Source organism: Coenobita brevimanus, chromosome 109 (assembly GCF_032717465.1).
Source record: "Coenobita brevimanus isolate Jiangsu-jjx chromosome 109, ASM3271746v2, whole genome shotgun sequence".
NCBI classification, from domain to species: domain Eukaryota; kingdom Metazoa; phylum Arthropoda; class Malacostraca; order Decapoda; family Coenobitidae; genus Coenobita; species Coenobita brevimanus.
Window position 1 is genome coordinate 1,057,471 of NC_137062.1, and position 72,089 is coordinate 1,129,559.

The following is a 72,089-nucleotide window of genomic DNA, read 5'->3' on the forward strand; positions in this document are numbered from 1 at the left end:
ATGATGATGGTCATGGTGATAGTGATGATGGTCATGATGGTGATGATGATGGAGGTGATGGTGATGATGATGATAATGATGATAGAGATGATGATGATGATGATAATGATGATGATGATGATGATGATGATGATGATGATGATGATGGTGGTGGTCGTAATGATGATGATAATGCTGATGATGATAATGATTCTTTGTCTCATTCCCAGTTTCCTTTTCCCTCCTTCCCCTTTCTTTATAGCTATCTGCCCAGTCCCTACCTTCCTCCCTCTCTCTTTCCTTTCCTTCGTCTCTCTCCCTCTCTGTCACTCCCTCCTTACCTCACTCATCTTTTCTTTCTCCCTCCCTGTGTCACAACTTTGTCTTACTTTTGTCATCTGTCACATGTCTTACCTTTTTTTCTCCATTACTCTCTCCATATTTCTTTACTTGTACTAAATCCATTTCCTTCACTGCTTTCTTCCCCCAGTAATAACTGCATGCTCTTTTTCTCCTCTCTCCGTCTCTCCCTGTCACCCGAAAACTCTTCTTTCATTCCGCTCTTCCCACTGTCTTTCCCTCCCTCCCGACCTCTCCCTCCCCTTGTCTTCCCTTCTTAACACCCCCCTCCTATTTCTTGCCCTAAAAATTAGCCTATTTTCTTCCCACCATTAATCTCTACTTTCCGCAAATTTCTCTGCTTCTCTCCCTCCCTTTTTACTTGAATGTCATTCGTTCTACTCAGCCTCAGTGCTTTCGTCTTATCCTGCTTAGTTACTTCCCTGCGTCCTTGCCAGAATAACACACTTTCTTCCTCCTCCCTGTTACCCTGCCTTCTTTTCTCATTTTTCTCATTATCGTTCTCAGTATTCCGTTCCACAGCTGTCATTCCCACTTTCCCTTTTTGTTATCCCTGTTTCTATGTTTGCTCCATTCCCATTTTCTCTCAGCTGTCTCCCTTTTTGTCTCTACTTCCCTGTCTCCCGGCCTTTCTATTCATATCTTGCTTTTCTCTTTCCCTTTCACACTGCTTGTATCTCATTTCACCTCCCACTGGCTCTTCTTCTCACTCTCTCTTTTTTTAAACCATCGTTGTTCTCCTTGCCTCTCCCCTTTTTATTTTCTCCATAACTGTCCTTTCATTTCTCATTTTTCCACTTGCTCTCCCTCTCCGCCTGTCCCTCCCTGTCTTTTAACACACAGACTCTGTGTGTGTGTGTGTGTGTGTGTGTGTGTGTGTGTGTGTGTGTGTGTGTGTGTGTGTCCGTCCCTGTGTCACTCCTATAACACTGTTCCATTTTTTCACCTGCGGGTTTTCTTCCTCTCTGCTTAAGTTTCTTCTCTCACTCACTTTTTTTTTTTTTATCAGTATTTCTCCTGATTGTTCTTACCATTCCAAGTCTCTCTCTCTCTCTCTCTCTCTCTCTCTCCAGTTTTTCTTACCCCATTTTTCTCTCTCCCACCACAGTCACGTTCTCCTCTACCACATTCCATCTTTCCCTGTTCCCACCTACAGTTACCCTCGTCAGTACCTTCCTGTAATTCTTTTTTTCTCCTCCTTCTCTTCTGTTCCTTCCTTTCCTTTCCCTCTCACTCTTCTTTCCACCTCTCTTTCTCTTCTCCATCGTACATCATTTTACTTTCTCTCTCTCTCTCTCTCTCTCTCTCTCTCTCTCTCTCTCTCGGAATAAAGAGATTGTCCTCACAGTCTATATCTCCTTAATACGGCCACTTCCTGAGTTGCTGTGGAATTTTGGTCGCTTGAAAAAGACATAGGTCGACTTAAAGAGTTCAGGAGACTAAGGTATCAGGTTGGCCTGAGGGCTGTGGGACTTTTTTAGTAGAAACTCGTACACTACGAGGTCAGCTCATTAAAGTGTTTAAAATCTGAATGGGTTTGACAATCATTACATAGAAAGTTGCTTACTCTTAACACGGACTAGGCACACAACGAACAAATTTACCAGCAGAATTACATAAAATCTTTATCACGTGCAAGATCTGCTCCACATGGAACTGACTCAACATGGACGTTGTTAACACTACAGTAGAGAAGTTTAAGGGATTCATCGGCAGGATCTTACACTAGAATAAATGTGAACTGGAGATGCATTCCCAGGCAAACAAGATGTATCTCCACGGTATGGCCTGCAGAGTCCTTAGCCTAACTTTTCCTTGTAACTCCTCTCTCTCTCTATCTCTCTCTCTCTCTCTCTCTCTCTCTCTCTCTGTAAAAGAGGTGTTTACTACCGCAACATTTAATAACAGCAGATTTATTTTCGCTGTGTGTGTGTGTGTGTGTGTGTGTGTGTGTGTGTGTGTGTGTAAAAGTGGTTTCTATTACCGCAACATTTAATCACAGCAATTTATTCTCTTTCTCTCTCTCTCTCTCTCTCTCTCAGTGTAGTAAACCTTTTCCTAACTTGCTTTATGACATATACTGTACTGTTCCTATATTAGTTGTTCGCAGTACACGTAATTAGAGAGGTGCTTGAACTACAGAAACCCCTAGCTGGCTGTGAGCGAGAGTATGGAGGGTACCGGGTGGGGTTATGGGGTTGGAGAGAAAAGTGGGGGGGGGGGAGTGGGGGACTATGAGGAAGGGAGGAGGAGGGGATTGCTCTCCATCGAGCAGTGTTACAAACACCTTAGTCCACGGAAAAGGAAACGAACTTATTCCAACGTCTGTACTTATCACCCTCTCCGTGCCCCACCCCTCTGTCACACACACACACACACACACACATGTGTACCGCCAACTGATCCATCATATACTATTACTCCTTCTCTGCAGCAATAAACAACTCACGTGATGGTGTTCGTAGCCAACACACTTGCTCTCATAAACACAGCCACTGTTATACTAACATCTCATCAGTCATCTCTCACTGCCCAGAGCTAAATATGCTAAGGCCCCTAAACAAGCTAACAAACAGCTACAATTTTGTTCATGCATAAAGTTCTGGAAATTAGCGAAAAAAATGGATAATGTTTTTGGAATAAGGCCAATAATTTACTGAAATCACTAAAACATTACTTGATGTCCTGTAGTTAAGCAGTCAAAAAGTACCGCTATTGTTGGTTAACCTTAGCGCAAAGATCACTACATTGGCAACACGGCATCACTTCCTCAGGTTGCCACGTCTGTCCTTTTGGGAACCTGCCTGTCGTTTTCTTTTCATAAGAAAAAGGACAGCCCAAAACTGTCCTTTCTTGTCTTTTTTATTTACCTTTTGCTGTTTACAAATCGACTGTATTTAAAAAGCTTAGTATACAGTTATGTAGCCAGTGTTGACATGCTAAATATTTAGCTACTCGTACTTGACACATCAGAGCGTAGTCAGGAATAACATGCACATTATTCCACAATAGAAAGTGAGGGAGTTGAGAGGAACTGAGAGAGACAGAAGTAAGTATACCAACCACACCCCTTCCAACCCCATTTCTACCCCACAACACCCCACCCAACCCCATACCCACCCCACCACACCCCATCCAACACCATACCAACCCCACCCAACACCCCATACCTACCCCACCACACCACACCCAACCACGTTACAGTAACCCACACCCACACCCTACCCAACCCCATACCTACCCCACCACACCCCACCTAACCACATTAACATAACCCACACCCACACCACCATACCCAACACCCACACCACCATATCCAACACCCACTCCACCATACCCAACACCCACACCACCATACCCAACACCCACACCACAATACACAACACCCATACCACCATACCCAACACCCACACCACCATACCCAACACCCACACCACCATACCCAACACCCACACCACCATACCCAACACCCACACCACCATACCCAACACCCACACTACCATACCCAACACCCACACCACCATACCCAACACCCACACACCACCATATCCAACACCCACACCACCATACCCAACACCCACACCACCACATCCAACACCCACACTACCATACCCAACACCCACACCACCATACCCAACACCCACACCACCATACCCAACACCCACACCATCATATCCAACACCCACACCACCATACCCAACACCCACACCACTATACCCAACACCCACATCACCATACCCAACATCCACACCACCATACCCAACACCCACTGTAGGCATAAAGTCATAATATAACACAATACTACATGTAACTACGGTATGCAGCTATATAGACATAGGTAACACTATGTTAAACAGGTAGTTATGTACGAGTTCTCCAGGAAGAGGTTACATAGGTAACAATATGTCAAACAGGTAGCTATGTCTGAGTTCTCCAGGAAGAAACAACCACACATCCCCCTACCTAGACGAATCAAGGATGTCAAGCATCTCTGATCACGTGTCGGAAACGTGACAGACACACACACGCACAAACCTACACACACGTACGCCCACACACTTTAGCAGGAAGCTAGAGGGGGGGATACAAGTCTGATATCACATGTAGGAGAGTTAGTAGAAGACAGAGTCAGACAGAGTAGGGCAGGAGAGAACAAGAGTTAGACAAGGAGAGAGCGATAGGGAGTAGAAGAGTAAGAGTAAAGTAGGAGGACAGCAGCTAGCATAAACTGCTACTAACCATAGGCTACACGGGTCACGCCAAGCTCTTCACTTTTATTCAAGTAACTGTCTCACAATAAACTCCGTCGACCCAGATCTGCCTATTTCATCATCCCACTTAAAGTATGAAGAGAATAACGGAACAGAGAAGGCCTACACTAACTCCTACACACCTCACCATTACTCTCTGCTGGTGTCTCTTCCATCGACGAAATAACAAAATAACCTTCTCTATAAAAGTACACCGCTTGGCTACGTCTACTTACACGATCAATGATAACCTATTGACATATGTCACCATCACCACTACCACCATCACCATCACTACTACCACTATCACCACCACCATTACGACTATCACCACCACAACCACCACCATGACCACCACCACCACGATCACCACCACCACCACTACTACCACAACCACTATCACCACCACCACCACTATCACCACCACCATTACGACTCACCACCACAACCACCACCATGACCACCACAACCACGATCACCACCTCCACCACTACTACCACAATCATCACCACAACCACCATCAACACCAACATCAACACCACCATCACTGCCACCACCACTACTACCACTATCACCACCACCATTACGACTATCACCACCACAACCACCATCATGACCACCACAACCACTATCACCACCACCACCACTACTACCACTATCACCACCACAACCACCGCTATCACCATCACCACCACCACCACTACCACTATCACCACCACAACCACCACTATTACCACCACCGCCACCATCACTATCACCGCCAATATCACCACAACCACCACTATCACCACAGCCACCATCACCATTATCACCACCACTACCACCACCACCACTACCACCAGTATCACCAACACCACCACTATCACCACTACCACTATAACCACAACCACCACCACGATGTATTAAGAAAAACAAATTTAATGTAATCCCAGGGTGGAATCGTTATGTCAAGGACAAACACAGTGTTGCCAGAATAAAATATCTTGACTGGGTAAGGCATGGCAGATTAAGAGGTACAACTCTACATGAAGAGATGCTAAGTTCCAGAAAAGAGTTTAAGCGAGTCCTCAATGAATGTAAAAAGAATGAACACAGTGAAATCTGCCGGTCTATTGTGGACAGATTCTATAACAAAAATAAAATTCACTTTTGGAGTGAAGTTAAGAAAAAGAAATGTATTAACAAACTCTCAAATGTTATCGATGGTCACAATGGTGACTTGGAAATAAATCAAGTTTTTTATGAGAAATTCTTACGTAATCAGCCTCATAGTGTTGCGGATGCGGAGGTGGATATTTGTAACGAGATAAGAAGAGCCTGGCCTCACGAGAGAAAGATGTGTTTGACAATCTCCAGCATAACTCTAAGAAAGCTAATACACCGCCTCAACGCTGGACAAGGTCATGACCAGGTTAATTCACTATTTTTAAGGAACGCCTCAGAGTATTTTTTATGTTATCTTGCCCGTTTTTATAATACGTGCTTTGCTCATTGTTACCTCCTGGGAATTTACTGAAGGGTACCATCACCCCTGTATTAAAAGATACTAAAAAGAATGTAACAGATTCATCTAACTATCGACCAGTAATGCAGTCATCATGCCTTTTAAAGATTTTTGAATTATTTATTTTAGATATCGTATCCGAGAAGCTCGTTTTAAATTATAGACAGTTTGGTTTTAAATCTGGCTCATCAACCACTGATGCTTGTTTTATTTTAAAAGAAATTATGAAGCGATACTCTAGGTACAAGAGATCAGGCCTAGCCACATTCATTGATTTAAGTAAAGCTTTTGATAGGGTAGACCACTTTATTTTAGGTAAGAAGTTGCTACGGTGTTCTCTGCCAGTTGACGTGGTACTAATGATTCTGCATTACCTAAGAAACCAGCAAGCTAATATTAAATGGCGAGATTCTTTTAGTAATTACTGTTTTATAGAGAAAGGTGTGAGACAAGGAGGAGTTTTGTCACCATTCTTATTTAATTTTTATATAGACAGCATTATTAATGAGATAACAGACACTGATGTTGGATGCTGCTATGGAGAACTCAGATGCAATATATTAGCTTATGCAGATGACTTAGTACTACTGGCAGAGACACCTGCAGAAATGGACACTTTATATAGTAAACTTTGTGCCTGTATAGATGAACACTTGCTTGCGGTTAACAGGACAAAATCTAAGTGTGTTATTTTTAGTAACAAAGTGGATGAGACAACAGAGAGCATTGAGCTGAACGGTGATACACTGCAGGTAGTAAAGGTTTTTAATGATCTTGGACATAATGTCTGTTTTAATTTTAAAGACAATGACGATATTATTTTTAGACTTAATAATTTTTATGCCTCATTTAATAGTATTTTTAGGGATTTTAAAGCCGTTGACAGGGACACATTTTTATTTCTTTTTAAATCTTATTGTTTACCAGACTACGGACTTCCATTATGGAACCATGATTCTTCTTTTAACTCAAAAAATTTTAAAGCTTTTGAGATTGCTTTTAGCAAAGCATTAAAGCGTATATGTGAAGTACCGATGACTGCCAGCAGTCACATCACGGCAGCTCGGTGTAATCAACTGCTGCTCAGGCATCACACTGCACTAGTCCAAGCCAGGTACTGTAAGAGAGTGTTCAGGTTGCTAAACCCTATCTTTAGCATTAATAGCCCACTTATCAAGGAGGGATTTTTTATGCAATACCTTTTCAAATACTTCAGAGATGTATATAATGTTAATATTTTTCATGAAGAGCTGGACATTCTGAGATCTCGGATTGACTGGATACAAAGGCACGAGGACAGACGCAATCCTTGTATGTTTTATGGCTATTAGCTTAATTCTAGCATGACTTTTATCCCACATTTTATATGTGTGTGTGTGTGTGTGTGTGTGTGTACATGTATGTGTATATGAATGTGTGTGTATATGTATGCATATGTGTGTGTGTGTGTGTGTGTGTGTGTGTGTGTGTGTGTGTGTGTATACTGTATATGTATAGTTGTTTTATATAATTTTTTTTTTAGTTTCACTTTTAGTATTGCTTATAATTGAGATTTTTTAGTTTTTGGTAACTTTTATGTACAGTCATATGTGGCCTTTTATTATTATTTTATTAGATTTTTTTTTTTTTCATATTTCTTAGTACATGCTTATATAATTTTTTATTTAGTTCTGTAGATTTTCTGTTTTTATAATTTGCAGATATTTATAATGATTTTTTTTATCTTTATATTTTTTGTCTTAGCATTATGGTTTACTTATTTGTATTCTTTCCTGTGTTTTAAAGCTTAATTTGTAATCTTTTTATATCATTAATTATAGTTTGTATTGCCCTAAGAGAGCAGCAGTGATTTGTTATTTTTATGTACAGTATGTGCATGTGAGTGTACTGTACATGTATATGTATTTATACGTATATATGTGAGTATATTGTGTACAGTCTATAACTTTTTCAGTGATTACCAAATTCCATCTTTCGGAAGGATATGTTATTGTTAAGTATGTTCTGTACTGTACACAGGCCTCTGGAATTTCTGGGTTATGTAATATTATGTAATCTGTATATGTATACTGTATTACGAAATAAAGAAATGATGATGAATGATGACTTCTACCTCCACGACCACCACATCCATTATACTACGACCACCACCACCACTATCACCATCACCACCACTATCACCATCACCACCACCACCACTGTCACCACCACCACCAGCAGTATCACCACCACTATCACCACCAGTTTCACCACCACCACCACAACCACCACCACTATCACCACCACCACCACTATCACAATCACCACCACCACTATCTCCACCACCACCACCACTATCACACCATCACCACCACTATCATCACCATCACCACCACCACCACCACCACTATCACCATCACCACCACCACCACACAGTGCAGGAAACAAGTACAGACAAAAGGACTCGCTGCGGCTGCGCCTCAAGGTCACACCTCCCTCACTCCCTTGTCCTCCCTCCATCCTCCCTTTCCTGCCTGACTGCTCCCCCCCCCCGTCTGCCTGCTGCCTCCCTGTCTGCCAACAGCCTCCCTGCTGCCTTCCTGTCTGCCTGCTGCCTCCTTGTCTTCCTGCTTCCTCCCTGTCTGCCTGCTGCCTAACTGCCTACTTATCTGCATGCCTGTCTGCCTGCCTGCTGCCTAACTGCCTGCTGTCTCCCGGTGTTCCTGCTGCCTAACTGCCTATCTTCCTGCATCCTAACTGCTTGCTCCCTTGCTATCTGCCTGCTGTCTCCCTGCTGCCTTCTTGTCTGCATAACTGCATGCCTGTCTGCCTGCTGCCTCCGAGTCTGCCTGCTGCCTAACTGCCTGCCTGCTGCCTCTAACAGTCTTGTAATAGATTATATAGCAGTCGTAGCCGAGATGTAGTAAATATTGAGTAAATTGAGGAAATAACCTCAGTTCACTTGTAGTCGCTGACGGGAGAAGATAAAAGATGAGTCTGGGGTTGATTGTAGTGTTATTGTGTTCAAAAGGAAAAAGCTCAAGATGAACACTGCGTGTATTACACAAGAGCGTTTGTGCTAGCTAACGTCTCCCAGCTTCTCTCGTTACACCCCCACTTCTCGCTCTCTCTCCGCTCCAGTCTCCTAATTCCTTCTGACTTCTCCTCCTCTTTCTTGGCGTATATAAGACCTTCCATCACGTGGGCTACACTGTCGTCGAAATGTTCTAGAAGCCTGTGTGTGTGTGTGTGTGTGTGTGTGTGTGTGTGTGTATCGTGGCTTTCCTGCCAAGCGTCACCAGGTGCTGAATACAGCATTCCTCAGCGGCAATTTACAAACGCTGTTCCTGCAGGCCGTAGCTATGACTTTGCTTTAACCTTGTAGATTACATCTATGCTACTAGCTATTATTTATGATATTTAAGAGTCCTGACACCTCTCTATCTGCCTCCTTCCTAACTGCCTGCTGCCTCCCTGTCTGCCTCCTTCCTAACTGCCTACTGCCTCCCTGTCTGCCTGCTGTCTATAACTGCCTGCTGCATCCCAGTCTGCCTGCTGCCTATAACTGCCTGCTGAATCCCTGTCTGCCTGCTGCCTAACTGCCTGCTGCATCCCTGTCTGCCTGCTGCATCCCTGTCTGCCTGCTGCCTCCCTGTCTGCCTGCTGCATCCCTGTCTGCCTGCTGCTATAACTGCCTGCTGCATCCCCGTCTGCCTTCTGCCTAACTGCTGCTGCATCCCTGTCTGCCTGCTGCCTAACTGCCTGCTGCCTCCCTGTCTGCCTGCTGCTTAACTGCCCGCTGCCTCCCTGTCTGCCTGCTGCCTAACTGTCTGCCTGCTACCTAACTGTCTGCTTGCTGCCCCCCCATCTGCCTGCTGCATCCCTGTCTGCCTGCTGCCTCCCTGTCTGTCTTCTGCCCCCCTTTCTGCTTGCTGCCCCCCTGTCCGTCTGCTACCTGTCTGCCTGCTGCCTCCCTGTCTGCCTGCTGCCTCCCTGTCTGCCTGCTGCCTCCCTGTCTGCCTGCTGCCTCCTTGTCTGCCTGCTGCCTCCCTTTCTGCCTGCTGCCCCTCTGTCTGTCTGCTGCCTCCCTGTCTGCCTGCTACCTGACTGTCTGCCTTCTGCCTTCCTGTCTGCCTTTTGCCTTCTGCCTCCCTGTCTGTTTCCTGCCTTCCTGCTGCCTCCCTGTTTGCCTGCTGCCTCACTGTCTGCCAGCTGCCCCCCTGTCTGCCTCCTGCCTTCCTGTCAACCTGCTGCCTAACTACCTGATGCCTACCTGTCTGCCTGGTGCCTCTTTGCTGTCTTACTGCATGCCTGTCTTCCTCCTGCCTATTGCCTAACTGTATGCCCGTCTGCCTCTCTGCCAACCCCTTCCCTGAATGCTGCTCTCTCTCTCTCTCTCTCTCTCTCTCTCTCTCTCATTGATTGCAAGCCACACCCTAGCACAAGCAGTGTTGCCAAAGAATGTTATAGATATCTGCTAAATTTGCCTCAAAACTGGTAAAAATCCGCTAAACTGGGTGAATTAAGCAAAATCCTGCTAGTTGGGACAAAAAATAACGGGGGAATCACATAGAAAAGAAAATGGAATTGTATCGCTAGTGATTAAACTCGCTAGATATAGCACAAAAAAAAAATTCACTATTGCGTTTGTCACTGCTGCCACAAGTCATTCTTTAAACAAACACCAAACGCACTTTCTCCGTGTAATTATAAATCTCGTTACGTTGTTTCATCCCTAAATCTGATATCAAGAAATAAAAACTATTGCTTAGTATTGCCTCAGTACATTACGTTACACTTTGTTGCCAGTGCAGCGCTTTTCTTCTACATCGAGACACTCCACTTAACGACAGTTTTCAATATTTAGCGTCAAGAAGTCTGCTTCTGTTACACACGTCTGTACACAATTCTGAGAATATCGCCAAGTTTGATCATTTTATATGGCGATTTTATATACTTTTTTTTTTAATTATTTATGGCCTTTCTAGCGTGTTGAGGCTTTGCATTTAGCAAGTCACTATCAGCGTCCAACACATGACTCATTTCCTGCACGTCTGCCTCTGCCGCTGATGCAAGGCTACCCACCTGTCTGGCACACGTCCACGGCAGCAGATGTGGCCAGTCATTACCAGAGATCGGATAAAAATTTTGTTATTTAGGCCATTTTAGGTACATCTCTACCATAAACCATAATTTAGTTTTATTTTTTGCAAAAAACAAAAAAAAAAAAAACTTATGGGAAAAAATATTTATGTACTTCTATTTTCCCGATCTCTGTTTATCACCCTTTACGTGCCCCACCCCTTTGGCTCACACACACACACACACACACACACACGTGTACGACCACTAACTGATCCACCATATACTATTTCTCCTTCTCTGCAGCAAAAAAACAACTCACGTGATGGTGTTCGTGGCCAAGATGATCGCACCTCTCACCAACACAGCCAGTATAACACTGACAGCTGACTCACTAACACCTCACGATCCTCATCACTCACTGGCCAGAGCTAAATATGCTAAGGCCTCTAAACAAGCTAACAAACAGCTACAGTTTTGTTCATGCATAAAGTTCCGGAAATTAGCGATAAAAATGGATAACATTTTTGGAATAAGGCCAACTGTTTAGTTGATCATACAGTCTGTACATGACCCTCATTTTTTTTTTAAGATAATAGTATTTTTCCCTTACACTGACTTGGAAGCACAGGTGTTAGCGTCTATTGCTAGGTAGCGGAGTGCTTGATGAATGTTGCTGGTGTGTGGAAGATAGAACGAAGGACAGCAAGTGTTTGTAAGTGTAAATAGACATGTTTAATGTAGTGCTTGCTAGTACTGGGCTACAAATTCAGGATATTCACGGAGAATGGCAAGCCACAGGTTTTCCTTAATTAACCCTGTGATTTGGTCAGTCAGCGTCAGAAGGTGTGGGTTTGTGTAGTTAGCAGTTGGTGGACATTGCATTATGTAGTGATGCAGTGTGTGTGCCGCAGCTGCCCCACACACTGCACATGCTACTGGATCTTCCCTGGTAAATGACCAATATTTATAACCCAGTCTCAGTCTCATCAGAACAGCGGCCTAAAGCCCATCTCTCTGGCCATAGGTTACAGCAGTATTCTGAGACACATTTACATAGTGAAGACAGCTAGTGCTGCCAATTGTCATGCTGTCATGGGGCTGTCTAGTAATACCAGGACTGTCTGTGTGGGCCCTTGTGGAAAGAAGACAGTCAGGGAGTCTTTTTGAAATGACAGTGTCCACGTACTGTGTGGGCGACTCCTACTCCATAATGAACAGGCCACACCCACACCTGGTGCCATGTACACCCCCGTCACAATATATGTGTACAGTCTGGTGACGTGATACTCCCTAATGAACAGGCCACACCCACACCTGGTGCCATGTACACCCCCCCGTCACAATATATGTGTACAGTCTGGTGACCACCTATTTTCTCCAGCTGTGTCATGAAGTGGGATTTAGGTCACAGGGCAGCCAATGATCTTTGGGCTTGTGGAGTTACTCTCTGTCCACACTCACTCTACCAGGACTCCAGGTGGCCCCGCCTCGTGTTTGTATTAAATTAATGCAAGGAGATATGACACTGAAGTGGTTCAACAGTTTGTACATACAACCGAGATACGTGGTTGCAGGTGAACCACTATTGTTAGGGAAGGTCGTCAGGGAGTGTCTTAGGCTTTCACACCCGTATTTATCATCCTGACTACTGTACGTGACGCAGTTTCCTGTATCCTAGATACCTTACTTGGCAGTTCCAGTTCAGTCCGCATGATCTCAATTTTGGCTGTCTTGGGACAACCCAGGACTATCCTCATGGCTCATTTTGTACCGCTTTTAATTTCTTAAGGTTGTTTCGACTGTGTTGTACCAAGACAGGAGCTGCATCATCCATCAATGACCTAATAGTACTAATGTACATCCTTCTGAGTAATGGAATGCCAACTCCTCTTCCTCTATTAGGCAAGACTCATAGTGGTGCAAGTCTAGGAAGACTCTGATTGCAAACGTAATCAATGCAGTCTGGTCCTTTATAATAGCTAAGCTGGACCCCCGAGGTATTTGTAGGTACTCACTTGTTCTGGTTTAGTAGAATTTATACAAGGGAGTTTGCAACGCTTCTGTAATCCCTGAAATTTGGTTTATGAATCACTAATAACGAGTCCCATGTACACACACACACACACACACACAGCCTCCAGCTGGTGCAGGGCTTCACATAAAATGGAAGGGGATTGGCATTGGAGTAAGATGTAACAGCATAGATAATTACCTCTGTACCTGGAAGGAAAGTGTGGCGTGCAATTTTTTCCATTAATATATTGAAAAGCATCGGACTGAGAACATCACCTTGTGGAGTGCCCAGTTCAATTTCTCTTTCGTCAAACTGTCCCTGCAACCAAACCCTTGCTGACCGGTGACAGAGACAGGATCTTATCCACCCAAGTAATTTCCCTTCAACCCCTTTGGCCACTGGTTCCTCCAGAATAACCTCCCTGTTTGCTTTGTCAAACGCACCTTTCAAGTTGATCTAGTATTACTGAGACACTTGACAAAACAATCACTCGTTGCCTTCCCTTTCAAAAAACCATGTAAGTTAGGAGACAACTGATCGCCAGTCTTGTACAACAACCTATTTAGAACAACTCTTTCTGTCATTTTACAGATACAGCTAACTAGGGAAATGGGGCAAAAACCATCACAGACTTTTGGAACTGGGATTATTACTGCACTCCTCCAGGATGTGGGCCATTCACTGTCTGCGTATGACATGCTGAACAAATCCAGCACGGGTGTATCATATGAGGCAAGGAGAGCATTGATAATGTCATAAGTTATACCATCCTGGCCTGGAGCGGTCCATTTACCTTTTTTTACAGCACAAGTAATTGGTCGTACGTTATGGGAAGACAGGTGTCATTCCTCACATTAATATTGGCATCAGTCAGGGCATTGCTGAAAGGCCTGTGGTGGTCTCTGTTACTGGCAGGGGCTTGACTGTGCAGAGGCACTGGCCCACTGGTTGATCAAGGTTTGGGCTTTGTCACCAGGGTTTGGTACACAGGTTATGCAGTTACTTTTCCCTCTTATCCTGTTGACAGGGTACCACACTCCCTGCAGGCACTTGGTTCTCCCAGTGGTCGTGAGGAAGCTATCCCAGTGTCGTTTTCTGACCTTCTGACGTAGTTCAGTCAGGTTCTATGAAATTGCCACCATACCATCACGCACCTCATTGTCACTAGGATTGTTTTGCCAGCGCCTTTGCAAGTTAGCCGGTGTCTTCTGCCACGCCAGTGTTGCTGGATCAGTGGCATGTGTAGGTTTACTGGCCACTGTTCGGGGTAGCTTATCTCAGCTGTGGTGCTGTGCAAAGTTTTCAGTAACAGCAACAAGATCTTCATAGAAAGTGTTAACATTCATAAAGGACCCCCTCGTGTCCGATACCATTTCTGGACATAGCAGAAGAGCTTAGGTAATTTTACACTTGGAATGACTAACCTTTTCCTTGGGTTGTAAATAGTGGTACATAATGTAAGAGAAGTTTCTAGAGTGAAATGATCACTGAGTAAATACCTGAGTACATGAGTTTCAGCAGGACTTGTTTCAAAGTTGAACAAAACTACATAGTCGAGTTTGCCTCCCTGAATATGAGTAGGAACATTCTCAATTGTAAGTAAAGCGGTATCAACAGCATCAAGGAAATTTTTCCAAGGCACACCATTGACACTGGAGGTTTTAACACTACCCAGATCTGCATGCCTGGCATTAAGGTCCCTGAGCAGAGAATGTGGGAAGGGAATCCATATGAAAGCAACTAGCATGAACATATATATTCACAATATAAATGAGTATGCTGTCAAATGTAAGCAGACTACTTTGTATTCAGTTACACTGTGTACACCTTTTTCAGAGTGTAACAGGGAGATTAGATTTAACATACACTGCCAAGCCCCTGGAGCTGCCTTCATCTTGATCCAGGGTGAAAATGCTATAGCCTCTTAGATGGGGTACATAACGTCCTACCTCCTGTAAGGCAATCAGAGCAGGTTTGTTCACTATAAATAAGAATGGAAGTCAGTAAAGAGAGTCCATAAGCCGTTTACATTCCATGACAGGAAGGTGTAGGGGAGCTATCCATTGGCTTGTGGTCTCACTGCTATCTGTTGTTCTGCTGCCGTTAACTGATCAATCGAATGCCTAAATTCTGCCATGTTTCGGGTCAAGGCATCGTAGTCCCTTGTAAGATTCTCTACCTGGGTATGGAGAGGTGGCCCAGTTTTTTACTTAGGGCAAGTCCCCGTTGGGTTTGCGTGTCCAGCAGCGGGCTCCTCACCACCGCCATGACCTCGATGAGTGGAAGCCTCGGCTGGAGAATTGTCGTCCTCTGTGTCAGACTCAACAGAGAAGTCCTCCAGTTGTTGTCTTTGCTTTGGAGAACGTGTTTCCACCTCCTGGAGTCTCCAAGATAGGTCTTGCACTGTCAACTGAAGATCCCTAACTACGTCCCGTAGACTTAGGTTCGTGCTGATCGGAATCGCCATCTGGGGGCTGGCTTGCAAAGGACTCCGCAGGACGTACTGGTGGCTGGCTGTGCAAGGGTGCAGCAGCGGATGTTTGCCCCAGATGTGGGAAATCTGAGGTCAAAGGCAGCAATGGTGGCTGGGCTACATGAGGTTGAGCAGCAGTGTGCCGTGGTGCCGGGGTCGTTTGCGGTTTCTGGGGACAAAGGAACGAGTGGGCATTGTGTTCCCCTCCACAGTTGCAGCACTTGGGTTTGAAGTGTTCGCCCCTCTTGATTTTTTCCAGACAGGTGTTACCTTCATGCTTCCTGGCACAGAAGTGGCACCTGTATGCTGCACTACACTTCCATGCCAGGTGTCCCCACCTGCTACAGCAGTAGCAGAGGTCAGGCTCCGAGACATAGCGTGCAACTCTCTTTGTAGTACAGTGCCTTGATGAATACTTTCTCGGTAATCACCCCCTCTAACAAAGCAATAAGCTGCAACCTGGGATATTGGCCAAACATTCTTCTCTTCATCCACAGGACATTATCTGGTCTCAGGGTCCTCCATGGCCCAGTTAACAGGAACACCATGAGTGATAATCCTGGAATGGGGGTGGTTGATCACAGCTTCCAAGACAACACTCTGAAATCCATCGCTGGTCAGGCCATCTACTGCAGGGCCACTGTTCACAGTCACGTATGGATGTGTCTTACCTTCTTTGAACAGCACCTCAAAATCAGGAAACTGTTTCGCCACTCAAATGGCCCACTTGGCTTTGTCTGAGAGGGAGAGCTCACAATATGAGGGAAAATTCAGCTTCACTCTGGCATCAGGTCGTTCCTCCGGGGCACCAAAGTCCATGACACGTTTAGGTGCTGGCACATCGCCGTCCTCCTCTGTGCTGTCGTTTGTTGACACTCGGTGCTGTGTCACTTGTGTCACACGGTGCCTCTCATGCCGTGGCACCGGCACCACCATCCACGTTCGTGTCTCGTGTTGGAGGTACTTCTTTCCCCTCCCCGTCACTCTCCGAAGACAGGAGATTATCATGGGCGTCAGTCTGGGCCATGTTGCTGTAGGTATGGTCAGGAGGGCGAGGCCCGCAGTGCTTGCGGTGACTGCCGTGACGGCTGCGGGAGGCCACATCGGCACACACCCGCACTCAACGGCCACTAGGCAGTTACTGATCCTACAGTATAACTAAGCAAGATTTTACAAACGAATCCCAAAAGATCTAATGAAATTGTTATAACTAGAATTTGGGGGAAATCAGTGAAATTTCAGCAAGAGGTGCATCTGAGCCTCCCCAACCACCTAGCCAAGAAGCCATATTAGCAGGTACCGCTAAACTAACTCCAACCTTACAGCACTAGGTGAAAACTACTGTATGTTACGCAAAAAGGTTACAAGCGATATTATATCGAGTGGAAAATGAAGAAATAAACCAAACATATGTCCTGCTGGTGAAGAGAATGATTTAATTGCCTTGTTGGAGTTCCTTTGTATTCATTGGTGCTGCTATCGGCCATTTTAGCTGCAGGAACACCTTCACGTGGTGCACTGGGCTCCTCCCTATCCCCTGAAAGGAAGATGGTGGACTAAAAGAGGAGTACTTCAGTCTGCAATACATAAATGAGACTAAGGTTACTACTACTACTACTACTACATCACCACCACCACCAGTAGTACTAGTACTACTACCATCACCACCACCACTACTACTACTACTACTACTACTACTAGTAGTACTGTACTACCACCACTACCACTATTATTACTTCCACTACTACTACCACCACTATTACCACCACCACCACTACTACTATTATTACTCCTACTACTACTATTACCAGTTACCACCACCACCACCACTACTACTATTACTCATACTACTACTACTGCTACTATTACCACCACTACTACTATTACTTCTACTATTACCACTACCACCACCACTACTACTGCTGCTGCTACTACTACTACAATTACCTACTATCTACTGCCACTACTATTACTGCTACTACTACTACTACTACTACCACCACCACCACCACCACCAGCACATTTTCTACTTACTACGCTGCCAGGCTGAGTAGCAAAGGCAAATGAGTTAAGGCACTATTACTACTGCTTTTATTTTCCTCTACAATTCAAACTACTGACTAGATAACACACAACGACATGAGAGAGAAAAACAAGTAACGGTTATTGGAATTGAAATGTAAACTATCCAATGCTGAGAATTGCCTTGCTAATATTTACAATAGTTCATCAATTCTGTAGCATTGCTCTGTAGCCTTGCTTAAGCAACCTCCCTAACACCTTTTCCTATGCGATTTGTTTTGATTACACCTTGCTGTCCATCCAAGTAACGGTTTTTTTTTTTATTTAAACTAGGACTGATTTGGTAATATTTAATTCCATATCACTGGTCTATATGGTTGGCTAAGCAACCTCCCTAACACCTTTTCCTAAGTGATTTGTTTTGATTACACCTTACTGTCCATTCAAGTAACGTTTTTTTTTTTTATTTAAACTAGGATTCATTTGGTAAAATTTAATTCCATATCACTGGTCTATATGGTTGGCTAAGCAAGCTCCCTAACACCTTTTCCTAAGCAATTTATCTTCATTACACCTTACTGTCCTCTTCTGTTTTACATAAATCCTTCCACTATCACCATACTCTGCATGAAACTCCCTAAAACCTTTTCATAAGTGATTTGTTTATTACACCTTACTGTCCTATTCTGTGTTACATAAATCCTTCCAATATCACTATAATCTGCATAAAGCTCCCCAACACCTTTTCCTAAGTGATTTATTTTGTTTAATAAAAGAGAAAGATTAAAAAAGAAAGAAAGAAAAAAAAAAGCAATGATATTCTCCCCCCCCCCCACACAAAACCTTCAGTGTACAAATGTCCTGTACATAATCACTTTAGTCCAGTTCAATTAATATACAACCATTTATATGTACAAAACAGACCTACAGTATTTGCATGACCATCTTCTACCTATGGTTAATAAATAAAACTTCAGCAAGTGATATGACGGATGTTGGAAGCAGTGAGCTGAGGAGCTTGGACAACAGGGAGGGTGGATTGCTGCAGCCTGGTGGGGAGAGAGACACTGTGTTACTAGAGTAATAAACATAACTGCTTAGGAAGAGATATTAGAAAGTTTACTGATGACAATATGGGCCCTAGTGTTATAGTACAGCAGGAAAAACATCACATGATCATAACTGATCATCAGCATAATAATAAATATTGCCATGATATTCATCATCTTTATGATGTTTTTCCTGCTGCTGTACTCCCAGGCTCCTCTGAAGGTGAACCAGTGAACTACAAGCTCTTATCTTGCAGTCAGTCCTCCTTCTTTCAGGGGATAACAAGACTGGGTACATGGTTATATCAGTGCCACTGCATGAAGGCATCCCTCTATACTGGGTACATGGTTATATCAGTGCCACTGCATGAAGGCATCCCTCTATACTGGGTACATGGTTATATCAGTGCCACTGCATGAAGGCATCCCTCTATACTGGCTACATGGTTATATCAGTGCCACTGCATGAAGGCATCCCTCTATACTGGCTACATGGTTATATCAGTGCCACTGCATGAAGGCATCCCTCTATACTGGCTACATGGTTATATCAGTGCCACTGCATGAAGGCATCCCTCTATACTGGGTACATGGTTATATCAGTGCCACTGCATGAAGGCATCCCTCTATACTGGCTACATGGTTATATCAGTGCCACTGCATGAAGGCATCCCTCTATACTGGGTACATGGTTATATCAGTGCCACTGCATGAAGGCATCCCTCTATACTGGGTACATGGTTATATCAGTGCCACTGCATGAAGGCATCCCTCTATACTGGGTACATGGTTATATCAGTGCCACTGCATGAAGGCATCCCTCTATACTGGCTACATGGTTATATCAGTGCCACTGCATGAAGGCATCCTTCAGTAACATCTTGATATAACAAAATAACAAAATACTACTTATACACTTTCACTTTCTGTATCCCACCTAACCTGATGTTTTAATGGAGTTAGGGTAATCCATCCATCCATCCATCATCCAACCCTATGTTGCCCCATGAAAAGTGTAGGAGCCCAGGGCTAGGCAAGATGGTCCTGACATTTAACATGAGTGACCAGCCTCACTCATCCCTGAGTGGCATTACATGAGCAACAAACCCCAACCACCCCTTGGATATTAACATACACTGGCTCAATCCGATTGGAGCGCCTGACTTACCCACTATACCACCAGGTGCCATAATTTGGTTATATGGTTACCACCCAGCAGAGTAAATGGTTTCCTGGTGTACAGGAAACCATTTGGCTTGTCACTCAGTGTAGAGTCACCCATAGGAAGAAAAAAGGGGAAAGAATGAAGGAAAGAAATACAGAAGAGGAAGGAAGGAAGGAGAAGAGGAAAGGGCAGACAGTCAAAGCAGCACTACACTGAGTGAGTGGATGGTGAGCATCCCCACCTACCAGTAAGTTAGAGTAATAAAGATTGGGGGGGGGGGAATAGTAATCATCTCAGCCCTATCTAAAAAAAAAAAAAAAAAAAAAAAAGGGGGTGATCATTAAGACTCAGGGGGGGGGGAATGACTAAGGCCCATCAGTTAGAAACTGCCCAGTATCTTTCCTAAGTAATTATTCTGCTTATTACTCCTTGCTATCCTCTTGTGTCATTTACATCATTACAATACCTCCATATTCAGTATAAATGACGTACAAATTGACAGTAGGCAGCCCTATCCAAAAATAATTAGCAAAGGAAAAGATGCTAGGCAGCTTTGTAAACTGATAATACAGAACTAGGAGTTATGCTGCTACAACACCAACTAATGGTATTTTGTGGGCTATTACACAGGCAGCTGGAGGTACTCAGTGCCAACGAGGCAACGGTTACCAGCCTCACTTGCCCACCCCTCAGATGTAACCCTTACAGTGTCCATCCAGCTGGACCACCTTAACCCACTAAACCACCAGCCACCATAGCAAATGACATGGTGTATAGCACACCATTTCACTTGTCACTCAGGGGTACTACTTGAGAGAGAGAGAGAGAGAAAGAGAGAGAGAGAGAGAGACTACATCAAGGAGTCAGGAGGGGATAAGGACTACAAGTAGAGATGGAGGATGGGAGACTACATCAAACAGAGAGAGAGGGGTGATACAGCACTACATCAAATAGAGAGGGAGGGGTGATACAGCACTACATCAAACAGAGAGAGGGGTGATACAGCACTACATCAAACAGAGAGAGAGGGGTGATACAGCACTACATCAAACAGAGAGAGAGAGGAAGGATGGGAACTACAGTACAAGTAGAGAGAAGGGGGGGGGAATGGGGACTACATCAAGGAGGGGAGGAGGGACTACATCAAGCAAAGTAGAGATGAGACACTGAGTAGGGGAAGAGGGGGGGTCACTATCAAGTGGGAGGCTGGGGATAGGGGATGGAAATGGGGGGAAGGGAGAGAGGATGGCTGCACCCCCACCTGTCACTATTATTATTATAATTATTTTGAGTGGGGTTGGATGGAGGGGACTATGCTGAGTGGGGGAAGAGACAAAAAGGGGAGAGAATGACTGTTCCCCTTCCTTCCAATATTATTAAAACAATAATTATTATTAATATGATGATCTTCCTTCAGTCTATGGGTGACTCTACACTGAGTGACAAGCCAAATGGTTTCCTGTACACCAGGAAAGCATTTACTACGCTGGGTGGTAACCATATAACCAGATTTTGATGCCTGGTGGTTTAGTGGGTAATTATTGCGCTCCAATTGGATTGAGCAGGTGAAGGTTTATATCCAAGGGATGGCTGGGGTTTATTGCTCATGTAATGCCACTCAGGGATGAGTGAGGCTGGTCACTCTCATCTTAAATGTCGGGACCAACTGCCTAGCCCCGGACTCCTACGCTCCTCATGGGGCAATGTAGGAGTGGATGATGGATGGATTATTATTATGAGCAGGGGTGGATGGGGGGACTACATTGAGTGGGGGAAGAGATAAACAAAAGGGAGAGACGATGATTGCTTCCTCACCTTCCACCATTATAATTATAAGTATTATTTTTATTATGATAAATACAACCACTGTTACTATGAATTTTACAACTTTCACAAACAAGACAAATGATAAAGAAGGAATAAGATCATTTTTAATCAAGTGGACATTAAATGTACCTAAAATAAAAACAACTGTCATCTTCAATAAATTAATTACCTTGGGTATCAATAAGTGTAGGAAGATCAAGAAGGGTGACTATGAAAGCACACTTAGGTGACAACTGGCAGTCCATCTCACCCTTAAGGTAGCTGATGGCTTGTCCTTGAACCTCTGCTGTGAATGGGATCAAGTGAATAACTCTTGATTGGTTAGATAACTTTTGGAACAAAATTGGTTAAAAAAGAATAATCAATTGTTAGAAATCACTCTTCCATCCATTATACAACCCTTCAGTGCCCCATCAGTGGCACACGTGCCTGGGTCTACACTACTTAGTCCAGGCTGGATTATGAGACAAGTGACCAGTTGCTCTTTCTTCAATAAGAGGGTGTTGGCAGTGAAGGGGTGAAGGGAGGAGGAAGGGGCTGTAACTCAGAGAGAAGATGACAAGAATGAAGAGGAGGTGGAGGAAGAGGCTGGCACTATGAGAAAAAGGGGGGAGTAGCTGGCATTGAGAGAGGAGAATGGAGGAGGAAGGGACTGACAATGTTACGGAAGGAAAGGAGGAGCAGTACAAAGCTGGCACACACATAGAATGGGGGAGAAAATGCTGGAACTGAGGTGGAGAGGAGAGAAGGAGAAAGGGGCTGACACTGAGATGGAAAGGAGGAGGAATAAGGAGCTGGCACAAAGAAAGAGAGAAAGGGGTAGGCACTGAGAAACAAGAGGGAGTAGGAGGCTACAAATGAGAAAGGGGGGGAGGGAGGAGTATGGGAAGGGTACTGGGAAAGGAGAAGGCTGCAAATAAGAAAGAGAGCAGGGGGGGAGGGAGAAGGCTCTGTGACAGATAGAGGGTGGTTGGGGGGGGGGGAAGGAGCTGGCAGCCTGGCACTGAGAGAAAAGGGGAGATGGAAAATACTAACACTGAGGAAGGAAGAATGAGAGGAGGAGGAGGAAGAGGCTGGCACCGAGGGAGGAAGAGTAATGCAAACTGTGTTTACTGAAAAGTTACCAGTAATGAAGTTTCAATCCTATGATTGGTTGGCAAAAAATGTTCATTATGTGGGTAGCCTACCAGTAAAATATACCTGACCCTTTCAATATGCTGTCTTTAAAATATTCATTTTCATTATTCACAGACAATTTACATTAATTGTATTTTACCCTGAAGAGAATACTAACAGCATCTTGGCTATAAGAGGTTAGTCTCAGTCTGATAAAATTTTCAGAAGAAATGTTACAAATAAATAAATAAAAAATACACCATCATCATCATACTGAAATGTTTAGGTCCAAAACAAAAAACATTATGCACAGACAATTTAAATTTACTATATTTTTTTAAGAGTACTGTACTAGCATCTTGGCTGCAGGCTGTTTGTCAAGATTTGATGAAACTGTTAGAAGAGTGAATTTCAAAAATATAAAATACATCATCATACCGAAAAGTTTAATGGGTCCAAAACACAAAAGGCTAAACATCAGTAGTTTCTTTATATGCCCACTGTTGCCAGATTATTTACTTCAACATGAAATGAACCTCTAGTGATGAGGTGTCTGAAAGCTATATTTAAGTCCTTCAGTTATGTCTCTTGATGTCTTGGCTGGAGGTAAAAAATAATAAAATGAAATATATATAAACCAATCAGATAGGTATATGTGAAGTTACAGAATGTGGTGAAAGTTTCTTGGCCTATTTAATGGAGCCAGCATTCTGTGGGCTTCAATGATGAGTGAATGGAAGCATGGCCCACTGAAGTGGACAAACTTAGGCTGTCTGAACAATGCTACTCCTCACCCTGCCCTAGAGTGGGAAAGGAGGTCTGGATGATGATGATGATGATATACCAATTATGAAAAGATAATAATAAAAACTATGCCAAAAACACCACGCCAGATTTGTCAGTAAGTCCACCTGACAGACTATGCATCATCCAGATATCAGTGAAGTTTTGTTACCTCATGATAAAATACACAGCTGGACACATACAGACACGCAAAGGTAACTACATACAGTTACAGCAACCACAAGCAGATATGACTAACCTTGCATCATCCAGGTATTGGTGAGTGACTGGAGGCGTTTACCAAGAGACAGTGCTTTTGTGGGCGACACTGGAGGTCTTGTGTGTTGCTGCTGCCCCTCCACAGTGGATGATGGGCAGACCAGGGGATGAGGGGTCACAGGGTGGAGGAAGTGGGCGGCTTGGATGATCAGTTTCAGCTGCCACACTAACAATCCTGCTCACTGGCTCAGATCTGATACATGACGAATGCCCTGTGGGATAACAAGTCACTTTAGCCCCTTCTCTGCAATTATACGCATCTTCAGTACAGTATAATCCTGCTATATACAAACAACTTTATTCTGCTCGGGGTAAATATAACAAACTGGAGAGGTCAGACACACCACTAGAACTGCCTATTCATACATAGCATCAAATATTTCTCCCTCAATTCATACCTAAGAAAAGGGATGAGGTAGGAACCCCCTTCCTCCCCACCAGAGAGAGAGTATAACAATCAAACAGCATACCCAGTGACATATGCCACAGTCATTAACACATCACCTAACAATCTGAAGTAATGGTTCCACCTTATAAGTACTACTGGGTTGATCATGTTCCCTTTAGCACTTAACTCCTTCTGTAACACCTGCACAAATAAAGTATCAATAGTACCACTCAACTTTTTCCCTACCATCCACACATGCACTACTCAAAATGACAATGTGGTTACTCTTACAAAACCCTAATACAAAAGGACTCCTGATGTTACCTGTAGATATGTTTATGGAAATCTGTTCGTATAAAAGAGTACATAACCTATGGGCAAAAATGAGGACTGGGTGTTTAACCACCACCAACTTACACCTATAATGCTAAATATTGTTCAGTTTTAAACAAGAATAAAGGTTAGCTATATCTAATATGCACAAACAATATTAACAAATGACCTATAATAATGCATATCTATTGTAACAGATGCATAAAGATCCCAAGAAAAGCTACTGGAATTGAAACCACATCCTCAAACCCCTGACTCTGGCTACTGACTGCATACAACAATCGTACACACAAGTGAAGTAACCCTTAAAGGCAATACACAGAATAATTAATCTTACTGTTGCCAGAAGCTTTAATCCTGTATGGGGTGACCAGAAACAAACTGCTTCCACATTGCCCTGTCCTTTGGCTGCCCTCCCTCCAACTCATATTCTCCTATCTCATTTCTCTTTACAGTTCATCCTCTCATCTTATCCCCAGTCTCCTCCTCCACCTCATGCACAGTCTCTTGTTCTTCATCCTCCCCACATGGTTAGTAATTTATGTCCTTATTTAAGATGAGCCTGTGGAGTCACATGGAGAGACAGGCTGACAAATGAGGATATAAAGGATCATTGTGGTGTGGATGTGGATGTGATAGGAAGCATTATGAGGAACACACTGAGGTGGTTTGGCCATGTGGAGAGGATGGAGACTGAAAGACTGATGAGGAGAGTGTATGTGAGTGAGGTGGAGGGGGGGAGAGGGAGGGGGATTCCGAGGATGAGATGGAAGGATGGAGTGGAGAGGTATATGAGAGAGGGGTGTGTAACTTGGAAGCAGGGCAGTGAAATGGCGGGGAACAGGGCGGTGTGGAGGCAATTAGTTTGTGGCCACCCCGTGTGGGATTGGGGCATCTGGCAATAGACAGATAGATAGACAGATTAACCCACCATAGATAGATAGATAGATAGATAAACTCACCATAGATAGACAGATAGATAGATTAACCCACCAGTTCACACAAAGTTATTCCTAACATGGTACAAAATTCCAGGATACTTGATATCTTAATCTTGTTGCAGCTGTTGTAATGTCTGAGGTGATACACTGGCAAGTATTTATAATGGTCCCTACCCAAATAACAGCATCAACATCCTCCATAAGTTTACTATTAACAAAAATGGTTTAGTTTTTGTTACTTTGATATTCAGTCTAAATGACTTCATTATGAAGTGTTTGTTAACACTGATAACAGTAAATCACCCATGGGGATGAGGGTGGGTTCATGGAATGTGGGAAGTTTGAGGGGAAGAGCGGGGGACGTCGTTGAGGCATTCACTAGGAGGTGGGTGGATGTGGCGTGTTTGCAGGAAGTCCAGTACAGGGGTGGATCGGCCAGAAAGATTGTTGGGAAGGACTGTTGCTATAAGTTGTTTTGGCAGGGGGGAACAGACGGATATGGAGGTGTTGGTGTGATGGTTGCGGAGAAATGGGTGGAATATGTTATGAATGTTTTGAGAGTAAGCAATAGGATATTGGTAATGAAAATTCTGTTGGGTAGAAAGATAGCTGCGATTATATCGGCATATGCTCCACAGGCAGGATTGGATGAACCAGAGAAAGATAAATTTTGGGATGATATAATACGTGTAGTGGGTGGTATGCGGGATGATGAGATAGTGATTTTGGGAGGGGACTTATGGTCATGTAGGTGAAGCAGCACAAGGTTATGAAGGAGTGCATGGGGGATGTGCGTATGGTATAAGGAATGCAGAAGGGGAAAGGATACTCGAGTTTGGGGAGGCAACAGACATGATTGTGTGCAACACATATTTTAGGAAAAGAGACAGTAGGTTAATTATGTATGAGTCTGGGGGAAATAGCAGTCAGAGAGATTATTTTCTCGTTAGGAGGGCCAATAGGAGGTTAGTGAGGGATGTTAAAGTTATAGGAAGTGAGGAATGTGTGCAGCAGCACAAACTATTGATTTGTGATATGGTGCTTAAAGAACAAGTGATGAAAAAGAGGACTTATGTACACCCGGCAACAGTTCCGCCTGGGCCCCCCAGTAGCGAGATATAGTAGATGTGGCAACAGTGTGTGTGTTTGTTCATTTGTACATGCTCGAAAAATGTTCGGATCGTCAACTCTCTCACTCCATTGTGAACGTGATTCGGCCTTTGTCAGCAGTTTTAATTAAAAGACAAATCCTCTTTAATCTGTGCTGATAATGCTATATACTGTTACTTAATGACCTGAGAGAGAGAGAGAGCGAGAGAGAGGGGGGGAGAATAAGTTAAGGAGGATATCCAATCATCGTGGAATATATTGTAATGGGTAGCAATGCAACAATAGAGAGAGAGAGAGAGAGAGAGAGAGAGGAATAAGTTATGGAGGATATCCAATCATCGTGGAATATATTGTAATGGGTAGCAATGCAACAATATTTCATTTTTTTTATTGTTGTTAGGAATACAAAGTGTCAGTAACCTGAAAGGATCCACAATAATGACTGGGAAAACTATTATCATGTCCAATACAAACAACCTAGCTGTTCGTCCCCCCCAACTCCGACCCACCTACCGTCGTAACCTCCCGTCTCTCCCCCATAACCACACACCGCCATCTATGGAGTGAACTCAAAGGCCGAATCACGTTCACAATGGAGAGAGAGTTGACGATCCGAACATTTTTCGAGCATGTACAGACGAACAAACACACACACTGGTGCCACATCTATATTTCGCTACTGGGGGGCCCAGGCGGAACTGTTGCCGGGTGTACCTAGGAGGAAAATATGGAAGCTGAAAAACCAAGTAGTAAGGGATGCCTTCTATAGCGAGTTGAGGAGAGTGGTGGCTGAACAGGGAGCTGTAGACAGAGGCGTTAATGAACAGTACAGAGCCCTCAAGAACAATTTCTTGAGAGTTACTGATGTAACATGCGGCTGGACAAGAGGACCACCAGGACATAAAGTAACTTGGTGGTGGGATGAGGGTGTAGAAGCTGCAATTAAGGAGAAAAGAAGGCTTTTCCGGGAATGGAAGAAGGGTGGTAGCAGAGGAATATTTGGCTGTCAAGCGTAGGGCTAGAAGAGAGGTATACAGGGCAAAGTCTAAGTCACAGGGACTATTACTTGATAACCTAAATCATGGGGAAAGGAAAAATATGGTATTTAGGGTGGCAGGTCAGGTGAAGAGGGATGATCGGGATATTATAGGTGAGCGGTGTGTGAAGAATGATGAAGGAAGGGTAGTGGTGAACAGTGAGGATATTAAAGATGCATGGAGAGAGCATTATAACCGGTTGTTGAATGAGGAGTCTGACTGGGACAGGGAAGGTTTGGAGCCAGCAGATCCAGTGTCTGGCCCTTGGCCTTTGATTGATACTGCTACTGTGAGTGAGGCAATAGGCAGGATGAGGGTGGGGAAGGCAGCAGGTGTCTCTGGGTTGACTGCCGAAATGTTGAAGGCCTCAGGCGATATAGGGGTGAGGTTAGTCACTGACCTGATAAATGGGATTATTTATGAGTGTGTTGTCCCAGATGATTGGCTGAAGAGTGTAATTGTAAATGTGTATAAAGGGAAGGGTGATGCCCTGGAAAGAGGAAATTATAGAGGTATAAAGCTTTTAGATCAGATAATGAAGGTAATGGAGAGAGTTTTAGAAGGTATGATTAGAGAAAGAGTGAATATTGATGAGATGCAGTTTGGGTTTATGCCAGGTAGGGGGACCACTGATGCCATAATCATTGTTCAACAGCTTCAGGAAAAATATATTGGTAGGAGAAGGGATCTTTATTTTGTTTTTGTTGATTTGGAAAAGGCCTTTGACAGGGTCCCTAGAGAGGTGGTGAAGTGGGCAATGAGAAAGCTTGGCTTGGAGGAGTGATTGGTTAGGGTGGTTATGGCTATGTATGTGGGTGCTCACACCCAGGTAAGAGTGAATGGAGATTTGAGTGATGAGTTTTCCATGAATGTTGGTGTGCATCAGGGGTCAGTCTTGAGTCCCATGTTATTTATCATGGTACTTGAAGCCCTTTCACATGACTTTAGAAACAGACTCCTGTGGGAGTTGTTGTATGCTGATGATTTGGTGTTGATTGCAGAGAACGAAATGGAGGTGGAGGAAAGGTTTAGGAAGTGGAGAGATGGTATGGGGCACAAGGGTTCAAGGGTAAATGCAGATAAAACAAAAGTGATGATATCTAGGGTTGGTGGCGGTACTGTCAAAGACGAGGGAGAGTGGCCATGTGCAGTTTGCCACAAGGGCGTGGGAAGTAATTCCATCTTGTGCGGTGTGTGTGATAAATGGGTGCATAAGAGATGTAGTGGTATCAGAGGTAGAGTGTGAGATAATGCTGATTTTGTGTGTGCGGCGTGTCGGGGTGAGCAGGTGGAGATTGTCAGACGTGAAAGGATTGAACTTGCTGGTGAATCTCTTGAGTGTGTGGAAGAGTTTTGTTATTTGGGAGACATGTTGTGTGCTGGAGGTGGGGCTGGAGCTAGCTCTGTGGCTAGGGTGAGAAGTGGTTGGAAGAAGTTCAGGGAGCTCTTGCCTCTCCTGACATTGAGAGGACTCTCCCTACGTGCTAAGGGGTCTTTGTATGCAGCATGTGTTGGGAGTGTAATGCTGTATGGTAGTGAGACCTGGGCAGTGAAGGAGGAAGATATTCGCCGGCTCAGACGTACAGAAATGACAATGATTAGGTGGATGTGCAGTGCGTCCCTGCGTCCAAGGCCTGGAGGGGCTGGGTTTACGATGGAAGAGTTGAGAGGTAGGATGGGACTGGAGTGTATTGATGTTGTGATGAGAGGAGGTAGATTGAGATGGTTTGGACATGTGGAGAGGATGGGGGATGATAATTGGGTGAGGAAGGTGAGAAGTGTTAATATTGGGGGTGGGGTTATGAGGGGTAGACCGAGAAAGACATGGGACGAGGTCATTAAGTGTGACCTCAGGGTTAAGGGACTGAACAGGGAGGCTGCAATGGATCGTGCAGCATGGAGAGACGCCATTAGGTGATCAAGGCCGACATATGCAAGCATGTTGGAGCCTTTAAAAAAGAAAACGAAAACAAAAACGATGTATGCACCAAAACGCAAACACAGCTGCACACATCATTCAACCTTACCTCAACACACTACATGAATGGTTCACCACAAACAGGTTCAAAATAGCCCCAGCCAAATCTACAGTGACTCTTCTCACAAACTGGACAGCAGAACACAGTCACATCACACATCTCACCATAAACAACACTCCCCTAACACACACACACACACACACAAAATCCTTGGTGTAACATACAATACATCAATGTCATTTAAACAACACATCACAAACATTAAAAATAAAATAACACCAAGACTCGATGCTTTGAGGTCACTTGCCCATACAACATTCGGACACAACAAAGAAACCACCACCACAGTATACAAACAATACATACGTTCAGTGATGAATTATGCAAGTCCTGCCTGGGGTTCTAACCTCACCAAAACACACTACAACACTATAGACCATACAGAACAAGGCCCTAAAAATAATCACAGGCTGCACAGCTACTACACCCACAGACCACCTACATCAAGAAACGAAAGTCCTCAAAGTCAAGGATCACCTAGACATGAGAGGCACCCAGTTTCTTGCTGCAGCCTCCACAAACCCACAACATCCATTACAGTACATGGCAGCACATCCACCCACACCAAGGAACATCGAAACAACACCCAGCACACGATACCATACACAAATACTGTCATCTCTCCCTCCTCGCCCACCTCAGACCAGCTTCCAGAAGCATATCCACACTCAGATCACTCGCCGCTCCATTGTCACTTAAAGACAACACACAGCTGCATGCACAGCCTCCTGACATCCACCCTTCTGAATCCTATCTTCCTCGTGAGGACAGGGTCCACCTGGCCAGGCTGAGATGTGGGCACCATCCAGTCCTCTTAAGCTACTAGATGAGGCTGGATGACTCCGTCACTGATGCCTGTCCAGGATGCAACACAGCACCCCATACTATTAAGCACATTATGGAAGACTCCATTGCTCACAACCTGCAACACAGCACCCCATACTATTAAGCACATTATGCAAGACTGCATTGCACACAATCTGCAACACAGCACCCCATACTATTAAGCATATTATGCAAGACTGCATTGCACACAATTACCTACGCCAACAACACAACATACACTCCTTGAGAGCTCTATGGGAAAGCCCAGTCTCGGCCATGGCCTTCCTAAAGGGCTCGGGGCTGTTCGGCCAGACTGCCTAGGGAACAACTACTACTACTCTTCCTTCCATTTCACATGGCTTTACACTGAGTGATGGGTCAAATGGTTTCCTGCTACTCAAGGAACCATTTACAACACTGGGTGGTAACCATATACAGTACCAAGAATCAGGTTGACGCAGGGCCTATTATGGTGCCCCTGTTAACTGGGTGATGTAAATGCAGTGTCCACCCAGGAACCACATCTTCTGCCAGCCACATAAGAACATCAGCCCACTGCATGGGATGGCCCAGTGAGGGCAGCTGCCTGTGTCTGATTGGTCTACTCAATCAGACAGACTGGGGCAGCATAGCACTGTACAATTACAATACCCATTCCATCACAGTACACATGTTCAAAACTGTACTGTACTGTACAGTAAAACCCTCAATACCTCTGCATCTCTGAGGGTTGGCCTTTGCTGGGTTAGCAACAACTGATAACTTTCCTCCCTTACCCTCTACATCCATGTAAGAGGCACAGGCACTGACTTCAGCATAAATTAGGAGATTTTCTTACTGAGTTTGTCTTGAAAGGAAAGACATTTCAGTTCCATGACCTGAGTCAGGGAGCCTTTCAGGGAGGTGGTGTGGTGGTGCTGAGGTGCATTTTGGTCACTTATCACTGGTTGCAATGCATTAACACAGCAGCACACTGAAGCAGCAGCATGCTGGAGGTAGGCAACAACACAGCAACACATGGGTAATGCAACTGGCTCAGTATATCTTGCAGGTTAAATCAGTCTAGCCTGCCAACTTGGAGATATCAAAGATGTACTGTATATTTGTCTAGGTATTACACAAGGAAATTTATCTTTCAGTGGACCAAAACTACTCCCCAACAACCTACGTACAGCCCCAGCTCCACGTGTCCACTACCTGATGTATGGATTCATGGTCCATGCCTGGGGTGGACTGGTTGCCGCCACGGCGTACGTGTGTCAGGACAGAGGACGGGACATGAGCCTCTACCCACTCTGGAGTTGGTAGTACACTGACCCATGTGATTAAGCCAAGGCCAACAGTACGTAGCAGCAGGAAGTCTGGACGCACCTGTGGAAAAGTTGTTTTTAGCTTATACAGATGTTCTTTGCTTATATGACTTACTAATAAAATGTCTGCCAGCAATGACACTGATATAACCAAGCTGCCTAGCTAAACAAAAGTTCCTCAACTCCTCCCTATCCCCTGAAAAAAAAAAAAAGATGGTGGACTGTAAGAGGGTAATTTCAGCCTGCATTCCACTGCATTCACATTTGTATCCTGAACAAAAAATGAGCCAGTGTTTACATGTCCTTCTTGTTCCCATAAAATTATGACTTACACCTGTAAGACTTAGTTATTCACACTACCAATGGAGGAGACTGGCACATATTTAACAACACCTTCTTCACCTTAACTTGGCCCAGATCTTTATTCTTCTCTGCCGTATTTCACAGGTCAACGGCAGAGTGAGACTGTGTTACTGCTGTACAGTGTTTCTATAGTAATTTTTGTGACTGGCACAGTTATCTGGCCTTAATCTATTGTTACAACTAAGCCTTCAAGAAGATGTTATTTTAACACGTTCGCCGCGTTTGGCAACCCTGCACTCTCGCCCTCCCAGCGTCAACTTCACTTCACTCTCCTGCCAGTGTCCGTTGGACTTTCGGAGGGAGAGGAGGTATGATTCACTCTTAGAGGGTGGTGCATTGGTTAGAGCAGTAAAAGTCGTGGTACATATGTATACCGAATCGCCGACCACTAATATATTTTTCTCCCCTCGCGTATTGGTGCATCGATGTACCGAGGTTGCCTCGGTGCATCTGGGTACCAATACGCGACCTACTGATGATATCTTGTTGCTCTGCGAATTGGTGCATTGATGTACCATTTCATTACTTTAGAAAAATGTGTATTTTCTAATGTATATACCTGTTAGTACCTATAAAATATGTCTTATTATTTCAATAAGCTGCACATCTCTCTCTCTCTCTCTCTCTCTCTCTCTCTCTCCAAGGAGAGTATCAACCTTCTGTGTTGGGTGTGATGGACAACCCCACCTTTGTATTTCATGTTTCAATGAAAAGCATGCAGCTTCATACTAATAGGTTATATAATACAGGGCAAAAATTAGATATTTGGATATTCAGTTTTGCAAATTACGAGTCATATAGTGTAATAGTTAATTATTTTCGTATGTTTTATATAACCTTCATTTATCATAAGATTTAAATTTTTAGATTTTTTAATTTAGCAGTATTTTCCTTTACAGTTACTGTTACATTATGTAATTCATTTACTTTGTTTATGAATTGTTACCAGGCTTCTTGTGCATCTTGGAACTATGTTTTATTTTATGAAATATCTCAATTTTTTTAAAACAGAGTGTTGATTTTTTACTTTTTAAACAAGAAATGCATTCATAAGTGTTATATTTGATACCTGCCTTTCTATGATATTGATTATAATGCATTTGAGCTAACTGTATTGTGTGAAAACTGATTTTGTATAAAAAATGATGAACGAAAAACAAATAAATTTTTAGCTGATTATTAATCAATAACTTACCTATGTATAAGTATTTTTGTATTAAATAATACCATTGCAGCACATCTGTAGCTTTAATAAATGCAAATGGAAATAAATATTGATTATATACTCACGTTTTCAAAAGCTATTGAAAAAGGACATTCGGGTCAAGGATGTACCAATACGCTGAGGGGGAAACTTCTGCTCGGTACATCGATGGCCCGATAAGCGGTCAACGTGTTAAGGCCAAGTAAGAGTAAAAACAAGTACAGCAGAAGAGACAGCCTTCTTCCCTAATGGCACCTGGGGCTGTTACCTCAATGGTGACATTATCTATCTACCTAGTGCCAGACACCTTCATCCCACAAGGGGTGGCCATAAACAAACTGCTTCCATGTCGCCCTGTCCCCCACCATTTCACTGCCCTGCTCCCAGCTCACACCCCCACTCTTTCATATACCTCTCCACTCCATCCCTTCACCTCATCCTTGGCCTCCCCCTCCTTCTCCCCCCCTCCACCTCACTCACATACACTCTCCTCATTAGTCTCTCACTCTCCATCCTCTCCATATGGCCACCCTCCTGAAAACAATACATAAAGTTAATGTCAGTCACATACAAGTTAATGTGGCACAAATACCTCTACACCTATTGCTGTTCAGTTCTACAGATATCTGAGCCATTGTTCCTGACCTCTTGGTATTGTAATGAACTATGCCTCGTTCATCCATCCATCATTTTGTACTACTCCTGAACTCAACAGCATGGAGCTAACACATACCACTATAAATTTTTACAAGGTTATAAACTGGCATACAGGAATTATTCTGTACTATAACACTGCCACAATGAACAAAGGCTTTTTCAAACATGCCATTCACTTCATTTTTCTTGTTAATCACTTGTCAGTTTATGCTAAAGCTACTTCAAGCTATATTTAATGTGTCTATGAGGAATATATGTGTACGTACTAACCTCTTTAGGAGGGCCAAATAACCTACAGATCCACAGGAAGCAGGAATGTGAGAGGGACCTTGCCCAGCTCGGCTCCACATCGTGTTATGAACAAAGGCAAGAGGAGCCAGCTGAAGGGATGGGACGAGGGAAAATTCCATTTACCAACTTTTTCCTTAGCTAAATTGGCACTATGAATGAGAGAGGGTAGTGTTTGGAAACTCCCTGAACTGTTGTTTACAGATGATACTGTGTTGTTAAGTGAAGACGAAGGAGAGCTGCAAGGCTTGGTGGATGAGGGAGAGTGTGTAAGAAACGGAATCTAAAGGTGGATGTAGGGAAGAGTAAAGTGATGGTCTTTGAGAGAGGTGAAGTCAGTGAATGTACAGCGAGGTTGGATGGTGAGGAATTGGAAAATGTGAGTACGTTTAAGTGCTTGGGTAGTGTGATGAGTAGGGATGGAAGTTTGGAGGGTGAAGTGCTTGAAAGGGTACAGCAGGGAAGAAAGGTTGCTGGTTCCTTGAAAGCAGTGATAAGAAACTGGGAAGTGAGCATGGAAGTGAAAAAGTTACTACATGACAGTATTGTGATACCAACTCTTAACGTATGGAAGTGAAGCTTGGATGTTGTTGGAAGAACACAAGTCAAGAGTGAGAGCAGTGGAAATGAGTTATTTAAGAGGAGCCTGTGGAGTCACATGGAGAGACAGGCTGACTAATGAGGAAGTGAAGGAGCGTTGTGGTGTGGATGTGGATGTGATAGGAAGTGTTAGGAGAAACACATGAAGGTGGTTTGGCCATGTGGAGAGGATGGAGAGTGAGAGAGTGATGAGGAGAGTGTATGTTAGTGAGGTGGATGCCAAGGATGAGATGAAGGGATGGAATAGAGAGGTATATGAGAGAAGGGGGTGTGAGATGGGAGCAGGACAGAAATGACAGGGGACAGAGCGACATGGAGGCGATTTGTTTGTGGCCACCCCTTACAGGATTAAGGCATCTGGCAATAGACAGAATTTAATATGTGAGGAAGGATTATCAAATACTATGGTTATCGGACACTTGTCTGTTTTAAATCATTCAGTTTTACTACGATGTTAGGGAACTGGTGATAGGTGGTGGCGACCATCATCCACTCACTTGATGTAGTGCTGCCTACTTCTTCCTTTGCCTTTATCATTCTTTTTCTGTGCCTGCCCTCCTCTCTTTCTATTTCTCCCATCTTTCCTGTCACTTCTTATTGCTTTTCTTTCCTTTACAGGTGGCTTTACATTGAGTGACAAGCCAAATGGTTTCCTATAAGCCAAGAAACCATTTACAACGCTGGGTGGTAACCATACAACCAAACCATACGTGCTCCCTACGTGTCAGCAAGTGGGTTGGTGGAGGGTTAGTGCCAAACCATTTACAACACTGGGTGGTAACCATACAACCAAACCATACGTGCTCCCTACGTGTCAGCAAGTGGGTTGGTGGAGGGTTAGTGCCAAACCATTTACAACACTGGGTGGTAACCATACAACCAAACCATACGTGCTCCCTACGTGTCAGCAAGTGGGTTGGTGGAGGGTTAGTGCCCCTCCCTGTAAAACAACTAACTCAAAGTCAAATGGCCACCCCTTATGGGATTATGGCGTCTGGCAATAGATAGATAGATAGAGGGGAAAGTGGAAAGAACAGTGACATCAGGTGTGTGGGTATTTGAGTTAAGGATGGCAGGCAGTTCAAATCCAATCCCATTACATCCATGAAGCCTTAATATTAAAGTACTAATATTACTGTGATTACTTTGGGGGACCAGTGAGTGAAGGGAAAAGGCTTACTTAGAACTTATAAATGACCTCTACAGACTACTGGCACCATGAGAGAGAGAGAGAGACACACACACACACACACACACACAGCATTGGCACTCAAATGGTGTACCACAGTCCTACTCTGCACCACAACAAGCTGTGGTGTGGACCCCAGTGCCATCCATCACTGAGGGTTTGGTAAGTTGCTCAAAAATATGTACTATTATTACTTAGGACAATGGATGAATTTCTTTCTCAGTACAGATTGAGTTTGTAACATTTCACAAAGTTATCTACTTACACGAGGCTCAGTTATTTTGGTTATAACTTAATACATGTGTATTATATAAGACTTTCTTTACAGACGTCATGATGTGAAGAAGTATCAGTCTGCTTACTGCTTATAACAAAGGTGATGACTGAGACAACTGGTGATGAGAAGTCACTAATTTTTCCAGCTACTCCAGGTGCTCCTATTGCTCATGATAAGGTTTCATTATTGAGTCCTATCAGCCTTGTAATCTCACCAGAATTTAATAGTGGTAACTTGAGAACGGATACATTTATGTGAAGCTACAGAACCTGGTGAATGTTTTGGCATATCAGATAGAGCCAGGATTCTGGGGACTTGAAGGATGAGTGAATGGAAGTGTGGCCCATTGGACTGGGCAAATTTGGGCTGTCTGGACACTGCTACTCCTCACCCTGTCCTAAGGTGGGAAAGGAGGTCCAGATGCTGCTGCTGATGATGTAACTTAAGAACAGCCTTTCCATACATGAGAATATTATGAGCCTCTGTGGCAGGCTGCACTACAAGTACTCACAGGGTTTTGTCATTAGTCACTAAAATGGTGGGGTAACAGAAGGCTACTGACATGTACTGGACTGGCCAGAGGTGGGCAGTGTGCAGTACTGGTGAAGCAGCGAATGGCATTAGGAAGTGAGGGTAAAAGTGGTCTATCTATCTATCTATTGCCAGACGCCTTAATCTCATAAGGGGTGGCCACAAACAAATCGCCTCCATGTTGTCCTGTCCCCTGCCATTTCACTGCCCTGCTGCCAGCTCACCCCCCCCCCCTCTCTCATATACCTCTCCAATCCATCCATCCATCTCATCCTTGGCCTCCACCTCCCTCTCCCCCCCTCCACCTCACTCACATACACTCTCCTCATTAGTCTCTCACTCTGCATCCTCTCCACATGGCCAAACCATCTCAGTGTGTTTCTCCTAATGCTTCCTATCACATCCACATCCACACCACAACGCTCCTTCACGTCCTCATTTGTCAATCTGTCTCTCCATGTAACTCCACAGGCTCCTCTCAAATGGGTAAAAGAGCTTTGGCCCATTACAGAGTTTCTTCCATTATTTCCTGATAGGGCTGAGAGGATACTGTAGTAGTGTTGTGAATGGCTTCTTGTTAAACCACCTTACATCATCAATTTACTAACAAGAAAGTGGTATTTCCTACTTCCTATGATCTCCAGTCTTTCAAACGCAGTGTGTCCAGGCATCTCAAAATGAATGGATCTTGAATTTGGCTCTCTTTTGTATTGTTTTTGTTTTGTTTTTTTCTTGGAAGGAACTGTTTTGCTGGCTCAGCCTTTGGTTCCTTCTTCCTCACAAAAAAAAACTACCTTAAAGAAAATGCTTTATTTTACTTTGTAAGTTAATTTTCTGAATCTTTAGCATTACTTTCACTATGATTTACAAGAATAATTAGACATGCATTCTGAAATCCATCAAGGATAGTTCATACATATATTCTATCATATTATCAATATATAGATATACACTAATCACTCTAATATCCGGACGCCCAATAACCGAACATCCCCACTACCCGGACCTTATCGTCCTGGGATCCAACATTCCCAAAATGGTCTGAAAACCCCCCAAAATTTAAAAAAAAATTGATTTTTTGCCGTCCGTAATTTGAACTTGCCGCGCGCGCCGCGGGAGAGCACTGTTTTGGCGCGTCATTCCTCCGACGTCCGATAGAGCGCCGCTGCATCCTCCCCACTTCCCGCCTGTCTCTCACCGCGACTGGACCTACGCTCTTCGCAATGGCTGCCCACGTGATCGCTTTTGTGGTGGTGCCCTACCTGCTGCAGGGCCTCCTGCTGCTCTCGGGCCTCCTCTTAGTGTGTGTGATGATGGCCCCGCCACCTGAGAAAAGGAAGAGAGTGGTGTTGACTCTGGAGAAGAAGAGGGAGATATTGGAGAAAGTTGATGCGGGTTGGTCTTCTTCCCGCATTCTCCGCGAGTACAACCTGGCCCGGTCTACTTCGTTCGATATCAAGAGGTCCCGAGACAAACTCATGCAGTACACAGCTGACTTCTCGTCGAGAAGCAAACGCAACGTGGAAAGGAAGGTTATGTTTACCCCCAAGTGTGCAGAAATCGACCGATCCACGTTGATTTGGTACCGACAGTAACATGCTGCTGGTGTGATGGTACGTGGAACGGAGCTGAAGGCTGCTGCTGAGAAGTTTGCAAGGCTTCACGACGCCCTAGACTTCAAGGCATCCGAGGGTTGGCTCTTCGCGTTCAAGTTGCGACATGGCCTTACTAACCGTAAAGCACATGGTGAAGCATTGGACGCTAACGAGGATGGAGTTGACGAGTTTCGGGAATTTTGAGTGTTGTGCAGTGAAAAAAACGGTGTGTTGTGTTAAGGTTTTCGAGTTGACAGAAAAGACTCAGTGGAAACAAAATTTAACGTAAATAAACTTCTTTGTTTTGGCTTTGGAAAATAAAAAAAACTTGGGAAAAGTTAATGTGCAACACAAAATTAAACTGGAACATTATTTGGACTAAAGTGAACACTGTGAAGAGAACGGACTTCTGTGTGTTATTGACTAAGTTCAGTGCAAGACTTCAGGAACAGTGTACTGCAAGTGCTTCAGGAAATCGTTCTTACTGTCAGAGTCCGAGAGGAGGCGGTTATTCATCGAGGTGGCCAGGGACTTGTTGTAAGTAGCCAGAATGTTTCATACTGTACTTTTTTCCATACTATACTTACCAGAATGTTTCATACCGTACTTTTTTCCATACTATACTTACCTCATGCATGTGCAGTAGGAATGTGTTTTTCATCTGAACCTCGGACACATGGAACAGCACTGTGACCAGACCTTCAAAGAAAGTAACAGAGTAACCGTGGAATAGAGAGAGAGAGAGAGAGAGAGAGAGAGAGAGAGAGACATTTATATATACAAGTCTATGTCAGAAATATATGTCTTAAGTACAAGGGTAGCATAAGTTTAAAGTGTATGTGTAAATTATCAGTTAAAATAAGTTTTCAGCATAATTAGTATATAGTAAATTATTCCACATGAGTTATTTACACACATACACACATATGCACATACAAATATACATAGCAGTAGTTTTGGAAGCAGCAGCTCACCAACTGCATAACTGAGGGTGGTAAAGCTGGACCAACTGGATACCCCCCCATGCTGCCTTGGAGAGACTGTGTGAGGTGAAGATGAAACACTCGCTGGTGTCAGTATCACCCCTGGTGGCGGCATAAGACTGTGTGAGGTCAAGATGAAACACTCGCTGGTGTCAGTATCACCCCTGGTGGCGGCAGAAGGCTTTGGCTGTGGCAGGTCACGAGGCAGGTTCTTATTGTCACTTTGCCACATGCTGGAAAGAAAAAATCATCATATATTTCCTCTACTCACTACAACCATTATCATATCATCATCATCATCATCATCCAGACCTTCTTTCCCACCCTAGGGCAGGGTGAGGAGTAGCAATGTCCAGACAGCCCAAATCTGCCCAGTCCAATGGGCCAGGCTTCCATTCACTCATCATTCAAGCCCCTGAAATCCTGGCTCTATCGGATACACCCAAAACATTCACCAGGTTCTGTAGCTTCACATAAATGTATCCGATTGTATCATCTATATTATATACATGCCACTGCTATATCTATTATGTTGCTATGCTGATAATGCTTTTGCTACTTATGACTTTTTTTGGAACTTAAACAGTGTAGTATTTGACAGCCTCATGTGTGTAATTCAGTTAATTTTAATCATGAGGCAGGAATGAGATTCACTGGTAGCATAAGTTTAAAGTGTAAGTGTAAAATATCAAAATAAGTTTTCAGCATAATTAGTAAAGAGTTAGTAAATTATTACACAGAAGTTATTTAAACACACACACACACACACACACACAAATATATGCACATACATATATACAACACTTACCAGTAACTGTGGTAGGAGCAGCAAACCAACCTCATAACTGAGTATAGTCAATCAGGCCTGACCAGATACCTCCCCTCATGCTGCCTTGGAGAGATTATGGGAGGTCAAGATGAAGTACTCAGCAGCAGTGTCATGCCTGATGGTGGCATGTCTTGGTATGTGGCGTGTGATGAGTTAGTTTCTTTTGTCACTTCACCACAAGCTGGAAAGAAAAACTCATCAGATTTTTCCTCTGCTCACTACAGCAATATATCATCTATATTATATTTATTATATACATGCAACCATTATATCTATTATGTTGCTATGCTGATAATGATTTTGCTACTTATAACTTTTTTTGGAGCTTAAATAGTGTAATATTTGACAGGCCAGTGTAAGTCATGTTGTGTGTAATTCAATGAAGTGTAATCCTGAGGCAGGAATGAGTGTCACTGGTTACTACAGTTGGTTTGTGTTCAACTGGCAGTGCTGGGCTATTCTGGCAACATAAATACTATGACATGGTTATAGGAAAATCACTGAGCCTATGATATGAGGTATGAATGAGTGTCCTTGGTTACTGATCCAATTAACCATCAACTGAGCTGAAAAGGGCTATAAAACATTGTCAGATGAAGCCAACCAGCTACTGCCACACTGAATCTTCACTCTATATACACTTCCTTCATCATTAACATAAAGTGGTTAGAGGGAAAGGGGGAGGGAGGGGAAGACCGAGGATGAGGTGGAGGGACAGAGCTGAGAGGTATATGAGAGAGGGAGGGAGTGAGTTGGGGGGAGGGCAGTCAAATGGTGGGTGACAGAGCGACTTGGAGGCGTTTTGTCTGCAGCCACCCTTTGTGGGATTAGGGTGTCGGGCTATAGATAGATAGATAGGTTAGATAACACCACATGTCCACTATGCATGGTGGCAAGGAGGGACACCTTCACATGGTGACACTGATGTAAGTGGGTGGCTCCATGTCCAACCAGTGTCCTACAGTTGCCTCCCTCCACAAGGCAGACTGCAGCAGGATGGGCACTACATCCTGCAGTCCACTGGGTTTGTGTCCACATGAACCCCTGGCCTCAACAACAATGACCAGATATACTTACTGGTACAGACTGTGGCTCCACGTCTGGACATCATACTGTGCTTGAGAAACACAGGCCACGCCCTCCATGCCGTCCCTCAATGCCACTCCTCACATTATCTTCACTCGGGAAGTTGATGTTAACCTGAAACATAATGAAATACAATAATGCAATTTCTTTCCAACACAACCTTACCTCCTGCCTCACTGATGGTAAATAATTTCCTCTCCTCTCTCTCTCTCTCTCTCTGCCCCATTTCTGCCTTCCACCTCCCCCCACCCCTCTCTTCTTCTTCCCTCACCATTTTTAACTTTTCTCATTAATTTTATTGTAATGTCTTCTCCCCCATCTCTCTCTTGCCCTCTTCCTCCTACCCTCCCCCCCCCCTCTCTCTCTAATAATGCAGTCTCTCCCATATGGCCACACATCCTTACCTCCTGCCTCACTGATGGTAAACAATTTCATCTCTCTTTCTCTCTCCCTCTCTCTCTCTCCATTCCAACTGCCCTTCCTAGAGACTACACACTGCCCCAGCCACACTACACTGCACGCTGCTTCACTACCCTTCAAAACACAGCTAACAACCCATTCAGTCCCTCTGCTTGTACTACCCATCTGTGTTTTTACTGCTGTTCTAGTAGTAGTAGTAATGGTAATGAGAGAGAGAGAGAGAGAGAGAGAGAGAGAGAGAGAGAATGTTCTGGTGTACCTTCCTCTGTGATAATGTGGGTGTGTGTTTATTGTTGTGGTGGTAGTAGTAGTGAGAGAGAGAGAGAGAGAGAGAGAGAGAGAGAGAGAGAATGATGACAAAGATACTGCTGCTGATGATGATGATAAACAAAGGAGGAAGGTAAGTAAGGAGAAAGAGAGAAAGAAGGATGAAATATGTAATGGATAATAATAATAAATAACAATAATGACGTTGTTGGAGGGACACAAGTCAAGAGTGAGAGCAGTGGAAAGGAGTTATTTAAGAGGAGCCTGTGGAGTCACATGGACAGACAGCCTGACGAATGAGGAAGTGAAGGAGCGTTGTGGTGTGGATGTGGATGTGATAGGAAGCATTAGGAGAAACACATTGAGGTGGTTTGGCCATGTGGAAAGGATGGAGAGTGAGAGACTGATGAGGAGTGTATGTGAGTGAGATGGAGGGGGGAAGAGGGAAGGGGAGGCCAAGGATGAGATGGAGGGATGGAGTGGAGAGGTATATGAGAGAGGGGCGTGAGCTGGGAGCAGGCCAGTGAAATGACAGGGGACAGGGCGACATGGAGGCGATTTGTTTGTGGCCACCCCTTACGGGATTAAGGCGTCTGGCAATAGATAGATAGACAGATCATGATAGGAATAATAATAATAATAAATAATTACAGTAATGGTATGGTAATACAAGTAATAATAATAATAATAATTATCTATCTATCTATTGCCAGACGCCTCAATCCCATTCGGGGTGGCCACAAACAAATCACCTCCATGTCGCCCTGTCCCTTGCCATTTCACTGCCCTGCTCCCAACTCACACCCTCCTCTCTCATATACAGTACCTCCCCACCCCATCCCTCCATCTCATCCTCGGCCACCCCCTCCCTCCCCCCCCACCTGACTCACATACACTCTCTTCGTCAGTCTTTCACCCTCCATCCTCTCCACATGGCCAAACCACCTTAGTGTGTTCCTCATAACGCTTCCTATCACATCCACATCCACACCACAACGCTCCTTTATATCCTCATTCGTCAGCCTGTCTCTCCATGTGACTCCACAGGCTCTTCTTAAATAACTCATTTCCACTGCTCTCACTCTTGACTTGTGTCCTTCCAACAATAGTTATTATTATTATTATTATACAAGAGGGTGAGAAAAAGGCAGAGTATAAGAGAGAAGTGCAGGAATGATTGGGCAAATATGAATTGAAGCAGATGGGGGACGTGGAAGGTGTGTGTAGGATATTTACAGAAGAAATATGTGTATTATGTGAGTGGTGTGTGGGAGGAAGAGAAGACGGAGAGGGGTGCAAGGAACAGCGTGGTGGACTAAAGAGGTGAGACAGGTTGTGGCACAAAAGAAGAAAGCATACAATGAATGGATGAGAAATAGGGGCGTGGAAGAAATTGAGAGGCGGAAGAGAGAGTTATATGTAGAAAGAAAGAAGTGAAAAGATTAGTAAGAGAGAGTAAGAAGAGAGTGGATGAGGAATTTGGAAGGAATTTGAGTGTAAAGTGGAGGGACTGTAAGAAAATGTTCTGGAAAGAGGTGAAGAGAGTAAGACAGGGTGGAAGTGAGGTTAGCAGGGGAGTGAAAGATAAAAATTGTAGATTACTAGTGGAGAAGGGAGAAAAAGTGAGCAGATGGAGAGAACACTTTAAGGAATTGTTGAACATACAGGATGGAAGTAATGCGAATATAAGTGGCTGGGGAATGGCTGGGAGAAGGAGGGAGGTGAGAAGACAGGAAGAAATCAGTAGGATAGAAGTTGTGGAAGCAATGAAGAAAGTTAAATTGGGGAAAGCCCCAGGAATTGATGGAGTGTGTGGTGAAATGCTGAAGCATGGGAGAGAGATAGTAGTAGAATGGATGTGGAAGATGTGCAGATTGGCCTGGGAGGAAGGTAGAGTCCTGGAGGATTGGAGGTCAGGTATAATTATTCCCTTGTACAAAGGAAAAGGGGAAAAAGAAGTGTGTGGTAATCATAGGGGCATTTGTCTTCTTAGTATAATAGGAAAAGTGTATGGTAGGATACTTATTGATGAGAGTTAGGGAAAGAACAGAGAAATTAGTTGGAGAAGAACAAGAAGGGTTTAGGAAGTGAAGAGGTTGTGTAGATCAGATATTCATTCTTAGATCTTTAGTGGAAAAGTTTCTAGAGAAGAGAAAGAAGTTGTATGCAGCTTTCATGGATTTGGAGAAAGCATATGACAGGGTGGATAGACAAGGATTGTAGAAATTGTTAAGAATATATGGAGTAGATGGGAAGTTGCTGAATGCTGTGAAGAGTATGTATGATGGTGCTAAGGCTGTAGTGTGTGTGGATGGTGAACTAAGTGAATTTTTCTCTTTGAAAGTTGGGTTGAAACAGGGATGTGTCATGTCTCCATGGTTGTTCAATCTGTACATGGATGGGGTAATAAAAGAGGTACAAGGTAGGGTAGTGGATGTTGGAGTGGCCCTGGTGAGAGAGGATAATGTTTGGAAACTCCCTGTACTGTTGTTTGCAGAACATACTGTGTTGTTGAGTGAAGACGAAGGGGAGCTGCAAGGCTTGGGGGATGAGTCTGAGAGAGTGTGTAAGAAACGGAATATAAAGGTGAATGTAGGGAAGAGTAAAGTGATGGTCTTTGAGAGAGGTGAAGTCAATGAATGTACAGCAAGGTTGGATGGTGGGGAATTGGAAAAATGTGAGTACGTTTAAGTACTTGGGTAGTGTGATGAGTAAGGATGGAGGTTTGGAGGGTGAAGTGCGTGAAAGGGTACAGCAGGGAAGAAAGGTTGCTGGTTCTTTGAAAGCAGTGATAAGAAACAGGGAAGTGAGCATGGAAGTGAAAAAGTTACTACATGACAGTATTGTGATACCAACTCTAATGTATGGAAGTGATGCTTGGACATTATTGGAGGGACACATGTCAAGAGTGAGAGCAATTGAAATGAGTTATTTAAGAGGAGTCTGTGGAGTCACGTGGAGAGACAGGCTGATGAATGAGGATATAAAGGAGCGTTGTGGTGTGGATGTGGATGTGATAGGAAGCGTTATGAGGAACACACTAAGGTGGTTTGGCCATGTGGAGAGGATGGAGGGTGAAAGACTGACGAAGAGAGTGTATGTGAGTAAAGTGGAGGGGGGAAGTGGGAGGGGGAGGCCGAGGATGAGATGGAGGGATGTGGTGGAGAGGTATATGAGAGAGGGGGGTGTGAGTTGGGAGCAGGGCAGTGAAATGGCAGGGGACAGGGCGACGTGGAGGCGATTTGTTTGTGGCTACCCCAAACGGGATTGAGGCATCTGGCAATAGATAGATAGATAGATAGATTATTATTATAATTATTAACAATAATAATAATAGCTAATAGTTTCCTGTACACCAGGAAACTATTTACTATGCTGGGTGGTAACCATATAACCATATTATGGTGCCTGGTGGTTTAGTGGGTAATTACAGCGCTCCAATCAGATTGAGCTGGCAAAGGTTTATATCCAAGGGATGGTTGGGGTTTATTGCTCATGTAATGCCACTCAGGGATGAGTGAGGCTGGTCACTCTCATGTTAAACATCAGGACCAACTGCCTAGCCCTGGGCTCTTACACTCCTCATGGAGCAACACAGGATTACATGATGGACGGAATACTGATAATAATAATAATAATAATATTAATAATAATAATAATCCATCCATCCATCATCCAATCCTACATTGCCCCATGAGGAGCGTAGGAGCCCAGGGCTAGGCCGTTGGTCCTGACATTTAAGATGAGAGTGACCAGCCTCGCTCATCCCTGAGTGGCGTTACATGAGCAATAAACCCCAACCATCCCTTCGATATAAACTTTCACCGGCTCAATCCAATTGGAGCACAATAATTACCCAACCACCAGGTGCCAAAATTTGGTTATATGGTTACCACCCAGCATAGTAAATGGTTTCCTGGTGTTCAGGAAACCATTTGGCTTGTCACTCAGTTTAGAGTCACCCACAAGCAGAAGGAATAGGAAAGAATGAAGGAGGGAAAGATAGAAGAGGGAGTGTTAAGTTACCCGTAGGCAGAAGGATGAGGAAAGAATGAAGGAAAGATAGAAGATGGAAGGAAAGAAGGATGGAGGAGAGGAAAGGGCAGACACCCAACAGCAGCACTACATCAATTGGGTGGATGGTGTGCGCCTCCACCCACCACTAAATAATAATAATAATAGTAATAATCATCATCATCATCATCATCATAACAATAATAATAACAGGAATGATAAGAACAAGGGGAATAATAATAACAACCTCACCCAGGGCAGGACACAGGGGTGACATCCACAAGTCACTGATGGACTGGGTGGGCAGCAAGTTGAAGGTGTGCACAACGAGCCTCAGTCCTTCTTTGTAACAAAACATCATCAGTTTAGTGCGGTGGGTTGCGTATATGCTTTTCTGATGGACCTGGGACAAAACACAAGCACCACTGGTCATATTCTGATGTGGAGAGGATGGAGAGTGAGAGACTGATGAGGGGAGTGTATGTGAGTGAGGAGGAGAGGGAGGGGGATGCCAAGGATGAGATGGAGGGATGGAGTGGAGAGGTATATCAGAGAGGGGTGTGTGTGTTGGGAGCAGGGCAGTGAAATGGCAGGGGACAGGGTGACATGGAGGCAATTTGTTTGTGGCCACCCCTTATGGGATTAAGGCATCTGGCAATAAACAGATAGATAGATACTGTCACTAGGTGTAAATGAAGATGCTAATAATTAAATGGGGGTAAGTAAATGTAAATTATGTATAAAAGAAGCACAAATGGTACTGAAAATAGGTGTAAATGGGTAAGTTGATGTAAACAGATGCCAAATAACACACCTTAATTTCTCCGATGAGTGGATCATCAGCCGGCTCGTGGGTCTGGCTCCTCAAACACAAATAAAGGACCGTCACTGGGAGGTGGAGGACTCTGGCGGCACGGTACTCCTCAGTCAGGTATTCCATGTCGACGGTACAGGTGAACTGTCAATGAGGGAAAGATGGTTACAGCTTGTTTGTGTTCATATGATGGAACTAATTACATGGACGGTACACATGAACTGTCAATGAGGGAAAGATAGTTACAGTTTGTTTGTGTTCATATGATGGAACTAAAAGTCATGGCTGAATGGATCTCCATGAACTTTAGTTGTGAGGTGGGAATGACTCTCCTTGGTTACCTATCTATCTATCTATTGCCAGACACCTTAATCCCATAAGGGGTGGCCACAAACAAATCGCCTCCATGTCGCCCTGTCCCCAGCCATTTCACTGCCCTGCTCCCAGCTCACACCCCCCTCTCTCATATACCTCTCCACTCCATCTTTCCATCTCATCTTTGGCCTCCCTCTCCTTCTCCCCCCCTCCACCTCACTCACATACACTCTCTTAGTCAGTCTCTCACTCTCCATCCTCTCCACATGGCCAAACCACCTCAGTGTGTTTCTCCTAAGGCTTCCTATCACATCCACATCCACACCACAACGCTCCTTCACTTCCTCATTTGTCAGTCTGTCTCTCCATGTAACTTGGTTATCAGCCAATATAAAATTTATCTTCCAGTCTGACTTCAATTGTCCAGCAACAGCAGTGAAAGAAGCAGGTCTCCCATGAGGTGAATTGAAAAATACATAAAAACACCAGTAGGGTTAAAGGAAATCAGGAAAATGGTATGTAATAAAGGAGTTAATGAAGGTTATTCCTTTGTTTTTGAAGGCATGAACATGCTTACATGTCTCAGCCTTGGTCACCTAATGGCGGCTCTCCACGCTGCACGATCCATTGCAGCCTCCCTGTTCAGTCCCTTAACCCTGAGGTCACACTTAATGACCTTGTCCCATGTCTTTCTCGGTCTACCCCTCATAACCCCACCCCCAATATTAATACTTCTCACCTTCCTCACCCAATTATCATCCCCCATCCTCTCCACATGTCCAAACCATCTCAATCTACCTCTCCTCATCACAACACCAATACACTCCAGTCCCATCCTACCTCTCAACTCTTCCATTGTAAACCCAGCCCCTCCAGGCCTTGGACACAGGGACGCACTGCACATCCACCTAATCATTGTCATTTCTGTACATCTGAGCCTGCGAATATCCTTCTCCTTTATCATAAACTGACTAACTTTTTCTGTGAACAGTTGGGTAGGGACACCTTCATGTGGTGGCAGTGATATAACCACCTGGCTCCACTGCCTAAACTCCTTCCCCATCCTCCAAATAGAGGAATGTGCACTGCAGGGGAAAGACACCTTTGGTTTACAGCACTCCAGTCACAGGACAGGGCAGGAGAAGACCAACATAACCAGGCAGTGGAACTGTCTAGTTATTTCAGTGCTACCATGTGAAGCATCTCTCTCTCTCTCTCCATCACTAAAAATAATTAAAACACACACGCACACACTAGAAATGTAGTGATAAAAGATATAAAAGTGGAGGTATAGGAAGTGCATAAATTACTGGAAACTCAAGATGTAAGGAAAGCCCCAGGATCAGATGGAATTTCTAATTGGGTACTGAAGGAATGCAGAGAACAAATGGCGGACAAAATTCACAGTTTAATTGTGTGTTCTCTGGAAGAGGGGAAAGTGCCTCATGAATGGAAGATGGCAAATGTGGTACCAATTTATAAGGGAGGAAACAGGGAAGAACTCCTGAATTATAGACCAGTGTCCCTAACCAGCATGGTCGCAAAATTGTGTGAGAGAATCCTGAAAGACAGATGGATAAAATATCTGCAAGAGATGAATATTTTGGCTGATAGTCAGTTTGGATTTAGAAGTGGAAGGTCATGTGTTTCCTAATTGTTGAGTTTTTACTCAAGAGCAATTGAAGTGCTACAGGAAAGAGATGGTTGGGTGGATTGTGTGTATTTAGATTTGAAGAAGGCCTTTGACAAGGTACCCCATAAGACAATAATGTCACCTGAAAAACACATTAACAAGGAAGTTAGAGAGACGTATAAACTCCTGATTAATATAAGAGTAGCTTTTCATTATATGGATGAGGAGGAGATGAAAAAATTGATAGTGGCCATGATCCACCCCAGGTTAGAATATGCAGCAGTAGTGTGGTGCCCACACAAAAAGAAAGATATAAACAAGATTGAGAGAATATAAAGAACAGCAACCAAGATGGTCCCCAGTCTGGCAGATGTCGTACAGAGAGAGGCTGGAAAAACTGGATTTGCCTTCCTTAGAAGAAAGGAGAAAGAAAGGCGACATGACTGCAGTATTCAGGACCATGGTGGGAGTGGATAAAACTGACAAAGAAGATGTGTTTGTATGGGATAAGAGAGTAACAAGAGGACACGGAATGAAACTGAAGAAGCCAAGCTGCTTGAAGGATATCAAGAAATAAAGTTTTCCTTATAGATGCACAGACCTGTGGAATAGCCTGGACAAAGAGATCGTCCAGTCTAAAAACTTAAACGAGTTTAAAGCAATTTGACTTATTGAGAAACAGCGACGGGGACCCATGAGCGTAGCTCATTTCCTGTATATCACAACTAGGTAAATACAATTAGGTACACACACACACACACACACACACACACACACACACACACCATAACAAAACATACCAGTACCTGTGCTTAATCAATGTCCTCATTGCTGAACTCAGCAAATCAGCAAAGGTGAGGCTCAGAGGGTCTGCTTGCCTGCTGGAAACTTGGTTTGAAAAGAAACCAAATGGCTCACTGGCCCTGAGTCATGCCATAAAGGCTGACCTGGAAAAAAAAACAAATCATAATGATCATCATCTAGGGTGAGGTAGGACTCCAAGAGCCAGAAAAATTTTAGAACTATATATTCAAATGTTTCATATGTCACTAAATAAATGAACAAATAAATGAAGGGAAGAGTTATGGTGAGTTGTTTTCACGTGAGGCAACTTGGCCACATGTACACCTTCAAGTTGTGGTTGTATGACAGTCAATGAGCCTTGGTTATGAGGTACTGTAGGAATGAATCTCCTTGGTTACTATAACTTGTTTGTTTTCATCTGATGGGAGTAAGACACACGGATCTACAAACCCCAACCAACCCTCAGATGTAAACCTTCATGGACCTGTACCTACTGGGCAGCCTCTGTGCTTGTAGACGGCTGTAGTGGGTCGTTGCTGGTGGTGATGGTGGATCTACAAACCCCAACCAACCCTCAGATGTAAACCTTCATGGACCTGTACTTACCGGGCAGCCTCTGTGCTTGTACAGGGCTGTAGTGGGTCGTTGCTGCTGGTGATGGCAGCTGCTGCTCAATGGCCACATCTCTCATACTTGAACTGGAGGATTGTACCAACAGCTTCTTGCCAGCTGACTGTTCTGTCTCCAGCTCTGCCTGTTTCCTTTTTGTAGCACCCGGGATCACTGAAACATCATCATCATTATCAACAAATTAAAGAAAAAAAGGAATATATAACATCAAATGGAAACTAGCAACAAGCTCATGAGTGGTCCAGTTCTATCAACTGGGGAAAAAAAAAAAAAAAAAGGAAAAAAAAAGATAGCAGTACATTACCATTAGGGCTTCCTTCTTCTCTTTATTCCAGAGTGTCACTGGTGAGTTTGTAACCCTTTCCTTAATAATTTATACTGCACATTACACCATAATATCTTCATTTATGTTACTGATGTCAACACTGAAGGCATATAATCAGCTGCAGCAGAATGTTAAGTTGTAATATGCAAAAGAAAAGCACTATGGAAGGTGAGCGGCAATACCTCATGTTGTTATGTTGCAGTGTTCAGCATTAAACAGAGAGATTTTTTTTTCCCCAAATTTAGGAGGTAGGAGTGTTACTTACATAAAGGTTAAGTTTGCCAAGACACTTAACCTGCCATGTGCCGGCAGGCTTTGTACCCTTATGAAGCCGTGGTGCTGGACAACTTTCAACCTTTTTTTTTTTTTTTTTTGCCAGATGGGTTAGAAATGAGAAAACACAGAGAACATCCATAAAAGTACAGTAAGACCTCACTATAGCAGACTACCTGGGGCCCAAGCCATTCTGAAAAATGCGAAATTCCGATAAAAACGACATCCGGACTTCCCCCCGCTGACCCGGACTTTTTCCGATATATCAGACATTCGTTCGGAAGGGAAAGAAGTTGTATGCGGCTTTCATGCATTTGGAGAAAGCATATGACAGGGTGGATAGACAAGGATTGTGGAAAGTATTAAGAATATATGGAGTATATGGGAAGTTGTTGAATGCTGTGAAGAGTATGTATGATGGTGCTAAGGCTGCAGTGTGTGTGGATGGTGAACTGAGTGAATTTTTCTCTTTGAAGGTTGGGTTGAAACAGGGATGTGTCATATTTCCATGGTTGTTCAATCTGTACGTGGATGGGGTAATAAAAGAGGTACAAGGTAGGGTAGTGGATGTTGGAGTGGCCCTGGTGAGAGAGGATAGTGTTTGGAAACTCCCTGTACTGTTGTCTGCAGATGATACTGTGTTGTTGAGTGAAGACGAAGGGAAGATGCAAGGCTTGGGGGATGAGTTTGGGAGAGTGTGTAAGAAACGGAATATAAAGGTGAATGTAGGGAAGAGTAAAGTTATGGTCTTCGAGAGAGGTGAAGTCAGTGAATGTACAGCGAGGTTGGATGGTAAGGAAATGGAAAATGTGAGTACGTTTAGGTACTTGGGTAGTGTGATGTGTAAGGATGGAAGTTTGGAGGGTGAAGTGCTTGAAAGGGTACAGCAGGGAAGAAAGGTTGCTGGTTCCTTGAAAGCAGTGATAAGAAACAGGGAAGTGAGCATGGAAGTGAAAAAGTTACTACATGACAGTATTGTGATACCAACTCTAACGTATGGAAGTGAAGCTTGGACGTTGTTGGAGGGACACAAGTCAAGAGTGAGAGCAGTGGAAATGAGTTATTTAAGAGGAGCCTGTGGAGTCACATGGAGAGACAGGCTGACAAATAAGGATATAAAGGAGCTTTGTGGTGTGGATGTGGATGTGATAGGAAGCATTAGGAGGAACACACTGAGGTGGTTTGGCCATGTGGATTAGGTTGGAGGGTGAGAGACTGACAAGGAGAGTGTATGTGAGTGAGGTGGAGGGGGGGAGAGGGAGGGGGAGGCTGAGGATGAGATGGAGGGATGGGGTGGAGAGGTATATGAGAGAGGGGTGTGTGAATTGGGAGCAGGGCAGTGAAATGGCGGGGGACAGGGCGACGTGGAGGCAGTTTGTTTGTGGCCACCCCATGCGGGATTGAGGCGTCTGGCAATAGATAGAGATAGATAGATAGTCCGGATTGCATGAACGGTTTTTAAACTGTTTTCACTACCATTGCGGTACTGTACTGTGTTATACCTTCACCACAATAATCAAATGGTATAATATATATAATAATACTGTACTGTGCACTGATAAACATGTCTTTTATTTACTTTATTGTGGTGAACATACTTGAAGTGGTCAGGCAGTCCAGACCGCTTCTGGCTTTACTAGACTTTTTCCAATAAACAGTATAGGAATTTCGTCCGGTAGCTTCTTGAGTCCGATGAAAGCGAATTCCGGTCAATTGAAGTCCACTATATCGAGGTTTTACTGTACTCACAGAAGTCACTTAGATCGATTTTGAGGTCGATTCTCCCTGAGCAGGCGGCTGTAAACTCTGGAGTAACGCCCATAAACTTCACCGTCCGCTGCCACCACACAGCGAGAAGGCAGACGCTCTGCATTTTCTTTGTCAGTAACTACAAGCGCTCGTGGGCCCTTCAGGCCCTCTCGCACTTGCTCCAGCGGATGGCTCTCACGCTGCGCACTCACTTTCTCATGCTTCGCACACGATTCCTTGTGCTGCTCACTCATTTCCTCATGCTTCGTGCACACGTTGCGATCATTTCAGGTATCCCAGTCACGTTTATGTGCTGTTCTAGTCTAACGTTGTCACTATCGGCCATCAAGGCGACATCGAAGGGCCTATGATGGTCTGTTTATGTGCTGTTCTAGTCTAATGCTGTCATTTGGATTTTTTGCAGCTAACCAATTAATTGTGTTATTTGCAGTTTCGGGAATTGGTGAGATTTAAATTTGTAGTTTCGGCTGCCCAAAATACACACACACACAGACACACAGCTACTGCTATAGTATATTAGATATAAAGCCACCAAAATCTTTACAGTGAACGCAACCCTAATTTCACACACTCACGCTGGGAGTGGCATTTTTTTTTATCGAACTATGATCGCTCATTATAGTAAAACTTTTTCAATCGTGAGGGGATCAAGTTCTTTCACATCAGCGAATTTTTTGCGATTTTTGTGCCAATTTTGGTGCGCTTTGAACGTGTAGTTTTGGCGGCCCAAAATACACACACATAGACACACACACACGGCTACTATCTATCTATCTATTGCCAGACGCCTCAATCCCATTTGGGGTGGCCACAAACAAATCGCCTCCACGTCGTCCTGTCCCCCGCCATTTCACTGCCCTGCTCCCAACTCACACCTCCCTCTCTCATATACCTCTCCACCCCATCCCTCCATCTCATCCTCGGCCTCCCCCTCCACCTCACTCACATACACTCTCTTCATCAGTCTTTCACCCTCCATCCTCTGCACATGGCCAAACCACCTCAGTGTGTTCCTCATAACACTTCCTATCACATCCACATCCACACCACAACACTCCTTTATATCCTCATTCGTCAGCCTGTCTCTCCATGTGACTCCACAGGCTCCTCTTAAATAACTCATTTCCACTGCTCTCACTCTTGACTTGTGTCCTTCCAATAATGTCCAAGCATCACTTCCATACGTTAGAGTTGGTATCACAATACTGTCATGTAGTAACTTTTTCACTTCCATGCTCACTTCCCTGTTTCTTATCACTGCTTTCAAAGAACCAGCAACCTTTCTTCCATGCTGTACCCTTTCAAGCACTTCACCCTCCAAACCTCCATCCTTACTCATCACACTACCCAAGTACTTAAACGTACTCACATTTTCCAATTCCTCACCATCCAACCTCGCTGTACATTCACTGACTTCACCTCTCTCAAAGACCATCACTTTACTCTTCCCTACATTCACCTTTAGATTCCGTTTCTTACACACTCTCCCAAACTCACCCACCAAGCCTTGGAGCTCCCCTTCGTCTTCACTCAACAACACAGTATCATCTGCAAACAACAGTACAGGGAGTTTCCAAACACTACTCTCTCTCACCAGGGCTGCTCCAACATCCACTATCCTACTTTGTACCTCTTTTATTACCCCATCCATGTACAGATTGAACAACCATGGAGACATGACACATCCCTGTTTCAACCCAACCTTCAAAGAGAAAAATTCACTTAGTTCACCATCCACACGCACTGCAGCCTTAGCACCATCATACATACTCTTCACAGCATTCAACAACTTCCCATCTACTCCATATATTCTTAATACTTTCCACAATCCTTGTCTATCCACCCTGTCATATGCTTTCTCCAAATCCATGAAAGCTGCATACAACTTCTTTCCCTTCTCTAGAAACTTTTCCACTAAAGATCTAAGCATGAATACCTGATCTACACAACCTCTTCCCTTCCTAAAGCCTCCCTGTTCTTCTCCAACTAATTCCTCTGTTCTTTCTCTAACTCTCGTCAATAAGTATCCTACCATACACTTTTCCTATTATACTAAGAAGACAAATGCCCCTATGATTACCACACACTTCTTTTTCCCCTTTTCCTTTGTACAAGGGAATAATTATACCTGACCTCCAATCCTCCGGGACTCTACCTTCCTCCCAGGCCAATCTGCACATCTTCCACATCCATTCTACTACTATCTCTCCCCCATGCTTCAGCATTTCACCACACACTCCATCAATTCCTGGGGCTTTCCCTATTTTGACTTTCTTCATTGCTTCCACAACTTCTATCCTACTGATTTCTTCCTGTCTTCTCACCTCCCTCCTTCTCCCAGCCATTCCCCAGCCACTTATACTCGCATTACTTCCATCCTGTATGTTCAACAATTCCTTAAAGTGTTCCCTCCATCTGCTCACTTTTTCTCCCTTCTCCACTAGTAATCTACCATTTTTATCTTTCACTCAGCTACTGTTGTAGTATAATAGATGCTATTCGAGTGAAGGACACTCTTGTTGGGTATATAGATGATATAGGAAGTGTCCCCAAGCATAGTTATGTATGTTGGCACATTATGACAAGTAAGTGTAATAGTTCTTATTCTACGTTTCAGAGGTAGAAAGTCTGTGCCCAAACGTATTATACTGTACATTATATTGTTTTCCACATAACATAGGTTTTTTCGTAGTCTACGCACTCCTGGTACAGTATGTTTTCTCTCTCACTCAATGCAGCAATACTGCCCAGTTATATTGGTGGCACCACATGAAGGCATCCCTCTCCAGTACTCGTGACATATGTACAGTACTGACCTGGAGTGCAGCCCAGCGAGGGGCAGCCTGTGTGATGTTTGAGAGGTGGTGTGGTGCGTGGTGATGCGCAGCCAGGAATGCCTGCCACTGCTCCATCACATACACATTAGTTTAAGGTGGTTTGGTCATGTGGAGAGGTTGGAGAGTGAAAGATTGATGAGGAGAGTGTATGTGGAGGGGGCGTGAGGGAGGAGGAGGCCAAGGATGAGATGGTGGGATGCGGTGGAGAGGTATATGAGAGAGTAGGGTGTGAGCTGGGAGCAGGGCAATGAAATGGTGGGGGACAGGGTGACATGGAGGCAATTTGTCTGTGGCCACCCCTTACAGGCCTAAGGCATCTGGCAATAGATAGATATACAACAAGCATCATTTGGACAGCCTTGTTAGCACAGCTGACCACTTCCAAAATCACTTCCGTAAACCACAAATTCTGAATCTACGTAAGTGTGATTTTGTGTACAGATTTGCATTTGAGACAAATTTTACGCAAACTTTCGGTTTTGCATTTGCGGAAGTACTTCAGCAAACGCAAACCTGCCCACAAACCAGCCTGACCTCTGAGAACTTTGAGCGGTTTGTTTTCATGAAGGGCAACATGGACCTGCTCAAGACGGAGTTGTCTCAGTTGTTGGAGGAGTTTGACTGTGACTGAGGAGGTTGAAGCCAAGGGAACAGAGGAGGACTGGTGTGTAAACTTGTTAAGTATGAGTTGTGAAATGTAATATTTAAAGTCATTTATCTACAATAGTGAAGGATTTACCTTTGTTTTGTAATAAAAACAGTCTTATATACTAATATACAGTAATAATATTTGAAATACTACAGAACCCCATAATTGCCAAACTCATAATTGACGACTTCACTGATTAGCAATTTCTTCCTAAAAAAAAAAAAAAAACAGTCACAAAGATATAGAAAATAAACTGGAGGAATATGAATTGAATAGGTAAGATCTTTCTGCTGAAAGCTAAACGTACATTTAGCGCTCATTTTTTTGTTCGTTTTTGTGTGTATGTGTGAAGGAGAGAATACTGATGCAAACAGTATTGTATTCCATTAGCTAACCCCTAAACAACCCCCGGCATTCAACAACCCTTTACAGTACCGATGTCAGTGACGTCGAGTTAGCTTGAGCTATAAAAAACTGTGAACAATTATGGGAAGGGAACGAAGGTCACTGGTATGTTAACACGACTCTACGTTACCATCCCAAGCAGTCAGGTTGTTGCTTAATCTCAGATGTTTTTGCCCACATGACTCATACACTGTAACTTTATTGCAGTAATTATTCTGGGAATCATGGCAAATCACAGGATGGGTTTAGGAAGCTAAAAAACATATTGCTAGGCGTGCCAGATGATTCTCTTCACGTCTCTAAGAAAAATAAATTGATTTTGGAACTCTTCAAAAATTGTTCCGGGGCTGGCCGAGGATGCTCACAAATTTCTGAACCCACGGTCACTGAGGGGTTAAGCTGCTTAGCCATACCTACAGTTGTTTGTTTACAGCGCAATGGAAGGAACTTGCTCTACGTACTCAAACGTGGATTTCATTTCCCAACTCTAGGTTAGGGTGGGTTGGGTAAAATTATTAGGTACAGTTAAACTAAGCCAGGTTAGGCTACGTATTGTTAAACAAGAGTTGTCACAGCCATACACCTAAAAACAAAGGGGAAACAGATTTAACAAGAAATGTTTATTTGCGGGTAATGCAATACAATACGGTATCAGTAGTTCATGGGCTACGTAATTACCAGTAAATGTCATTTTCAAGAGGGCATCCAAAATTTGCAAAGTTCAAGAATTAGCAAGGGGGTTTGGAATGTAACCCTTGCAAATTTGGCATGAGGAGGGTGGGTTGCTGTACTGTACGATACCAGTACTGTGGAGGTGGAGGGATGGAGCTGAGAGGTATATGAGGGAGGGGGGAGTGAGTCGGGGGGAGGGCAGTCAAATGGTGGGTGACAGAGCGACTTGGAGGCGTTTTGTCTGCGGCCACCCTTTGCAGGATTAGGGCGTCAGGCTATAGGTAGAAAGACAGATAGAAATGATACTGTACAATACTGTAATCCATACAGTACTACACCTTAATCTGAAAAACACAGAAATTAATGAACATATACACGGCCATACCACGTTGAGTACACCGCTTCCCGTTCGATCAGCGAAGTTAAGCAACGTTGGGTCTGGTTAGTACTTGGATGGGTGACCGCCTGGGAACACCAGATGCTGTTGGCATCCCTATGTCAAGTGGGGTTGGTGGAGGATTAGTGCCCCTTCCTGTAAAACAATTAACTCTAAGCCCTTGGCCACCCCGTTTGGGATACATGGTGTCTGGCAATGAATGAATGAAATACATGTGTAATGACACAGTAGGCCTACAGGTCACAGACAACACTTCCTGGACGGCCCAGATAATTCAGAATATATGCTCAACATTCAAAGACCTTCATAAATGGGACTATTTCACAAAAACTGCCAAAATATTGGATCTACCAAATAACTGGACTTTATTGTACTGACTCCCTTCAACCTCTGTCTCTTCGCCACACTGTTGCCTCTTTATCACTTTTCTATCGCTACTTCAATGGTCACTGCTCCTCTGAACTGTCTGCTTGCATCCCTCCACCTCTACGACGGGCGTGTAGCAGCAAACTCTCATCCTTTTTCTGTCCAACTCTCTAATGCAAGAGTTAACCGTTATTCCCAGTCCTTCATTTATGCAACAGGTCAACTCTGGAACTGTCTCCCTTTGTCTGCAATTCCTACTGCTTATGATCTCCAGTCTTTCAAATGCAGCGTGTCCTGGGATCTCAAAATGAACGGTTCTTGAATTTGGCTCTCTGATGTCTTGTTTTTGTTTTTTCTTGGAGGGAAGAATTTTGAGGGCTCCTGGCCTTTGGTTCCTTCTTCCGTGCATAAAATAAAAAAAATAAATACTGGTAACCTAATCTAACCTAACCTATCCAACAAGTGAGCCTAACCTAACCAAGATTCAAGTAAGTTTAAGTCTGCTATTACGCCCATGAAGTCAAACATCAAGGCATCAGCAACATCGATCTATCTATAGCCCAACGCCCTAATCCCACAAAGGATGACCGCAGACAAAACGCCCCCAAGTCGCTCTGTCACCCACCATTTGACTGCCCTCCCCCCAGCTCACTCCCACCTCCCTCATATACCTCTCAACTCCATCCTTCCACCTCATCCTCGGTCTCCCCCTCCCTCCACCCTCTTAGTCAGTCTTTCATTCTCCGTGTCCTCAGCAACATGATCATAAAAAAAAAATTGAAAAGGTAAACAGAAAATTTTTTTCCACCACGAATATATTCCGAAAAATACAGCAAACAAACTAGAGAAACAGGAATTGAACTGGTAAGGTCCTGATGCAGCTTAAAGTCTATCTATTTATCTATTGTCAGACACCTTAATCCCATAAGGGGTGGCCACACACAAATCACCTCCATGTAGCCCTGTCCCATAATTCCACTGCCTTCCCCCCACCTCACACCCCTCTCTCATATACCTCTCCACTCCACCCCTCCATCTCATCCTCAGTCTCCCCCCATCCACCTCACATTCTCCTAGTTAGTCTCTCATTCCAATAACAATTTCGTGTTAGTGCAGTTAATCCCTCATTATGCCTCATCAATGAAGACAGAGAGGGCAATTTTGCATCTAAAGTGAACACAGTATTGAAAGAACGAGTTGATAATTTGGTACAAATTTACAAGTCCACTCTTACTAGTTTTCACCCTAAGTTTTTTCTATTTTCTGTACTAGTGGTCCAATATCGACATTATTTTCTATCGCCAGTGACACCTAATTTACCGATACCTTACATGTGTGGGACTGTCGAGTAAAAACACACAATATTAAGCCCAAATTTAAAGTGAAAAGTAATCTCACTCTCACCTTCATTCTCATAACGCCCGTAAAAAGAGTTTCAGGTCGTCTATAGGGAATCAGAGGCTGCCTGAGTGTCCTTTCAGATATCCATGCTTGAAAAAAAAAATAACGCCATTTTCACCAGCATCAACATTTATTAACACAAGGAAACTTAAAATCGTCAGCGAAATCCTCGAAGGACCCAACGAAAACAAATGCTAAAAAACAATTCAGTATTCTGTTTGGTTCGGCCCCTTGCTTTATTTTTCGACTACCTACCGAGATTTGATTTGTTAATACAGTATATAGTTTTCTTTTCAAAACCCGAATGATACGTTTATTTTTCTTTTTAAATTAAATAAAGTATTGGTTTTAGAATATGTTTCTGTTTTAGCTTCTTTCTTCTGGATTGATCTATGGGGGAAGGCCGGCAAGAACCGACCTTCTCCTTTGTTGTAATTTTTCAACAATAAACATTTATCTATCCATCTTCTGAATTGATTGATAGATTTATTGTTACAAAGTTGTGCGAACATGAAATATTCTTTCTTCCTTTTTTTACTGATTATTCTTGATGCGATGCGATGCGATGATTGGTAGAGGGATAGCCTTTTCAGCGGCCCCTCTTATAGTTTTTACAGTTTATTCGTTGCTGAGCTCTTTGATTTTTCTCTCTCTCTTTTTCCAGCACATATGTGTGAATTGTTTTATTCTTTCAAAATCTTCCTTTTTAAATTATAGTTGTCCTAATATATCGTCTTTGTTTTCTACGTACGGTTGTTGTAGTTCTGGTTGTTTTTCTCTTTCTTCCCTGTATGCCTGGCAATCTAATATGAAGTGTTCTAAATCTTCATTCTCGTTGCCACACATTATGCATTTTGTTTCTTCTTGTGAGTGCCTTTTTCTGTCATTTAATTTCAATGTATTGGTGCGGCACTTGAAGAAAGTGATAGAGGCTGGTGTGTTGTCATATTTCATATCTTCCCCACCCATTTCTGTCTTCCATTTTCTGTATATTCTTAGTGTACTTTTTGTTCCCATTTCTGTTTTCCACACTTTTGTGTCCCATTCATGTAGTCTTGTTGTTATTTCATCTTTGCTGATGTTTTTTAACTTATCAAAATTTATGTTCAGTTCTTTTAGGTCTTTCTTACATTCTTTCATCCACCTATTCTCCTTGCCTCCTTTTATTATTTCTGTTATTTCGTAAACCAGACTGTTTTCTCTTTTCATGATGCTCTGCATGTAATTTAGTTTCATTTTCATCATTTTAGTTTTCATTAGGGATGCTCCTATCTCTCCTCTTAACCCTGTTTCTGCTGTATATTTTGCTGCCCCTAGAATAGATCTGTATACCGAGTTTTCAATTCTTTGTAGCTTGTTTATTTCTTCTTGCCTATATGCTATTACACCCGCTCCATACAGGATGCTAGGTAATGCAAGGCTCTTCCAGAATGTCTTACCTATGAGTAGCTTGTTGCAACTTTTTGCTGTCACTGAGTAGCTTGTATTGGCTAGTTTATGGGCTTTGTTTGTCATGTTTTGCCTGTGTTTTTTGAAACAGTCTTTTGAGTTTGTTATTTCTACTCCCAGGTATGTAATAGATGTAACTACTTCTATATCTTCAATTTTTTCTGGTTGCCGATCCATATTGAATATAATAAATTTGCTTTTTGCTTTATTTATTTCAAGCCCACATTCCTTGCCTACATTTATTAATCTTCGTATGTTTGCCTTGGCTTCTGTCATTGATTGCGAAAATTGTAGGCCATCATCTGCGTAAAATAAAGTATTTATTTTTATATTGTCATCTATGTAGCCTAGGCCTGTACTTTCTAGTTCTTGGATTATTTTAAATGTTACAAGTTTAAAAAGGGTGGTCGATCCTGTGCAGCCCTGCCTTATGCCGCTGGAGATTTCTATTACCGGTTCTACATTTTGGTTTAATTTTATCATGGTTTTGTCCCAGTATATCTCGCTTATGATGTCGATTAGGTTTTCGTGGGTTTTCAAATTTTTTAGGGCTGTTATAATTTCTTCCCGTTTTATTGAGTCATACGCTTTTGAAAAATCTATTGCTGCTACTATCAGTGGTAATTTATTCCTATAACTTTGCTCTACACAGTATTCAAGAATTAATAAATTGTCCTCTATTCTTCTTCCTGCCGTGAAACCTGCTTGCACGTCATTGTTTAGTTTGTTTTGGTTTATTTGTTTCTCCAATTTTTCTTTTAATATAGACATGAATAGTTTGTATGCTATGTTTAGTAGAGCAATAGGTCTTAGATCTTTGGCTGTTGGTTTCTTTTTCTTTGGTATCATTTTTGTTTTTGAGATTTTCCAGTTCTCTGGCATCCTTCCGCTTGCTATTATTTGGTTAAAGCAGTTTGTTATGGTTTTTATACATATGCTGCTCTTTGCCATTGCTCTGTAGCACTCTGGCTTTACCTCGTCTGGTCCTGGAGCTTTTTTATTTTGTATATATAGTATGTGTTTTTTTGTTTCTTCTTCTGTTATTACTGGTGGCAGCATTGGGCTAATTCCAGTGTTTGTGCTAATTGCCATGTCCATGTGTTCCATTATTAGGTCTGCTATCTTATATTGGCCGCTGGTGTCTGAATTATGGCTGTTTACAGTTTCTTTCTCTCTTTTATATGTTTCCCTTTCTTCTTCATTCCACACTTTATTTATCTGGTTTTGGTGTTTTTGATATATTCCCTTCCAGTAACCTATGAGTTCCTCTGTTGCTGTTTCTGGTTCTAGTTTATCTCCTTCTGTGTTGTACAATTCTATCTCTTTATTCTCTTTTGGCTCAGTTCCCCTTAATTTATTGATTCCCATATCTTTCTGCTCTTATCAGTGCTCTCCTTCACCTCCTTTGTTTTTTTCTTTTCATATATAGTTATTTCTTGTTTGATGTATTCTTGTACTTTTCGTTTTTGTGCCTCATATCTGTTCAGTAAGTCTTTTTTCTTTTCTCCGTCCTTCTCATTTCTCCTATTTCTGTTTATTTCTTTTCTTTTGTTTATTTCTCTTCTGATAATGTTATTCATCCAGGGAGGTTCTATATTTTTATTTGTTTTTTCTTTTCTTCTTTTATAACTTTTCAGTAGTACTTTGTCTGCTGCTTTCTTCACTTCCTTTTCCATCATTTCCATTCTGTTTGCCAATCCTTCCTTACATATTTTCTCCATTTCTCCTACAAATCTGCCTAGGGACTCTTCATCTGTTGTATAGTACTCTTTTCTCTGCCAGTTATCATGAAAATTTCTTTTTGTTCCTCCTCCTTCATATCCAACTTCAATTAGGTTGTGGTCAGATAGGTCTGATTGATTTTGCACCTCATCTATTTTCATGTATTTGTATTTGTCATAGAACCTTTGGTTAACTAGTACAAGATCAATGGCACTTTTGCTGTTTCCTCTCTCCCATGTATATTCTCCCTCACAGTTTTGGTCATTGTTTAGTAGTATGAGGTTGTATTCCTCCATCCATTTTACTACATCCTTCCCTTTTTTGTCTAATTTCTGTGATCCTATGAAGCCTAAATGCGCATTGAAGTCCCCTAGCATTATTAACGGCTCCTCTTTCATATTTTCTAGTATATTCTCTATTTCTTCTTTTAATCTGTCATATCTCTGTTTATCTTCTTCCTTCTCCCCTGCAGGTAAATATACTAAGAGTAGTTTATATTTGAAATTTATCATATTGCAACTGCTAAAGAGTAGGTCATTATTTATAGTTGTTATTTTCTCTACTTCAATACCTGTTTTCCTTTTGAATAGTATTAACAAACCTCCTCCCTTTTTGTCATTTATATTTCTCATGCTGCTTACGTATTTAAGGCCATTACTTATTTTTACTTTATCAATTTTTTGTTGAGTTTCAGTCAGGCACATTAACTCTCCTTCTGATATAATTGTTTCTATTTCCGTTATTTTTACATTTGTTAATCCTTGTATATTTAGTAATTTTATTTTATTTGTATTTTCCTTCTTGTTTCAATCTCTTCTCTCATCTTTCCTTTTTAGTTGGCCTTTGTTTATGTACCAGCCTGTCTCTCCTTTTTCTTTTTCTTTTAGCTGCTCCCACAGCAATTTATTTTCCTCTCTTTCCTTCCTAGTCATATCTATTACTATTGAGATTCTTTTGGCTTCTACCTTTTGTGTGTTTTTCAGATTCCTAGCCTTTTTTAATACATCCCATTTCATTTTTGTTTCTTTAAGTTTGAGAAGTAGGGGTCGTCTTCTTGTACCTTCATCTCCTTTACTGCCTAGCCTTATTGCATCTTCTATTTCAATATCTCTTACTTTTATTTCCTCCTTGATTATTTCTGTACATAATCTTACATCATCATCTATCCTTTCCCTAGGGTTACTATTCTCTGATTCTACTAAGTTATATATTATTATATTTCTCTTCCTTCTTTCTTTTTCTTCTTTTTCTTTCATATCCTCTAGAATTTTCTCTCTAATTTCCTCTTTTGTGTCCTCTTTCAGCTGTTCTTCTACTCTGTCCTCTCCTTTAATTTCTTTCATGACCTCTTCCTTTGCTTCTTTCTTTAATTCCTCTTTCATGTTATCTAGCTTGCTGTCCCATTCCCTCTTTAAATCCTCCTTTAAATCCTCTAGCTTCCTATCCCATTCTGTGGTCTTTTCTCTGAAGATTATATGTATTTCTTCTCTTAGCTCTATTTTCAATCCTATATTCTCATTCTTTCTGGGACTAGCTGCCATTCTTCTTTTTGCTTGTGGTCTGCAGGTCTTGCATACCCATATTTGTTCTTCATCTCTTAGTTCTCTATACAGGGTAGGACTGACCTGTTCACAGATGATGTGGTACCACCACTCACACATATCACATTGTAGTCCTCTGTCGTTCTCCTTTACCCTTTTCTTGCATCCCCTGCACTCGTCGTTATCCACCCGTCTTCCCTTATCATTATTTGCCATTTTTGTTTTGTTTACTTTCCTCCTTTTTTTGTTATTTTGGTTTGATTTGGAGCTCAGCTCTTCTTCATACAAATTATATTTCCAATCAATCGGCCACTCGAACTTGGCACCATTATTATCTCGGCCCCGATTACTATCTGTTATGCTACGTGTTCGAGGGTTAACTTGTTCCCTGAACACGAACGACTGAGCTGGGGTCTAGAGCATGCAACTTTAGGAACAGGGATAAAAACTCGGGTCAGCCAACCTTACATGTATATTGCCTTAGTTACAACACAATACTGAATATAATATTAATATTATACACTGTAGGCTACTGTTCGGGTAATTCACATTTAAGACAGGTGGACTCTGGTTCGGCTGCTCACAGGTGTCGTCCAGGTGTGGGAGAAACCTCGTCAGGCGTGCCCTCCCGCAGGAAGCACGGGACCACTGCCAGGGGCTGGGTCGTCCGGAGTGGGCTGCTGGGCGGCGTGGAGGGAGGCCCTTCCCTAGTGGGGCCTCGGTGGGGAGGGCGGCCCTCGGGACTGGGGCCGAACAGAGCGAGCAGGAGCGCTTGTTTATGCCCGCATCTGGAGGAGGACTGCTTGTCGATGGGGCTGGGGAGGTCACGCTCCGGAGTCCTGGGGGCATCCCTGGGTGACTGGGGGCTGCGTTCTCGCTCGGGTTGAGCCGCCATCAGTGGCTGCCTGAGGCGTCCCTTCCTCCTGCAGTCCGACAGCGAGGGGCGTCGCTGGGGCGCTGGCTGCAGGGCACGGATCCCCAGACTCACCACGGGGCCTCGCCAGATCTCCTCCAGCTGCAACTCCGCCGGGGAACTGCCTCTGTGGGGAGAGAGAGAAGTGTGTCCCGCTCGGCCTCTGGATAGGGGTGAGGCAAGCAAGGGACGTCCTCCGTGAGGGTAGTCCCAGGGGCAGCAGACGAGGGACCTATAGTGGCCAAACCCTCCCCGGCGCGGACGGTGGCCGTCGTCGCGGTGCTGCCTGGGACTGTATTGCGACAAGTGCCACCCCGATCCTGGCGAGTGCTGGCCCCGCTGACGGCTGGAGAGTAGTCTGCCGGGGCGGCGTTCTGGTGTGGCTCCGTTGAGGGCAGGTAGTGCGAGACATACTGTAGGCCCGTCTTGACCGGGCCCTTCGCCTGCCCTGGCCGCCTTCCTGTGGTCTCCCCCTGGGGTGAGAGTTGCCACACCCTGTCTGTGGCTCCTCCATGGGGGGGGTGTTGCCCCACCCCTTCCCTGGTCTCCCGTTGGGGTGGGTATTTGACCATTATTATTATTATTAATATTATTATTATTACAATAATAATAATAATTATTATTATTATTATTATCTATTATTATTATTATTATTATTGTTCTTGTGTGAGAGCTAGGAGGGTTAGGTGTGGCAGGGAGGTTTTGAAAGTGAGTGAGTTGGATAAAAGAGAGAAAAAGATAGAGTATCAGGAGAAATTGAAAGATGAGTGGAACGCAGTGAAAGATCGGGAAAATGGCAGCGTGGAGGAGGAATGGCAGTTGTTTAAGAGTGCTGTGGTGGGGCATGCAGAAGAGGTGTGTGGTGTGAGACATGTGGGTGGTGGTGTAAGAAAAGGAAGTGAATGGTGGTGTGAGGAAGTAAGTATGGCTGTGGCCGAGAAGAGACGTGCATATGAAGTGTGGCTGCAGAGGAAGGATGAGATGTCATATGAAAGGTATAAGGAAAAGAGGAATAGAGCGAGAAGGGCTGTGCGTGATGCTAAAGTGGCAGCAGATGAGAGGTGGGGTAGGCGGCTGACAGAGAACTTTCAACAGAATAAGAAAATGTTTTGGAACGAGGTGAAAAGGGTGCGAAAGGGAGAGTCTGGGAAGGAAGAACGAGTAAAAGCAGAGGATGGAAGGATGTTAATTGAGATGGATGCAGTAAGGAAGAGATGGGCAGAGTATTTTGAAAGATTATTAAATGTAGAGGAGGAAAGGGTGGCTGAGATTGTGGCGGATGGAAGGGTGCAAGGAATAAATGTGTTGGGAGAGTTGAATGATTCTTTGATCACGAAGGAGGAAGTGGAGAAGGCAGTAAAGGAGATGAAAACAGGGAAAGCTGCAGGTATGGATGGGTGTGCTGTGGAATGCCAGAAGGGTGGTGGAGTGACTATTGTTGACTGGTTAGTAAGATTGTTGAATGTGTGCTTTGAGAAAGGTATGGTGCCAATTGACTGGGCAAGTGCTTGTGTGGTCCCGTTGTATAAAGGCAAGGGTGATAAGTATGAACGTACTAGCTTTAGGGGTATAAGTCTGTTGAGTGTTGTAGGTAAGGTGTATGGTAGAGTGTTAATTATGAGAGTTAGAGAGGGTACAGAGGGAGTGATTAGTGATGAGCAGTGTGGCTTTAGGAGAGGGAGGGGATGCGTTGATCAGGTGTTTGCTGTGAGACAAGTGTGTGAAAAGTATTTAGCGAAAGGCAAGGATGTGTTTTGGGCATTTATGGATTTAGAGAAAGCGTATGATAGAATTGATAGGGAGGCTTTGTGGACTGTTTTAAGATTGTATGGACTTGATGGTAGGTTACTAAAAGGGGTGAAAAGTTTTTATGTAAATAGTAGAGCGTGTGTAAGAGTGGGAAATGCTGTGAGTGATTGGTTTCCCGTGAGTGTGGGGCTGCGACAGGGATGTGTGATGTCGCCTTGGTTGTTTAATATTTACATGGATGGTGTTGTAAGGGAGGTGAATGCAAGAGTTTTAGGTGGTCTGAGTCTGGTAAATGTTGATGGTGGAGATTGGGATCTGAAGCAGCTGCTGTTTGCAGATGATACTGCACTGGTGACTGATTCAGAGGAGAGATTGAGACAGTTGGTAGAGGAGTTTGGAAGGGTGTGTGAAAGGAGGAATTTGAAAGTAAATGAGAATAAGAGTAAAGTGATGAAGTGTACGAGGTTGATAGATGGTAGGGGGATGAATATAGTTTTGAATGGTGAGTTGCTTGAGGAGGTAGATTGTTTTAAATATCTAGGGTCACATGTTGCTGTGGATGGAAGAATAGATGCAGAAGTGAAGATTAGAATAAATGAAGTAGGAAAGGTGCTGGGAGGAATGAAAAAAGTGTTTAAATGTCGTTCGCTTAGAATGGATGTAAAGAGAAGGCTGTATGAGGGTGTTGTGGTACCGACTGCATTATATGGGGCTGAAACATGGAATATGGGTGTAGCAGAGAGGAAAAGTTTGAATGTAATGGAGATGAGGTGTCTGAGGAGTATGTGTGGAGTGACGCGTATGGATCGGGTGCGAAATGATGAAGTGCGAAGGAGAACTGGAGTTGTTCAGGAGATGGCTGGTAGAGTTGAGCAGAGGGTGTTGCGATGGTTTGGGCATATGGAGAGAATGGATAATGAGCGATTGGTGAAAAAGATAACTAGATCTGATGTGAGAGGTGTAAGGCTGAGAGGAAGACCACGAATAGGATGGATGGACAGTGTGAAGAGAGCGCTGGATGCGAGAGGGATGTCTGTTGAGCAAGGAAGAGTGGCTGTGCGTATCAGAAATAAATGGAGAGAAATTGTGAATAAATAAGTGATGACGCAGCCCTGAGGGGATATTCTCCCGCATTTGGTCTGATCAGCTAGTCAGGTCAGGTGCGGGTAAGGGGATGGGTATGTTATGATGTGGCAGGGGTAAACCAGTTCTGCTGTCGGGCCCTGCTGCGGATGTCACTGATTGCATTGCGCAGTTGACCCTTGTGCGGTGTGATGCGGTGAGGATCTGTCCGTTCTCCCCTTTGGGGCTAAGATGTGAATGAATGTGTTTAAATGGATGAGTAAATGGAGAGTGTGTCGTCCTGTCTCGGCTACCTCCCTTTCCTTGGGGGAAGCAGCCTAGGTATATAGATAGATAGATAGTTCTTGTTGTTCTTGTTTTTATTGTTATTATTACTACTAGCACAACAACTACTACTATACTACTACTATTACTACTACTACTGCTACTACTACAACAGTTCTTGTGTGTGTGTGTGTGTGTGTGTATGTATGTGTCCCGCATAGGCTTCACAGCCTATTATTATTATTTTTATTATTATTATTATTATTATTATTATTATTACTGCAAGTTTTTGGTATTACGTCTATTTTCACACGATATTTCTCTAATTTAAAAGCGAATTATGGTAATACTACAAAATTAATCAATGTCGATATTTTGAACTTCTTTGTTGTCCCAAACTCGAAGCAAACAACATATCTTTTCCTATGATTATACTTCACGTCTGTTAGATCAGTTTAATTATACTCTGTTGACTCTAACTTGACTTAAAATTGCCATCTCTCCATCGTAAATGCTGAGATATAGCAAGAGAATAACGCAAGAATATGTTGCTAGTCACGAAGAAGTGCTACAAAAAGGATCTAGAGCCGTATAGTAGCCCATTGTCTATTTATGTTAATGAGATGCGTCGTATAAGCTGCAAAGGAACGAAATATCCTCCAAGTTTAAATGAATCTATCTATCTGTCCATCTATTGTCAAACGCTTTAATGCTATAAGGGTGGCCACAAACAAATCGGCTCCAAGTTGCCCTGTCCTTGGTCATTTCGCTGCCCTCGCTCCATCTCACACCCTCCACTCATTTACCTCCACTCCATCCCTTCATCTCATTCTTGGTGTCCCCCTCCTAATCTCTCCCTCCACCTCACACACATACACTCTCCTTGTCAGTCTCTCACTACAAAACAACAAATGTCATAGAATTAGTGATTATTTTAACTTGATCCAGATTTGCAGTACATTTTGTTGAGAGAGAGAGAGAGAGAGAGAGAGAGAGAGAGAGAGAGAGAGTATCTGGAGTTTAAATTTCGCGGGCTTCGGGCGATCAATATTTCCCGCTTAAACACTGAAAGCTCATTGGTCGGCCGTGGGGTTAACATCTTTTAAAAATTCAGAGTACAAACTTTTCTAATATTAACAAATTTCTTTATAAAATTATCACATTCTCTAATAATCTGAGGCTATATAAATTGGTCAGATTAGTGGTGGTAGTAGTAGCAGCCCCAGGTTCATTTAAAACGTGCATTCGATGGACTGCAAGCATCGATACATATATAGACCTACTACACGCTGAAGTTACCCCTCTCTGGCAGTCCACCATCCTCCTTTCGGGGATAAGGAACTGACAGACATTTATATACTTTTGGAGGAGGGTAGGGAGCTGAAAGACAATTGTATAATCGGGAAAGAGGAAATGCCACCACGTGAAGGCGCCCCTCTCAGTTTTGAAATGCTAAAGATGTGGTACCGGATGCTGCCTCTGCTGACAACATCTGATGGTGAGTGTTGCCATTATCAAATCTATTTCTAATCACGAAGAAGTGCTGTGATAAGAACATAGTATCGTCTTACCCTGACTATTAACGCTGTTATTTGGGGCTAGTCACGAAGAAGAGCTATGGTAAATAAAGGAGTTACGTATCAGTCAACATATAACAATATAAAACTGAATTATGGTGCTAATCACGAAGAAGTGCAGTGACAGGAACGTAGGGTTATAGTATTCTCTTACCCTGACTATTAACGCTATGATATGGTGCTAGTCACGAAGAAGAGCTATGGTAATGAAGGATTACGTATCAGTCAACTTTTAACAATAAAACTAAATTATGGTGCTAATCACGAAGAAGTGCTGTGATAGGAACGTAGGATTATAGTATTCTCTTATCCTGACTGTTAACGTTATTATATGGTGCTAGTCACGAAGAAGTGCTATGTATGAGTAACGTTTCAGTCAACTTTTAACACTATATTAACATTATTATGGTGCTAATCACGAAGAAGTGTAATGGAAAGGATGCAGAGGTGTAGTATTATTTTATCCTGCCAAGCAGCCACAGGAAATGAGATTATGCTAATGATAAAAAGCAATGAGGGAGGGGGAGGGGGAGGCCGAGGATGAGACGGAGGGATGGAGTGGAGAGGTATATGAGAGGGGAGGTGTGAGCTGGGAGCAGGGCAGTGAAATGGCGGGGGACAGGGTGACGTAGAGGCGATTTGTTTGTGGCCATCCCTTACGGCATTAAGGAGTCTGGCAATGGACAGATAGACAGGTGTGTAACACCTATTCATTACCGATTTATTTTGCACTTCCCTCCTTAATAATTCCCTTATATTTTGTTCTGTCATTGTTATTGTATCCCCAGTGAGGTACACACACACACACACACACACACACACGAGCTCTCTCTCTCTCTCTCTCTCTCTCTCTCTCTCTACACCCCCCCCACACACACACACGAGCTCTCTCTCTCTCTCCTCTCTCTCTCTCTCTCTCTCTCTTTCTCTCTACACCCCCCCCCACACACACACGAGCTCTCTCTCTCTCTCTCTCTCTACACACCCACCCACCCACACACACACACACACACACACACAAGCTCTCTCTCTCTCTCTCTCTCTCTCTCTCTCTCTCTCTAAGGCTTCACTCAACAACCAGTCTACAAGGGAGGGGGGGAGTCGTCGGCGTACTGGTCAGCTTATACTGTTTGGAAGTGAAAGAACGCGAGATCAAATGCCGGACCGATTCGACTGTTGGGTATAGTCTGTTTCCCCTTGTCCAATCTAGTCCTCTCTCTCTCTCTTTCTCTCTCTCTCTCTCTCTCTCTCTCACACACACACACACACACACACACACACACACACGAGCGCTATCTCTCTCTCTCTCTCTCTCTCTCTCTCTCTCACACACACACACACACACACACACACACACACACACACACACACACACACAAGAGCTCTCTCTCTCTCTCTCTCTCTCTCACACACACACACACACACACACACACACACACACACACACACACACACACACACACACACACGAGCTCTCTCTCTCTCTCTCTCTCTCTCTCTCTCTCACACACACACACACACACACGAGCTCTCTCTCTCTCTCTCTCTCTCTCTCTCTCTCTCTCTCTCTCTCTCTCTCTTTTTGGCCACCAGTGACCAGCCTCCCCCGCCCCTGAGCAGCACTATAAACACTTCACCTCAACCAACCCTTACTGATAATTCGGATTACCGGGCCGGTCAGACTGGTAGGCACAGTCTGTTTCTCCCAGTATTGGACAGTGGTGGAGAGAGAGAGAGAGAGAGAGAGAGAGAGAGAGAGAGAGTACGTGTATGTTTGTGCGTATACATGAGTAGGTTCATGCTTGTGTGCGTGCGAGTGTGTGTGTGTGTGTGTGTGTGTGTGTGTGTGTGTGTGTGTGTGTGTGTGTGTGTGTGTGTCTATCTATCTATCTATATATATGTGTGTGTGTGTGTATGTGTGTGTGTGTGTGTGTGTGTGTGTACCATAACGTAGTAGTCTTTTCATCCATATAATCACTTTCATTCAGCCAGGAGTGACGTGGTGGTGTAGAGGGCCGCCTTCACGTGGTGGCACTGGCCGCTGGGACTGCCTGGTTATACACACGTCCCTCACTCCCCTCCCTAACCCCAGAAAGGTGGATAGCAGACGACTGTGGTTGATTGACTGTTTTCCTCTTTCCTGTAAAATTCCCCGCCCGGCCTTTCTCCTCCAGGTTAGGTGCACTTCCTTCCCGTGCCCGTTGTGAAGGTGGGATAGGTGGGTGGGGAGAGCCGCCATCTTAACCTTCTATCACTAATAAAATAGCAGCTTAAAAGTGCTTAATTTTATGGTACAACCTTGGTATGTGTCGTAAAACCTTTTGAGGTA

The 72,089-nt window shown here is 43.6% G+C and overlaps 1 long non-coding RNA gene and 1 other non-coding gene across 2 annotated transcripts; one reads left to right on the forward strand and one right to left on the reverse strand.

The window, feature by feature from the left end:
* Window positions 1–18,614: 18,614 nt before the first annotated feature.
* LOC145417186 (uncharacterized) lies at window positions 18,615–24,086 on the reverse strand. Its single transcript, XR_013900433.1, has 3 exons — window positions 23,866–24,086; window positions 21,877–21,993; window positions 18,615–18,715 (listed from the first exon to the last, which is right to left on the reverse strand). It is a non-coding gene; the product is annotated as an uncharacterized LOC145417186 (long non-coding RNA).
* A 33,583-nt stretch (window positions 24,087–57,669) lies between these two features.
* Window positions 57,670–57,788, forward strand: LOC145417266 (5S ribosomal RNA). The gene has a single exon (XR_013900477.1). It is a non-coding gene; the product is annotated as a 5S ribosomal RNA (ribosomal RNA).
* The last annotated feature ends 14,301 nt before the right edge of the window (window positions 57,789–72,089 follow it).